The sequence below is a fragment of the Anas acuta genome, chromosome 1 (genome assembly GCF_963932015.1).
Source record: "Anas acuta chromosome 1, bAnaAcu1.1, whole genome shotgun sequence".
NCBI lineage: Eukaryota > Metazoa > Chordata > Aves > Anseriformes > Anatidae > Anas > Anas acuta.
This window is the reverse complement of record NC_088979.1, coordinates 37,427,472-37,499,560: the sequence shown is the minus strand read 5'-3', so window position 1 is coordinate 37,499,560 and position 72,089 is coordinate 37,427,472.

Below are 72,089 nucleotides of genomic sequence, written 5' to 3'. Positions count from 1 at the left end.
GCTGGCTGGCACCAGGCATATGGGCTGTGAGCTATGGTCCCACTCAGCCATCAGCATGGAGCCCTTCACTCACCTCACTCACTCCCATCCCCCAGCAGCTGGTGTGGTATCACACAGCGCTCTGGTCCTGGGGGCTGAAGGTTAACCCGGGATTACCCTGAAGGAAGGTTACCCTGAAGGTCACCCCTGGAGAGGGCTCTTCCCTCTCCAGGAGCAGACATTCAGACCGCACCCGCCCTAGCAGGCTGGGGCTCCCAGACCCTGGCCTGACTCCAACAGCTGGCATCACTGTGCAGTACTACACATGGGACAGGGAGTGAGATAACAGAGAGCATTTAGAAAAGATTTAATAACAAAGTAAGGAGGCAGAACAGACTATGGTGATCAGGCACAGGGCTCAGCCAGATGAATGTACTGCCTTGCCCCTTTGATACCACTTTCTGCCGCTCTGTCTCTTTGTTCCTTCCTGCTTCCCCTTACCCTATGCCTTATCACTTACTGTAAACTCTGACAAATCCCAAAACTATATATAAAGGGTGAATAATAGTAGATTTGCATTCATTGATGCAAATCTACAGGGAATATACAGTCGGTTCTGCAGTAGGACTTAAAAAACTCTTTAACATCACAGATCCAAAGAATAAATTACCTAGTCATTACACACAAACAAAACCATGACCACATTCATCTAAAACAAAAATTTAACAAGAATAAGTGTAAACATAGAAAACAAACAGAATCCTAAAGGCTAATGTGGCTAATATTTACTACCTATATACATAACCTCCTGGGAACTAAGCATCTCTGCTATTAAAAGACAAAATGTGCAAAAGTGACAATTATTTGTCATGTAAACAGCAGTCACTGAGTGTTGCAGGAAGAACGTTTGAAAGCATGACAGACACCAGTATGGTCAGATCATGCTCCATTTTATTACCCGAATAGCCTAGCTTTTATACTGAACATAACAGGGGTGAATAGTGTCTCACACAAGATTATTGGTCAAAAGCACTCAGACAAACAACTACAAGAAAACAACCCCACCTGCAAGAAAACAACCCCCTTGTGATTAGGAGACACGTAGACCTTGTCCTAGAAGCCAACTACTGGCAACAATATTTTTCTAAATTCCTCAATTGGGCGATGTGGGAACACTGTCATGGGAACTTCTCATAGCTGCCCTGGTAGCTTGGTTTGCTCAGCTGCAGCAAGCCATGGGATCTTTGCTGTTTCAAAAAGCCCTCAACAACTGAGGTCTGTCATTTTTCACTCTTCCACTGTCATTGCATAGCTGGACTACTGGGGAATGGTTAGATAGTAAAATAATAATAATAATAATCATCATCATCATCAAAATAAATAATAAATAAATAATACTAATAAAAAAGAAAACAGAAATACAATTTCAGATAATTGAACATAAGTTAAATTCATTATAAAAGTAGAAGTAACGAGCCGAAGTATGGATCACAAACAATCTTTTTATTCAGTGGGTCACTGATAACCATTGCCTATTTTTGGTAGAATACAGACTTTTTTTTCCCCTATACATATAACTGTTTATGAGAGACAGTAAAGTCCTTGTTCTAAACTGACTATTTGTGCATTAAATAAGATATGTAAATGTTTTTCTTATTTTATTTTTTTTTTTAACTGAGGACTCCCAGAGACCCTTATGTCTTCAGTGGGTAGTTAGGTTCTTCTTCCTTGTTCCTTTCTTCATCTTGAAAGCTTTTCAACCATTTATTTGCATGATGGCCTGACTTCATAAAAAAATATTGTAAAACAGCCCTATGACTGCTGGGTTTGGCATCTAACTAATTCAACTCCATTTGATTTTACATTTCTGTGTTCCCAGATCTCTCTTGTATCCTGGGAAGGTACTTCATCCAACAGGTTGTTACACGAATACTGTTGCTGCTACTTTCTCAGTGATATGATGTCCTCAGAAAATATATTTGTATTTTAAGTTCCAAGTGGGTGAAGTCAACCAGCATGCAATAAATCACCTGTCCAGAGGCAGTACTTTCTATTGCCAAAACACAGCTATCTAGTGTCTTTTGAGATGCCTGTAAGTACAGTTTCTAGCCTCTAGCTATTACTTCTGTTGCAGAGCTCTTGGAGTAATGTGTTTTTTTTTTTTTTTTTTTTTTTTTTTTTTAAATAGTAATAATAATAGTAGTAGTAGTAGCTCATAGTAATTCTCTTTGGACAGGATGATTAGTAACTGGTGATAGTATTGTGGTGATGGTGATAGTATTCTGCTTGCGATAACATCTTCACCTAGACCAAGTGAATGATACTTCCCAGAAACATTGTTCTAGTGAATTCCTGCCCAATAGGTCAATCTTTTTTGTTTGGTTGTTTCTTGTTTGTTGTGTGCATGTGTTTTTTCATGTTAGTTTTTTATCTTAAACATGAACAAAGCCTCTCCTTACTGAACTATGTACAGAATACTATGTACAGGAACATTCTTTCACTTGCTAACTATTTGCAAGGATCTTAAATATGTACAGATTGATCAATTATGTAGCAGGAGCAACCTAGGAAAGTCTCTAGGATGGTTTCATTCACTACACAAGATAGTATCTTGTATAGTGTCAAGATTTATCTGTGACATTGCATAGATAGTATCAATGCAATGAAGCATAAAAAAGTTGCCTTTCTATAAGTCTAGGCATAGAAAGAGTTAGGAAAATCTCTTGGACTCTCCAATATTTCCACCTGAGTGCTGTCTGACAAATACTTAAAGGTGGCGGAAGTTCAGGTGATAGATTTCCAGTTGGTCCACTGTCTCATCTATAGGAAGAAAAACTGAGGAGTTTCTGGAGCACTCTGGGAAAAATAAAAATAAAAAAAATGTCTGAGTGAACTTGCTGTGCACACCAGCATGGCCCTAATAGCCATCTGTATCATAACTATAACACACACTTGATCTTTATCCTTATATCTCACAACTTACTCCTGGAGTACCTCCAAAGGGTGCATTTTTCATGGGTGGAAAATACCCATTAATTTTGGAAGTCCTGGTACTCTTCAGTCTCAGATGGCATTAGATGCTATGTTTATGAAATTAAGCAGAATTCAGTAGCTCACATCAATGGTCCCCTCATCAGCAGGTGAAAGCAGGTAATAGCTCAAGTCTAAAATCAGCCCAGGACATCCAAACAATTCAGAACTGAACTGGGAACAAGGAATTTTTATAGTGGCATCACCAAGACTGGGACTGACAGCTATGGGCTGAGCTGAAATAGACCCACAGGCAGTGGTGGGGGCAGGCCCCATGAGGGAGCAGGCAGGGCCATAAAGGTCTCTTGGTGCACTCAAAGTCCTGAAAAACAACTACCTTCTCCATATTTCCTAATTCAAAGTAAAAGGGAAAGCTTAGACTGCAAGCTCTTCAGAAGGGGTGGCAGCGTGGCTTTTTATAATAGTGTTTCGATGTTGTTGGGATTGGGTTTAGGAATGAAAATGTGGAGTCCTTGTGTATAAGGATCAGGGGGTTGGCCAACAATGTAGACATTGTGGTGGGGGTCTGCTATAGACTACCAAACCAGGATGAAGAGATGAATGAGGCATTCTATAAGCAGCTGGTGGAACTGCTGCTCCACCTGGACTGTCACAAGTCCATGGAGCTAGATGGGATCCACCCAAGGGTGCTGAGGGAGTTGGCAGATGTGGTTGCTGGGCAGCTTTCTATCATCTGTCAGCAGTCATGGTCATCCGGAAAGGTCCCAGATAACTGGAGGCTTGCTAATGTGACACCCATCTATAAGAAGGGTCGTAAGGAGGACTTGGGGAACTACAGGCCTGTCAGCCTGACCTGGGTGCCAGGAAAGGCGATAGAACAGAATCACAGAATTTCTAGGTTGGAAGAGACCTCAAGATCATCGAGTCCAACCTCTGACCTAACGCTAACAGTCCCCACTAAACCATATCCCTAAGCTCTACATCTAAACATCTTTTAAAGACCTTCAGGGATGGTGACTCCACCACTTCCCTGGGCAGCCCAATTCAATGTCTAACAACCCTTTTGGTAAAGAAGTTCTTCCTAATATCCAACCTAAAACTCCCCTGGCAAAACTTAAGCCCATTCCCCCATGTTCAAGATGAACAGGTCATCTTGAACGCAATCACGCAATATATGCGGGTCAGCTGAGGGATCAGGCTCAGTCAACATGGATTCATGAAAGGCAAGACTTGCCTGACCAAACTTATCTCCTTCTATGACCGGAAGACCCACCTAATGAATGAGGGAAAGGCTGTTGACAGAGTCTACCTAGACTTCAGCAAGGCCTTTGACAAGGTCTCCCACAGTATTCTCCTGGAGAAGCTGTCAGCCCATGGCTTGGACAGGTACACTTTGCTGGGTTAAAGGGGCTGGACAACTGGGCCCAGAGAGTAGTGGTGACCACAGTGAAATTCAGCTGTCACCAGTGGTGTTCCTCAGGGGTTGCTGTTGGGACCCATCCTCTTTAATATCTTTATTGATGATTTGGAGGAGGGAATTAAGTGCAGTCTCAGTAAGCTTGCAGTTGACAACAAGGTGGAGGGAAGTGTCAATATACCAAATATTAGGAAGGCCTTGCAGAAGGACCTTGAAAGAATGGATCAATGAGCAGAGGCCAATAAAGGGTTCAGCATGGCTAAGTGCCGGGTCCTGCACTTTGGCCACAGCAATCCCATGCAATGCTACAGGCTTGGGGAAGAGTGACTTGAAAGCTGTGCAGGATTTGGGGGTGCTGACTGATGGTCACCTGAACGTGAGCCAGCAGTGTGCCCAGGTGGCCAAGAAGGCCAATGGCATCCTGGCTTGTATCAGGAATAGTGCACAGGAGGACCAGGGATGTAATTGTTCCCCTGTACTCTGCTCTGGTGAGGCCACACATCAAGTACTGTGTTCAGTTTTGGGCCCCTCACTTCAAGAAGGACAATGAGGCCCTGGAACCTGTCCAGAGAAGAGCTACGAATTTGGTGAAGGGCCTGGAACACAAGTCCTGTGAGGGGCAGTTGAGGGAACTGGGGTTCTTTACTCTGGAGAAGTGGAGGCTCAGGAAAGACCTTATTGCTTTCTACAACTACGTGAAAGGAAGTTGTTGGGATCTAGGAATCAGCCTTTTCTCACAGATAACAGGTGATAGGACTAGAGGGCATGGCCTCAAGTTGTGCCAGGGAAAGTTTAGGTCAGAAATTAGGAGACATTTGTTCTCAGAAAGAGTATCAGGCATTGGAATGGGTTGCCAAGGAAGTGGTGAAGTCAATGTCCCTGGGGGTGCTCAAGGAAAGGTTGGACCTGGTGCTTATGGACATGATTTAGTGGGTGACTGTAGTGGGTTTACATAGCAAGGTTTTGGTAGCAGGGGGCAATAGGGGTGGTTTCTGTGAGAAGGATCTAGAAGCTGCCCCATGTTTGGTAAGGGCCCCACTGCTGACCAGAGCCGAGCCAATAAGGAATGTTATTTTGTGCCTCTGTGAGAGCATATTTAAGACGGGGAAAAAAATGCTGTGCCACACAGCAGCTGGGAGAGTGAGGAACAGCCTTGCAGGCACTAAGGTCAGTGCAGAAGGAGGGGGAGAGGTGCTCCAGGCGCCGGAGCAGAAGTCCCCTGCGGCCTGTGGTGAGGACGATGGTGAAGCAGGCTGTCCCCCTGCAGCCCATGGAGTACCACGGTGGAGCAGGGTTCCATGCTGCAGCCAGTGGAGACCACGGTGGAGCAGGTGGCCCTGCACCGATAGAGGCTGCCACCTGTGGAAGACCCCTGCTGGAGCAGATTCTGGGCCGGACCCGTAGCCCGTGGAGAGGAGCCCACGCAGGAGCAGGTGACCTGGCAGGAGCTGCTGCCCGTAGGGGATCCAGGTTGGAGCAGTTTTCTCCTGAGGGATGGACCCCGTGGTATGGACCCATATCTGGAGCAGTTCTGGAAGAGCTGCTGCCTGTGGGAAGCCCACGCCGGATCAGTTCATCAAGGACTACATCCCATGGGTGGGACCCCACAGCACAGGGGCCGAGAGTGACCGAAAAGGAGCGGCAGAGAAGAAGTACTGTAGACTGACCATAACCCCCATTCCCCCGTTCCCCTGCACTGCTCGGGGGGAGGAGGTGGAATATGGTGGATGGGGGGGAAGGTGCTTTTGGTTTCTTTCCTTTGTTTCTCACTTCTCTAGCTTGTTAGTAATAGGCAATAAATCTTACTATCTCCTTATGCTGAGTCTGTTTTGCCCGTTACAATAATTACTGAGTGATTTTCTCGTCCTTATCTCAACCCTTGAGCCCTTTTCACATATTTTCTCCCCATTCCTCTTTGAGGAGGGGGAGTGAGAGAGCGGCTGTGGTGGAGCTCGGCTGCCCACTCAAGCGGAACCACAACAGTCACATTGGTAGAAGGTGATGATCTTGAAGGTCTTTTACAACCTTAATGATTCTATGATTCAGATCAGTAAAAGTTTCTTTATATTACTATCTTAAGGAATCATTTTACTCCACTGTCTATACTGGAAATCTAGCAATACATAAGTTTTAATGTAAGAAGTTATTTACTTCCAGAAAATTGTGAAATTATTCTGTAGCATTCCTAGGCTAAGTCTTAACAGCTTCCAATGTACAGTTTAATATAATTTAATTGCCCTATATAGGTTTCTAGTCTTTTTTCCAAAGCCACATGTAGGTGGTTCAACCATATTTTTGACCTTCCTTTAAGTTATATATATATACATGTATATATATATTAAATTATAAGATGTGTCTAGATAACCAGCTATGGTATATGTAAAAAGATTTGGTGTTATACTCTAAGCTTATTAGCATGATCTACAAGTGGTTTGAATGTGTTACCATACACTTGTCATAGACGAAGTGTGCTCGTATACATTCATATATGTATTCTTATTAATTGCATGATTTTCCTACCCTGATTTCTGTCTTTAAGCCATATAAGTTGGTTCATGAAAATAGTGAGGTGAACCTAATCCTAAGAATTTTATTTAGTATCATAGATTTCCTTCTGGTTAGGTATATAATTATTCCTTTGTTAAACACTGTAAGGAATCTCTGCATACAGCCCATTATCTTCTCAATCCATCAATGCTATGAGTACCAACAAGCATGTAGACTACTGTAGACTAGTCTTTGAGGATTATACCTACATTACTTAGTAAAGGAAATTAGAAGCAGTCCCAGAGGCCTTGGAGCACAGCATGACTTACATTTACACAGCTCAGCTCTCTTGCCCCATAAATTGCTTGCAACCAAATATCATGTCAGAGATTAAAACAGTTCACTGGCATATAGTGTTCTCAAAACAGGGGATTGTCTAGGTGCCAGACAGCAGTAGTACTAACTGCTAGTAGTACTAACACTTACACAGAAAAAACAATAATGGATTGGTATTTGAGCTCATGCTTTGATATTGTTCTGGTCAGTAGCTCAGAGACACTAGTTCTCCTCACAATGACATTACAAATTTTGCTTATAGCCTTTTAAGCCCCTTTAACAGTTAAAGTCATATTTTTCTATACAGACTGGCTACGTGTGTCACAAGAAAAAGACATGAAAAAAAGGAGGTTCTCATTCTGATATGGATTTTTGATATAACCTAATTGTAGATCTAAACTGGGAATTAAGTTCTCAAACTTCAGAAGCTAAATAGAGCCTGCATGTGATTTAGACTTATTAACAATAACAACAACAACAGCAACAAGAAAGACAAAAAAAATCTTAGCACATCTTTATGGGAATAAGTTTATTAATGACTGTGAGCTATTATGCAGCTATGGTGATGACTGTCAGAGAAAATCTATAAAGAGATAAATGCATAGAAGAAAAATATATCTAACAGAATGCTTTTAAATGCTATGCAGCATTTCCCGCTGAAAAAATTAAAACTTAGGTTACTCTTGATATTTCGTTGTGATTTTAAATATTTAAATACCATTGGCAATAATGTTGATGGGAAAAAAAAAATAGAGAGAGATTTGCAATGGGATATTCATCATAACCATTATTAGGTATTTATTTCACCTCACTTTAAACATAAGGAAAGCCAACTTACTTGGTTTCCATGTTAGGTCAGATACAAACATAACAAAGGCCTTACAGAACTTTATATAATCATATGTTACAAAGACTTAAATGTATATATGTATATATATACATAAATATATATATACATGTATATATTTCAGATATCATTAAAAAAAATACGCATTATTTCACTCAATTAACAATTTCTCACCAAAATAATAGAAACAGAGAGAAACAGAGGTGTGGAAAACAGAATAATAAAAACTTTTGTTCCTTTAAAGTTTGCTTCATAATATGTCTCTAACAACATGTATGATTAATACTATGTTAAAATCATTTAGTTTCACAAAATACTGCAACAATTGCAGTATTTACAAGAGTCTTCTGGTCTTCTCTCATTTATGTGCAGTTATTCTCTTAATTATAAACAGATATATAAAATGAAATAACACGAAAGTTTCTTTATTTATTTAACTTTAGCAGTTTTACACATATAATTTGATTATTAATTAAATGAGCATACAATCCTGGAAATTACAAGTATAAATTCTATGGTTTTCCCATGTTCATAGAAGAATGTTTTTGAGTATTTTTTTTTTGCTTGCTTTTAGTTGTGCACATTTATAATTAACAAAGACTCTTGTAAAATTGCTGCTTCCTGTTTTTATTTTACCTTTATATTGTCATCTCTTTTATCTTCTTAGACTAGTGTATATCACCTACAAACACATATTGTAACCATAAAACTAATACAGCATTAAATAATAAATGCTAAAGGATAAGATATGTTGTTACTCCTTTGGCTTAGTGCCTCCTGGCAATTCTTTTACAGGTATTACAGTTTCAGGGTTTGTTCCTAAGCCATCACAGCTTATTATGAAAAATGACCAATAATTTCTGAAATTATTGCCAGCTTTGCAAAGAACAATGAATCCTAATAAATAATACCCTCATTTTTTTCTTGACATTATAACACCAGTGGCACACTGAAGCTTTGCTTTTAATACTATTTCAGAATATGTGTGGTCCAATGTGAGGGCCCTGCAAAATATCCATCTGACTCTGATTGTCTCTAAATTTATAGGAAAATTTTGGATATCAGCCATCCCTCTAGTAATTTCTGAAAGTGCTTCCATACTTTTCATTCAATTAAATTGAAGGTAAATGAATGGAAAAATAAGAGAAGTAGAGAAATACTGTTTATTTCTGGTTGATACACAAAATATTAGAATTAGATACAATATTTTTTTTTTTTTAAAAAAAAAGGTAATAACATTCAAAGTAATTCAGTAGAATAGTTAGTTTTATCTATATAAAATAATTCATTAACAATTCATAACATGCATTGCCTACAAACTACTGTCATGTTGTTATTAACATAGCTGTCATTTTAGGTCTTAAAGTGATTATGTTTACATGAAGTTCTATTATCAGAATATTGGCCGAGGGTGAACAAGCGAAACGACTAGACTGCTTTCTAGCCAAGGTATTAATAAAGACTTTCAGACAACGGTACAAAATCTCACCAACAACAAATCAGTGTGCTTCTATAGAAGTACAATTGAGATACATTTATTTACATAAGTTTGCAATTTGATTGTATTTATTTATTAAATTCATCTAGTGTATTTTATCTATTGGATAAAAATCTAACACATTTATACTAGTTAAGCTTTAGTTTTTAGGAATATGACAGTGTTTGTAAGATCTCCCTTGAATTTAAGAGCTTTTTTAGTCTGGTACCCATCTGTAGATTTGGTTATAAGTCCATATTGCACACATTTGGAGAAAAATGTCATAGAATTATTCTGTTGTATAAGCACTTTTTCCAAATGTCTTTGTTCCTGATATTCTGTGTTACCTTTTTACTTCCTGTCTTTTGAAAGATGAATTATGACATATAAATTCCAATGTTTCAGACTGGAAAATCTCAAGCAGTTTAATATGCAACTATGAAACTATATTCCAGAACCTCATGAACTTATTTCTGTGACTAACCATTAATTACATAAAGCAGGGCTTAAAAACATTATAGTCAGGAATTGTGATTATAGCTTCCACAGCCATATTCAAGTAGTATTCGTAATCATCCTAGCAGTATGACCACAGTCACAAGTGAGACCTGACTATGTCCTCTGTTTTATTCCTTCCCTTACTTCTCCCCTTTCTGCCAAAGGTGTTGGATGAGATTGACTTTCACTAAACCATCTCTATATAAAAATTAGAAATCTAAACCTGAGTTTATCAGGTTAAAGTCTGATTTGTCTTTTTATAGCCATCAGAAAGAAACAGGTGTCCTCAGTAACTGATTTATCTCACAATAAAATTAAAAATTATGTTGAAATCACTTCAGGAGGTTCTTATTTCTCACTGGCTAATACATAATCCCATGATTATTATCTCAGACTTAAAAATTTATATTTTATTACCTTATTTAGAAATGCTCAGTACCTGAACATTTCCTTATAGTAATGAAATTCAGAGTAGCTAGATGAAAAATTGGTTATCTTGTATGAGCTACAGCCAAGTTTTCATCTACAGAGTTCACATAAATAGAAACAGAAAATTGTCTTTAAACCTGCATATTGTAAATTATAATGGATTTTGACTTACACAAGTTTGTTTACTTAGCAACAATTCTTTTGTTAAATTGTTGCATGGGATTTAACCTATGAGTAAAACTCAGATTACTGTTCTCAGACGCTTTTACTAACTACACCTGATTCACTATTTCTGATTTAATATGAGGCTGATAGGTTGAGTCATATGGAATAGTTTGTTTTTTTTGGACTTTCATAGTAAAATTCTTTATAAAGGTACAATTCTTCATAAAGGTTTTCTTTCCCAATGTAAGAAAAAAAAATAATAATATGGATCTCTAAATGTAAATCTTTAATATTTTATGGTTTCTGCATTCAGCTTCAATGAATATCAAATGAAATTGTGTTCTGTATGTAACTGAGTTTGAAATATGTACCGGTGTTTCAAAGAGAGTTTTTGGTCTGACTCTGTAAGCAATTTATGTATATATTTCTTCTTATATTAAGAGATTAGAAAAAAATTATTCATATGAATGCTTCAGTGTAGGCTTCAGTCCATGTGTAGGTACCTAAAGATCTGTTCTGTATTAATCTAGATATTATAGAAATCACAATAATGTTCCCTTAACTTTGGTATAATTCAACACACTGTCTTTTGTTGTGGTGGTTGTTGGTTTTGGTTTTTGGTTAGCTGGTGGTTGAGGGTTTTTGTTTGTTTGCTTGTTTTGCTTTGTATATACAACTGTTCTCATAGATTGCCATCATTGACCTGACCTCTTTTCAAAATAAGTATTTTTAGAAGCTGTACTGTTTATCCTTCTATGGTGTTTCTTCCCCTTCTGGTCTGCATGAATGAATGAAAGAAACCAGCAAGATTTTCAGGATTGTACTCCACTTCTTCCTTTAGTCTTGTAAGCAGAGAAGAATTTGCAAATCATAATGCTACATCAGGAAATGCCCCTGTTGAGATCTATTTTTAAGAACTCAGTATGTGAAAACAACTGTAGACATACAGCTAATGCTGCAAATAATAGTAATGAAAAGCAAAGTTTATAACACTACCTAATTTATTTTATTCAGCTTTTGAAAAATGTGAGGGTAGTGGACTTGTAAATACTTTTTGGGATCATTTTAATTTGCTAACTATCACTGGCTGTCAACTCATCTTTTTTCAAGTTTGTCCATATAGATTTGTCAGTTTTGTTGTCTATTATAGAATTGTTGAAAACATTTTTTTTGTTTGTTTGTTTGCTTGTTTGTTTGTTTCTGGGGGTGTGAGGTGGGGAGGGGACATAGTTCTGACCTATTAAGAAGCAATCCTGTAACTACATGAGAAATTTTACACTATGGAATGCAGTTTGAATAAAAATCCAATTTTCTGATTGTTTGTGACTGTCCCCAAATAGATTTTGCTTGCTAATACTACTCAATTGTAATTAGGACCTGAAAAGAAGGAAATGTGGTTTTGTTCTCTCTTTTACCCCAAAGCAGCTGTAAAATTTAATCCTATTGAGTCTTTTTGTCCAGTGACTGACTTAATTAACCATAATGCAAAGACTAACAATGTAAAACCTAATCCCATATTCAATTTTGAAATGAAATTGTAATTAGGCAAGATGGTAATATTCTAAATATTTGTCTCTCTTGAATATTTTTTCATAGATTTTTTTTTTTTTTTAGGATGTATTTTTAAATTTACAGTGGAAATACTACTCAATCTAAGTCAACAGACATTAACTTTCTTCTGCAGCATGCTGTTTGTTTTTTTTTTTTTTTTTTTTTTATACTTTCCTTAAAATTGTGGATGTTAGTTGATTGTCCACTTAACTGCATTCCTCCAATCTTTTATCACTAAGTAATGGAAAAAGATACTGATACTTGTAGAAAAGACTATTGTTCTCTGCTTGTCAAAGATGAGTGGTAATCTTCCCATAAGTATGTTTACACAGTATTTTAATAGCCACTAGCATTTGAGGCACAGAGACATTCTCTTCCATTTGGTCATTTTCCATTTTCAGACATTACATTTCTATTCAAATCATAATTTTATGGTATATTAAGTCTTCCCACATGGCAGGTGATTTTCCAGTGATAATAAAATCTTTTGTTTCTAATGACATGCTCAATATTAGACAGAGATCAGCTAATAATCATTGGTTTCAGTAAGATAGAAGGAGAAAAAGTCTATTCAGCTAGTAAATTGCATCAGCTTTATTAATTATATCAAGCCATTACTTCCAAAAATTTTCAGAACAAACTTATCTCATATATACTATTCCTTGTTATGGAAATATTGGACTTACGTTTTTGTGTAAGGAATATAAGCAATGTGCTATATTTTATGCTAAAAATCTAGAGAAGCCAGCCATGTAGAGAAGTTATAAACCATTGTCTTTGCTTACATAGCCTTTATAGTATTGTGAAGTCCAAAAATCATCAGAGGAGCTTTGAAAACAAACAAACAAATAAAACAAAAAACAAACAAACAAACAAAAAAAAAACAAAAACAACAACAGAGGCTTAACTGAGTAGTTACAGGAGTGAGCAGTGATTCTAGGTTAGGAAAAAAAAAAAAAGTTTGTTCTCTAAGGACTGTCTGTACATGAACAAAGTATGGTTATTTTTTTTTATTTTTTTTTTCTTGAGTACTGCCTCTTTATTTACACCTTAACAAGATTAAGAAGTGATAGACCATTGCATGGTTCCATCAATTCCAAAAGTACAGAACACCTGAACAGATTTCATGCCTCCAATGACTTTTTATTGATTTGTTTGTATATGTGAGCGAACATGTAAAGAATGTTAAGCACACCTTTAACCAAAAGAGAGAGCACAATCCTTATCCCTGTAATATGTATGACTTATTTTTAGGTTACTCCTAAACTCCACTCAAATTCCAATTAACCACTGGATGGTTCCATTCCATTTAAGTTTCTGTAAGACAAAAATACAAAGATCCATCGTACAGGACCTCTTCTAAGGGTCACTACGGTTAAGACCATATTGAATATTTTTTCTTTATTCTATTTTTCTATTTTATCAGAGTTCCTGAGAGTACAAGCACTGGATGATAGCAGGCATCCATGGGCATGTAATCAGAAACTCCATATAGTAATGCAGACTTGAGAGCTGGATAGAGTTGCTCTAGGAAGGAAGGAAGGAAGGAAGGAAGGAAGATAGAGTTGCTCTAGGAAGGAAGGAAGGAAGGAAGGAAGGAAGGAAGGAAGGAAGGAAGGAAGGAAGGAAGGAAGGAAGGAAGGAAGGGGAAAGAATATCTTTATATTTTGTACATTATTATATTATAAATATTTCTTTATCATTCTTAGGCTTGGAATTTTCAAGCCTAAAATTATCAGTGTTGATCATAAGCAGTGTCCTTAACTGGGGAGACACTGCTGGGGTAAATTCTTTTTATCTATCTTCTTGTGCCTCTGATTCTGTATGAGCTGTAGCTGTCTTTAATATTTTCCTGTTATCTGTTTTTATTTTTATTTTATTTTTTCCAAATGTGAGAAAATATAATATCACAGGTATCTCCAGCATTTTGGATAATCTCCAAGCATGTACTGAACTTTAAAATATTAAGCTTTTCAAAGCACAGTATGTGTCTTTCTATAATTTGTATAGCATCTGGTTTAATAAGTCTGATCATGGGTAAGGCCTATAAATGTCACCAGGATGAATTATTGGTTGAATTTTTACTTCAGTGCTGCTTCTGGAAGATATCATTCATGAGCTGATAATGAAGATTAAAATCATTTTAGTCTGCTTGAATGTGAAAAACCTGGAACTTGAATCAGAGACATATTTTGAACAATATTGAGCATCTGAAATTCTCACTGATCACAGTACTTCTGATAAAAATCAGAATCAAATCTCCATTTGATTGAGGTTAATGAAAGTTTTGCCATTGAGTGCTGTGTTATCAGAATTTGTTCCATAATATAAATTGACACAGTAGTTCAGTTTAAGAAAAAAATACTTCTAAATTGTGTGGGAAATAGAGGCTCATGTAACAGAGTTTCACAAAACAAATCTACTGCTTTACTTTATTCAGCCTAATGATTCCCATTATCTCCTTAGTTGATGGAATCCATCTCAAAAAAAAAAAAAAAACAATAATCTCTTGAAATCCACTGAGCCACAAATTAGTCATTAGAGAAAATTTTCAGAGATCATTACCTTTCCCATAGATTTTAGCTTTTCATTTCCCAAATACCCACATCTAATGTGGTTCGTAATAAGAGGAGAGTAGATTATTCTGTTACAAAAAATGATTCCAATATAATTCAAGCTATTCACTTGTTTATTATTAGAACTGCTGCATTTCATTAAAAGTCAAATCTGTATCACTTTTAACCTTGAATTATGACCTTATATACTATTACATTGCAATGAAAAGATAAATGTCATCAACACTGTATTGTGTGCCACATTAATGAGGCATACAGCTAATTTTTCTATAGGAGAAATTGTTTTTCTAAAACTAGTAAATCTCTTTCTCTCTTTACTGCTGCCCTGCACTGTCTCTCTCTCTCTCTCTCTTCTCTCCCCCACAGGTCCAATTGCTAACACAGAAGGGAAAGTAAGGAATGCAACTCCATATATTGTGAGCTACCTTCCTTCCTTCCTCCTTCCTTCTCTTCTTCCTTCCTTCTTCCTTCCTTCCTTCACTTCTTCTTCCTTCCTTCCTTCCTTCCTTCCTCTTCCTTCTTCCTTCCTTCTCTTCCTTCCTTCTTCTTCCTTCCTTCCTTCCTTCCTCTTTCTTCCTTTCTTTCTTTCTTCTTTCTTTTTCTTTCTTTCTTTCTTTCTTTCTTTCTTTCTTCTTTACCTTTCTTTCTTTCTTTCTTTCTTTCTTTCTTTCTTTCTTTCTTTCTTTCTTTCTTTCTCTTCTTTCTTCATTCCTTCTCCTTCTCTTCCTTCCTTCCTTCCTTCCTTCCTTCCTTCTTCCTTCCTTCCTTCCTTCCTTCCTTCCTTCGTCAGAACATATTAGTCCTTGAGATGAGAAGATACAACCTCTGGCAATGCTTGACAGGTTTTTGAAGATAAATCAGGTGGTTAAAGAGGACTGTTGAAGAAGTTATGGAGAGAAATTTGTTTAACATTCATCACTAGAATGAGGATAACATGGGAGAAATTTTATATAAGATAGATAAACATGTAGATGATACATTTTTTTCTCTTAAAACAGTCTACGTGTTCACTTCTAATAATATGTTTAAGAAAAACATGTTTTTGCCTTTTCAATGACCTGAATATTCCAAATTAATTGCATATATTAAGAAAATGGATGGTAGACAAAACATGTGGCCTATCAGTTATCATATAAATAGAAGAATTGCTTATGACTCTCTGTCAAGAGTTATGCAGTGGTGAAACAGGTCATAGCTGAGACAGATTAATTTAGAAATCTAAAACAAATACCAGAGAGAAAGTCTGTTCTGATAACCCCATGGCACTACCTCTTTTAAAGAGTTAGGTAATATCTTAAAACTTTTAGATATACAAAATGAATTTTAAACCATAGTGCTAGGTGACTAAATGGGAAAACATGATGACTTTTAATTTTTAGATACGTTTCACTTTGACATGAACAACTTGAACAGCTTCTGAAAATCCATCATACATCTCAAGTTGAACATGCAGAACATGAGTTCTTCTGTAAGAAATTTGGGCTGAAGAAATGTTAAAAGAATCCAGACATCAATTTTCTCAGATTTCCTGATTGTAGCAGACTGAAATAATAAAAGTTAAAACAAACAAAAAACAACAACAACAAAAACCATTGTAATGAAGGATGGAATTACTATCCTCATTTTAAAACTCTTACTTATTTGCCATCATTATGATTTGCAGTTTGAAAAATATATATATTTAATTTAAACATAAGCATAGGTTATTTACATTGTTCTATGAGAAATGATCTACAGTCAATAACGCAGGCTCAGGTGAGGATCTCAGTGAAGTATTTTTATTGGTGATTGCAATGGTGAGCATTCGGCAAGGAGGAGCACACAGCAAAAATATATCATGACCTTATATTCCTTATTACCCATTATGTTTTGTTTTGTTTTGTTTTGTTTTTCTGGTTTTAATGATTTCGCAGTGCTCATCTTGTTTTTCTTAGCTATCCTTATTTTGGGACAGTGGTACCTTCCCCTTATCTGCTTAACATACTCCCCACTGTTATGCTACTGTCATGCCTGCACTATCACTTCTTAATATGCAAGGTTAGTGGAATTTTCCACTGCAAAAACACATTCTAATGCAAAAACACAACTTTTTTTTTCTCACATTTCCATACCTGTTGCAAGTCAGTAAACAGAACCAAGTTTGGTGAGTTTCATATCTTACGTAGTAAGTGTCTTTTTCACTGAGATTATAAATGTCTGTGCCTGTTATCCTTGGAAATTTGTATGAATCACATTTACATGATAAGCTGTGTTCTACTGATAAGTCAACAGCTCTCCAGAATTTCCAAATCTTACCAAAGCTGACTCAGAAATTGAGTTTCGTAACTATTTTAAATAAATAAATAAATACATGTGTGTGGGTGTTTGTGGGGGGAGGATGAGGAGACAACATCAACTCTCAGTGTGCACCTGGTGCTATATATCATCCAAACTATTTCTAATGCATGCATTTTATTTTAAATTAACTTGTTTTATCCTGGTATGTCTCTTCATTTCTCAGTGCAAAAATATGGCTACATGCTATCCACTCATCAATGATCAGCAGAAGTGTAAAAGTTTGAAACATTTCTAACAAATGTTGCTTGAAATAGATAAATAAATTAATAAATAAATAAATAAATAAATAAATAATAACTCACTAACTTTACACAAAAACCTGTAGTGTTCTTTTGACAGCAAGATACAATGTTTCTTTTTAACAGTACCTAAAACTCGCTTTCAGATTTACAGATTTATCCCTCTCTACCACTGAAGGGATAGAAGAAAATACCATCTGTACACCCACTTCATCCAGTAACTGCCCCAGTCCCCCGAAGACCCTTTTGATAGGCTTCAGGCTTTTCTCAGCAATTTCAGGGCTCTTCAGTGAAAATCATGGTGGCAGAGGGGGTTGCACTGAAAGCACATCAGTTCATTCAACTTAAATTCAACTTAAAAAGATGCGAGACATCTGTTTTGCTCTGGGAATTAATCTTCTTCAAATAACCCATTTCTCATTGCTGTTGTCTTATTCTATTTTGAAAATAAGCTTTAAATTCTTAATATGTATTTTAGTCTTTTGTCCTTGAAGAAATTCGTTTCAGGAATTAAACGTTTGAATTGAATTTATGAGATATGTCTTTTCTGGGATTTTATCTAATAGGAATAATGTCTAAAATCCACGAAGTGCAAAGTGTTCTGAATCAGTTTTCTATATAGACAAATAAATGCAAAAATGATGCCAAGAAATGGCCATCCTAACAATTTATGGAAGTGAAACTACCAGAATATCTAAAAATCAACATACTTGTGGTATTTTATCACCTTCAGAGTTTATCACCTCTTCCTGATTTATCACCTCTTCCTGATGTCCAGCCTAAACTTCCCCTGCCTCAGCTTAACACCGTTCCTGTAGGTCTTATCACTGGTGTTTACAGAGAATAGGTCACCTGCCTCTCCATTCCCCCTCGCGAGGAAGTTGTAGACCGCGATGAGGTCCCCCTTCAGCCTCCTCTTCTCCAGGCTGAACAGGCCCAGTGACTTCAGCTGCTCCTCACATCTTCCTCTCTAGGCCCTTCACCATCTTCATCACCCTCCTCTGGACACTCTCCAACAGTTTAATGTCCTTCTTGTACTGTGGCGCCCAGAACTGCACACAGCACTAGAGGTGAGGCCGGACCAGTGCAGAGTAGGGAGGGACAATCACCTCCCTCAACTGACTAGTGATGCTGTGCTTGATGCACCCCAGGAAATGGTTGGCCTTTCTGGCTGCCAGGACACACTGCTAGCTCATACTCAACTTGCTGTCAACCACAACCCCCAGATCCCTCTCTGTGGAGCTGCTCTCCAGCGTCTCATTGCCCAGTCTGTACATATAGCCAGGGTTGCCCTGTGGCTATACGTACAGAAGAAACAACAGTGTCTTTTAGTCCCATACTGTTTTCTAGGTTAATACATTAAGTAATCATGAAAGAAAAAATCATGGTGTCATGGAAGATGTCTTAAAATATGATAAGTAGTAGTAATAATGATAATAGTAGTAATAATAATCTAGTGTCTCAAAGAATCTCTGCTGTCACAGATTTACACAAAACACAGATTCTGAAATAATTTAGTGTTTCTAGGGATATCTGTCTACTCTACATGATTTTTGTCCACCACCTTTACATCTCAATTAATTAATGGAACCTTCTTTTTCTTTTTCTTCTTCTTGCAATGAAGTGAATGCTAGGCAACATGCAGATAAAAAACTCAAACCAATGAGATAAAAAAAACTGTACTAAAAGTGGTTTTGTGTGCCTCTAGAATGACAAGTGTTAAAGTTGACAGATAAACCTCTCTATATATGTTTAAGTATTTTTACTATTTCCCTGGGTATTAGAGAATAGTATGTAACGACGCATATGATAGACTGGGGTTTTGCAGCAGGGACATGTGAACAAAAGTTATTGTGGTAGACATTGAACTTCTTTTGATTCAATGCCATTGTGTTGCACTTTTTATATACCATTTGTCAAAGTTTCCTATGGGGAGTAGAATAAGAAGACAGAAACAGCTCATGTATCTTAACAGCCCAAAATATGAGTGGCTGAGTGAACTTAACAGTGATGTGAATGTCAGGAAAGCTAACAGTATGGGAGAACTTCTGCCAATACTTGGCAGTTACTATTACATACAATTAGCATAAACAAAGAAATTAGAATTATTTATGAAAATCTGTGTCCAAAAATATAGCCACCTTAAGAGTTTGCTGTTAACTTTTAGAGAACTTCTACTATTTTTTTTTTTTTTTTTTTTTTTTTTTTTTTTTTTTTTTTTTTTTACTTTTAGACCTGTAGTAAAGTAAGTCATTAAAAAAAGTATTTAATTGGACTACTTATTACTGCTTGTTGCGTTTTTAGTTATACACATATAACTAATTAGACTAACCACAAGACCTTGGCTGAGTTTAGAAAGGGTATTCTTTTCTGCCTATAACAAGGTTTTAAGAGCATGAGACTCCTGATCAATTTTGCATGACTTGACATACACAGGACCTTTCAAAGAATTCCATGGGGAAAAAAAAAAAAAAAAAAAAAAAAAGATTTCAGTGTATTAACATGAGGCAGAAGGAAATTGTTCAGACTTCTACAGAGTCCTAAGTACTTCATCCTTTTGTTCTTAAAAGGAATTCTCCTGCTTCTGAAACAAATAAGGTATGAGCATCTCTTATACTGCCTTCTCTGGGCATGCATAAATCTAATGTGTAACATTGGCTTGGAAAAGACATAGAAGGTCTAACTCTCCCAGGCTTCCTAGGGCAGGATATGTTCAGATATATATGTCTGTCCTTGTAGAAGTCATTGAGATAGACATCAAGCATGAAGTACCTTTTTGCAGCTGCTTCAGAAAACAATTGTTTAGAGCAAGTTAAAAACACAGTCATTGATATTGGGAACAGGCTTCTACCGTGGAGGAATAAACATGACAAAAACAAGCCTCGGGACATAAAATAAATAAATAAATATAATAATAAAAATGCTGCCATAAAATGTAACTAGTTGCTGGGAGTATGATATCCAGCTTAAGAATAGAGATAAATACTTATGTTTCATTTTCCCAATGAAATTTCATGCTCATTTGCCATGACTTTGGCAAATACTAAATAGTCTGTCTAGTGGAGGTAGTATGTACAAGACAGATTGAAATTGTTTTAGCAGTTGTTTTAATTGAAAAACTAATGACCACCATCTAGTAATTCATCAACAAACTCCAGGTTTCTACCTGTCTTCACAAATGGCTTTGTATTTCTTCACTGATTTGCATCACTGGCTAGATTGCTCTGGATGATTTACTTCAGAGGGCCTCAAGTAGGTCAAATGTGTATCATGCGAGCAAACCTGTATCAGCAGAGTTTATAATCTTTAACTGTTATTAAAATGTGTTGTAACTGTTACTGAAGACTGGAGGGTATTATCTTATGCCCTGGAGCATTAATAAAACAAAATTATAATTGGTATCCATAGCAATGAATAAAAGAGAAACTAGGTTTCAATACTATTCCCAGACATGCTATACTTTTGAAGCTGCAGCTTGGTTCCAGACCTACACTTTTTTATGTATGTATTCTGTATGTGTGTATATATATATATATATAATATTATCTAAATTAGGAATCTATTCTCAGATTATAATTTTCAGTTAAGAAGTTATATTGGACTGCACTGTTAATAACGAAAGCATCCTTAAATTTGAAAATATCTCATTTCACTGCCATATTTGTTTCCATGTAATAATTAGGTAATGAATCAGCGTCCACTTTTCTCATGTTAATGATAAACTGTGGTATGAAGGTGAAATTAGATATTTTTTTTCTTAAAATTTAGTTTTTTTATGGTCAAATAAAATTACTCAGATTCCATTATGTGATTAAATTTTTATTTTAATTTATTGGAAAATTATGATTTTCACTATATGTTAATTATCTAAACTCTGTAACATGGTGAACAAATGTCTTGAAGAAATTAATTCCACGGAAGTCTAGTTATGTATCAAAAGTAAGTATTTAGGATGACAGTGATTATCTGTTTATGTATTTATTTTGACTAGTTAGCAAGTTAAAACCTGCTCTTGAATTTCTGATTTGGTAAATTGAGAACGGATGTAAGAAATACATGAGCTAACAATGTGTGCTTGCAACCCAGAAAGCCAACCATATCCAGGGCTGTATCAAAAGAAGAGTGGCCAGCAGGACGAGGGAGGTGATTGTCCCCCTCTACTCTGCACTCGTGAGACCTCACCTGAAGTGCTACATTCAGCAATGGGGCCCCCAGCACAAGAAGGATGTGGACCTATTAGAAGGTGTCCAGAGGAGGGCCATGAAAAGGATCAAAGGGCTGGAGCACCTCTCCTACAAAGACTTTCTGAGATAGTTGGGGTTGTTCAGTTTGGAGAAGAGAAGGTTCCAGTGAGAATTCTTCATAGCAGACTAACCTAAGGGGGGCCTACAGGACAGCTGGGGAGGGACTCTTTCTCGGGAAGTGTAGTGATAGGACAAGGAGTAATGGTTTTAAACTAAAAAAAAAAAAAAAAAAAAAAAAAAAAGTTAGGTTTAGATTAGGTTTAGATTAGATATTCAGAATAAATTCTTTACCCAGAGGGTGATGAAGCACTAGAACAGATTGCCCAAAGAAGCTGTGGATGCCACATCCCTGAAAGTGTTCAAGGCCAGGTTGGATGGGGCCTTGATCAACGATCAACGTGAGGTATTCCTGCCTATGGCAGGAGGGTTGTAATTGGATGTTTTTTAAGGTCCTTTACAACCCAAACTATTCTATGATCTTATGTTTCTATGGTTCTATGATTCTACAAAATAGATACTCTTAAAAATATGATGATAATGTTAATTCAATATTCATCTTAGATCTTTCAGTATTTTCTTTCAGAGAACATCTGATATTAAGAAAATGCAAAATCAGTTTTTAAAGAAAAAAATATCTTGTTTTTGTTTATTTGCTTCAGTTATGAGGAAAAGCTTATTAATACATAAACTAGACTTAGTAGATTTCCTTTTTAGAAAGTCAATTTTTTATTCATTGACTAACAGTAGTCAGTGTTAGAGGATATGGAAGGCTTAAGAGTTCCTAATTAAGAAGTTAATGTTAATACTTTATCCACTGTACAGTGTGGTTGAACCACTAGTGAGACATGTCTCTTGATGGAAGGATGGTATGGAAAAGCTAAATACTTTTCTTGTGAAATGTGGTGCATCCTCTGTTGTTTGCAGCAGTCCTAATACTACATAAAGAGATTTTATCTACCACATTATACGTAACAAAATTATATTTATGTCTCTATATATTTTACCTATATGCATTTAGTTTAATACCTCCCAGTACAGTTTTAACAAAGTAATAGAATTTTGTATTTCCTCCAGGAATTTGAATTTTGTGCTGACTATTTTAGATACCATATTTTACAAGTTTTGTCTTAAATGTTTTTTTTTTTGGTTTACTAGGAGACTGAAAGCTGAAGAATTTGTCATATATATTTACTGGAAAGACTCCTGCTTTGTTCAGACCTGGAAGACAAGTCAAAAGCAAAACAAAACAAACAAGCAAACAGAAACAGACAGATCCAAGAAGCAGATGTATAAACAAGATTTAGGATGAGTTTATGTGTTTGAATTCAGTCTTCCATAAAATTCCAATCAGTGACCAGCTTACCTTGAAGCTATCTCAAATAGAGCTAGTTAGAAAGCCTGATTCTCTTGCCTTTGATCAGAACAGTTAATTAGGTGAAGATTGTGTGCATCTCAACCTTATATTGACGAAATCAGATCTGCAACCAAAGTGTGCACCAGAACCCCAAGAATCAGTATTCCATGTTGAGCCATTGAGACAGTGCTGTGTCTTCTTCAGCCCAGACTCTTCACTAGTTCTTGTCCTTGACTGTCTCTATAGGGATACACCGACGTTTTTAACAGCCTTAAGACCCTAAATGTTTCATCTGTTTGGGTTTTCAATAGTAAATTCCTTCAGTAGTCTGGGACAGGTAAAGGTTCTCCGTCCCTGTGCTCCAAAGAAGCTGATCTGAAAGGTACCTGAATAATGAATATTTCTACTCAAATTCAATCTTATAGTGTCCTGGTTTCAGTTAGGACAGAGTTAATTTTCCTCCTAGTAGCTGGTAGGTATTTGTTAAAATTTAAAAACTATGATCATGGAGTATTTTATAGTATTTTATTTTTATTTTTATTTAATATTTGGGATTCGATCTCTAATTTAAATCATTATCCTCATCATCAGCTCAAAGAATTCATAGAACTGCACTAGTTCACACTAGGAGTATGTTTTGAGCATGTTTTCTTTGATACTTGTAACACTCAAAATTACATGCCTTCAAAGTAAAGCCAATAATTTAATATTAGTATAACTGAGATCTTAAAGATCTAAACAAATAATTATTAGCACTGAGAATTTAACTATTACAGAAACAAAAAGTCAGGCAACAAATAATTCTTACCAAAAAAGAAAAAAAAAGAAAAAAAAGTCTCCACGTCTTTTTGCTTATCTCAGGGATTAGGATTCAACTGCAAGAAAAGACATCGGAGCCGTTATGGTGTCTAAAAATAATTCATTGTTATCTTTCTGCAGTGGCAGGCAGTATGGTGATGTTGTACATCACACTTAATACAGATATAATTCACACAATGAAGACATATCTACTTTTTAACCTCTGATAGCATTTGCAGCCTTGTTTCAAAATGTTTCCAGAGTGCATGCATGCATGTACGCTCATAGCTTCCCATTACTTACTAGAAGCATATCTGCTATATGGTGCTTGGTGAAGTCTGAATAGTGAAGTGCTATTAGGTGGATTGAACCCTTCACCTGAGAGAAAACTATGGTTATTTGTTGCTCTCGACACTTTTTTTTTTCCCTTGTGCCATATAGTGTAATTTCAATCTTAATGAAATAATAATAATAATAATAAACATTTATTTATTTGGTTTTCAATTTCTGAAAAACCTTGAGAGAGTGAGCAAACATGCTTTTTAGGACTTGATAAAAAAAAAATTGTAACAAAGCAAAACCAAAGTAAAAGTGACAACATTATAGCCTATCCATCATCACAATTTATTTAGTGATTTCTCATAAGCACAGAACTAAAAAGGTCACAGTGAAGAGCTCCTGGGTACTCCAAAGCTTCAGAGCTTTGTATATTGGACCTGCCACTGCTGAGTTGCCTTGGTGGGCCACAATGAATGCTACAGCTTTATAAAGAACAGAAACTTCTGTTAATATAAGTTTATTGCTTCTACAGTGTGGTTTTATTTGAAATGAAAACAACACATTTCAAAGAAAAATTCCAGAAAAGGAAGCTTACTTTTTGTTTGATAGAAATTTTCTGCCTTGACAGGCATCCAAATATTTCATTTTTATTTGAATGCATATATATATGTATTATTTATTTATTTATTTATTTTAGTGAATATTTGTGTGAATAATTAGTGAATATTTGAAAACACCATTTGCAAATGGTGTTTTCAAAATTAATAATCAAAAGAATATGTTCCATAACTGTACAACTATTATATCTCAACCTCATGAGAATTTTCTGAGGCTTGTTTCTAAACTAAATTTCACTGCAAGTGACCCAATTTCATTCACTACTTTGATAGCTGTGAAAGCCATATACACTATGCCTTTGACTAACTAAACTTTCATAGATATGTCATTCTGTTGATCTTCCCGTAACACTGTAGAATCAAATTTCATTTTTTATTATTTTTTTCTAACATTTATTAGGTGCTTCAGGATGTTTGGGTATCTGATGTATTTGTGCTATGGTTCTATTGTTTTTAGAACTGGAAGGGATCATGACCCGCTTCCTAAGTGTTTCCCTTGAAACGTGTTTTATTCAGATTTAAATTGAGCAAGGCTATATGGCTGCATATGCAGCAAGCTGTTCATGGGTAAAGTCATTTAGTGCATCCATGAAAAATATCCCAGTTCTGTTATTAGGTAAGACTAATTTCCTATGCTGTAGGATTAATTTTCACAAGTGTTTCACCTTGAATTTGCATTTTACCTCCTCATCTTCTATAAACAGTTACATTTTGCTTACTAAATAAGTGTATCTTATTAATATGAACAATTCAGTACTGAAGCACCTGTGGTTCTGCTATGTTCATCATCAAAAGCATTTCTATTTGACATTTGACTCTCAAGTATAGGTAGGGATAGAAGCAGTGAGAATGTAAATTTAATCATTAGACTTTAAGTTCAGTTCTAAGAGGTAGAAGACAGAAACATTTTGATTTGTAAATTGAACAAGCTTTTTGTGTAAGCCATTTAGTAGAAATTAGGTGGAACCTCAAAATATTATTCTTTGCAGAATTTTTCTTGCTATAGCTTTACTTCATATTTATACCTGTTTACATCCCATTAGTGCTCTTTATCCTTAAAAATTTATTTATTACAAAGCCTTTTTATTTCATGGTCCATTCCCTCAACTTTGTGATAATTTTGATCCGGTGGTCTAATATGATTTTCTAATATAAATTAGAAAATATAAATTTGAATATATTGCAACATAAACATTTTCTGCCAGAGTAATTTTTGCTTACATCTAGTTATGTACACTTCTCTCAAACTATGTATATGTTGTCTTTCCTCTCTATATAAGCCAATGATTTCCTGAACTCTTTTGTTTCTCTGTAAGGATGTAAATTGATGCCAGCATGTCTGTCATACCATTCACTGTATTGCCTGAGATTAGAGGATGACTTTTCCTTATATCCTACTAAGCTTAGTGAAAATATTTCCACTTGCTTTAATTGGAAGTGGTTTAGACTCTAAATTTTCACCAGGAGGGACTGTAAGATTTCAATTATCCCAAAAATATTGACAATTCTCTTAGAAAGTTTCATTCTCACAGCAAAAATAGTCTACATAGCCTAATATCTCTTCTCTAAATGTTGTGAAGAAAAATGCACATTTAATTTTAAATCTTTTTTCTTGTTGCAGCTCAGTCAGTGGGCTCATACTTTAAATTGTCTTACGGTAGGTTTCCTACCTTCTTACTGTTTAAGACAAAACAAGTCTACATGTATTTTGCTAACTTGCAAAGGAACATTGCAGAGAATGATGACAGATAATTTCTTGTCAATCTAAATGACATTATCTTGTCAGCTGTCTCAATAGCAAGCAAGACCATACATCTTAGGAAAGAGACAGAAGGATAGAGACTTTATTAGCAAGAGTGTCACTTCTTTCCTACTTAGTAACTTTCCCCTCTACACATTCCCCTCTACAAAAGTAAAAGTCAATATAAAAAGTATTGACTATCTAAGTTACTGACTTTATGTCTGTGTCTCTAAGATTATATGATAAGATAACCAGAAGTAAATATCCTTCTTGCCACAAACAGGTTTGGACATCACTGGTAGTTATTACATTTCACATAAATAAGAAACACTATTTTTGATTTCTAATTGAAATCTTATTATCAGTAAAGCCAGGGGGAAAAATTAAGGAAAAACAAACAAACAAACAAACAAAAAACTATTAGTCCTAATATTTAGAAATAAAAGCAACATAATTTACTTTTACAAATTAAAACACTGGACACAATTAAGTACACAAGAGCTGTCTATGAGCTGTCATTGATTTCCGTGAGATCTTCATCCAACCATCAGAAAATTAAAAAAATAAAATAAAAAGCAGATACCTTGAAAGCAAATTGAATACAGGTCATAGTACAGCAAAAAGGCCCATGTATCTTTTTAGAAGATAGTAGATAACTTGGTGCTCATGGTTTTGTCTGTTTAAACGGTTGTGCTTTTGAAGCTAATCTTTGAGGACTATTAGAAGCTTTTTGTTTCCATTTCAATATTTTTTTCGAGATAAAGAATGAAAACTGAAGACTGAAGACTGAGTATGTCTCTGAGGAAAGGAGAATGATACTCTCAGAAAGAAAAGTAATGAGAATATGTCTAGCACTAGCTAGTGAGAAAGTATTTTCACTGTGGGATTTACTTCCCTAACAAAGCTTACAAAACAAGAATAGTGTGATGATAAATATTCAAGTTATAGCATTTAAATTAATATCACTGTATCCTACCTAATTCATGGTTGCACTTTCAAATTCTAAATTCTAACTGTGCCTTACATTTTCATAAAAAAATGAAATAAAAAAATGGTAAGTTCTCAAATGCACTGTTCAGCAAAGTATGTAGTCAAAATCAGAAAAAAAATGTCAAAAAGAAAGACTACTAACTCTCCATAGTTTTAGCAGCACTTAATGTTCAGTCTAAGGCTCTACATTTAGATCTTCAGTATTATAATGATATGTTCAATGGCTCCTCAATACATCTAAACAATATACATGCAATGGAAGAGGAATCCGCATTCATGAATTTACAATAATTTACTGTTGAAATATTTGTGATTGCTAGAGCATGAACATTGAAACTTGAACAACGAATGTTCTTATGAAAAAGATTTCATCATCAACTAAACAGGTATCTTATTACTGTTGAGAATTAATTCGACGGTAGAACAAGCAAGGTGAATATTTATATTGAGAAATAGCTTATGAGTGCCTCCTTGTGGATAAAACATTACAAATCACAACTAATATTAGCTTCTACTGGCAGCTGAAAGTTGAGCTGGATCACAGGAGTGACTTTTACCTCTGCAGGAATAATTTATTTCAAAGAGGATTTAAATTGCTAGTTCACAAGAAACTATATGTTCTTATGAAAAGTTAAACATAAATAAATAAATAAAAATAAAATAAAAATAAAAACTTGATCAATAGTTGTTGAATTAGCTGAATTATTTCCATTTTTTAAAAAAGATTCCCTTCAGAGTTCCTCAGGAATCTGGCACTATGAGGAAAACTCAAGCTTCAAGTTTCTTTATTAATATTTACATAATGGGTGTAATATAGGAAAAATTGTGAATCTGAAAGTCTGATACCAGATACTTCATAAATCCTGAGAAGATACTGCAGTCCAGCAATCTTTCATGGTTTAAAGTCAACTTTTTACCTTGTTCACTGATAAACATATGAAAATATACAGCCTATGTGACAGGCTGACATATTTTTGACAGGATTTACCAGTACTTCTGTGTTTCTGAGGAGCGTCATAGTTATATGATTTGAATTTACTTGTGCCAGTGTCTAGATTACTTCCTTCATGGTGATTGATAGGCAAGCATTTTTCTAGGCTTTCCATCCTGACTGCTGCATTTTATCTCTAAGGATTTTTCTCTTTTTTAACTGGCTAAATTCCCCAATTTTAGGAAAACATACATTGTGTTCAAATTTTGGCCCAACTCCTGTCTCTAGTGTGTTCTGATTTCCTTAGACCATATACAGCTGAACTCTAATAATTTAGAGTTCAGATTAACACCTTTCAGGGATATTGATCACAAATTTGATCACATTAGCTACTACTCACACTTAAGAAACAAAAACAAATACAAAACCAAAACCTTTTACTTACTTCTCAACCTTCATTGTGTTCTGAAAATAGGTTGTAGTGGGGTTTACGTGGCAAGGTTTTGTTAGCAGGGGGCCATAGGAGTGGCTTCTGTGAGAAGAATCTAGAAGCTGCCCCATGTTGGATAAGGGTACCACTGCTGGCCAGAGCCGAGCCAATAAGCAATGTTGAAGAGAATGGATGGGGGGAAGGAGTTTTTGGTTTCTTTCCTTTGTTTCTCACTTCACTAGCTTTTTAGTAAAAGACAATAAATCTTATTATCTCCCTACTCTGACTCTGTTTTTCCTGTCACGATAATTGTTGAGTGATCTCCCCATCCTTATCTCAACCCTTAAGCCCTTTGCATTGTATTTTCTCCCCATTCTTCTTTGAGGAGGGGGAGTGAGAGAGCAGCCATGGTGGAACTCGGCCGTCCACCCCTGTAAAACCACCACGTAGGTGAGAGAGACAAAAAAAGCTGGTAGTAAGCTGATCTCCCCCATACAATAGGTTGAAGGGGGATGAGTCTAAGAAGCTCTCTCAAACTAATGGAAATTTTCTTTAAATGCCAAAGCAAGGAGAAATAACAATGTATTTTACTCTGACTTCAGATCTTTGGGCAACACTTTTGGAGCTTTCATATTGCGTCTGAATATCACAATGTTTGATATGCAACTAAATAACATGTATAGATCTGTCAGTTTCAAGTGGCTTGTTTTCATGTTTTCAAAGACATAAAGGTTGGCAGTAAATTCTGCTCACCAGATAAGCTGTCGCACAGGGAAAGGAATAAATGCACACACAGAAAAGAATAAATGCACACACACACATGCAGAACTTCATTTTTACTTTGCCATTTTTTTTCATCCAGCCTCCAGATGTTGGCTTTTTTTACCTTGTATTGTTCTTGTTTTCTTGCTTTTTATGATGCATATCCTAAATATTATGAACTCATACCATTAGAATACAATTCAGAGTGAGATGGAATAAATGCTAGCATATATTCAGGATAATTGTTTCTGTGGTTGATACTAAACCAACTGGTGATATGTGAAACTCTTTCAGGATGGAGGTAGTCAAGTACCTATACAAATTAAGACTCCCTAATGGTCACCTCATATGCTTCTATATTACAAGGTAATTGTATTGGGTTTATGTCACAAGGTTTTGGTAGCAGGTGGGTATAGGGGTGGCTTCTGTGAAAAGAATCCAGAAGCTGCCCCATGTTAGACAAGTGCCCCAATGCTGGTCAGAACTGATCCAATAAGGAATGTTGTTTGCACCTCTGTAAGAACATATTTAAGAAAGGGGAAAAAAAAAAAAAAAAGTGCTGATCAACAGCAGCTGGGAAAGTGAGAAGTAAGAAACAGCCTGGCAGACACCAAGGTCAGTGACGAAGGAAGGGAAGATGGTACTTCAGGTGCTGGAGCAGAAGTTGCCTTTTAGCCTGTGGAGAGGACCATGGTGAAGCAGGCTGTCCCCCTGCAGCCTATGCTGTACCACGGTGGAGATCTCCACATTGGAGCCCATGGAGGAGCACCCGGTGGAGCAGGCCCCTGGCTGGAGCTGCAGCCCATGGAGAGGAGCCCACACAGGAGCAGGGGACATAGAGGGAACTGCCACCTGTGGGGGACCTGTGCTGGAGCAGTTTGCTCCTGAAGAACTGTACCCTGTACTACGTACCCATGTGGGAGCAGTTCTTGAAGAGCTGCTGCCTCTAGGAAGCCCCGCAGGATCAGTTTGGGAAGGATGCCATTACATGGGAGGGACCCCATGTGGAGCAGGGGCAGAGTGACCATGAAGGAGTGGTGGAGAAGCATTAGGGACTGGCCACAGCCCCACTCCCTTGTTCCCCTGCACTGTTCAGAGGGAGGAGGCGGAAGAAGCTGTATTGGGCAGAATGTGTTTTTAGTTTGTTTTCTTTGTTTCTCACTTCTCTAGCTTGTTAGTAATAGGCAATACATTTCTCTCAGCTGCCTACATTGAGTCTATTTTGCCCATTTCAGTCATTGTTTAGAAATATCCCTGTCCTCATCTCAACCCTTGAGCCCTTTCCATCCTATTTTCTCCCCCTTTTCCTTTGAGAAGAGGAAGTTAGGGAGCGGTTGCAGTGGAGCTTGGCTCCCCACTTGAGTAAATCCACCACAGTGATTTATTCACCTGTACCAAACTATGCTTATTCTAAGCAGTGAATTGTCTGAAACAATTAATGTTTTATTTTTCACACAGTACCTGAAACACCATCTCAAACCATATTTGTTCCATTAGTACTAAATGCCACTACCATATCAGAAATATTAAACCAAGAGTTAACTTATTTCTGCATTGTGCTCTGTTTTCTTTGTTAAATGTTCAAATCATAAATTTAGGATAGGAATAAGCTTATTATTCACTACGTCTTCAATGCAGTTGTTTTGTTTTATTTTGTTTTGTTTTGTTTTGTTTTGTTCTGTTTTTCTCATACACCACTGCTTTTCCTTTTCACTGTTAAATCTCATATTCTTTTGAAGCACAAGAATAAAAATACAACATCCTCCAAACACAATTAGTAACACACAATCAAACTTCTGAGGAAAGAAAACAGTTTTCATTTAATTTTGTAACTGATAAGAACTTTTCTTGTCTAGAACCTTGCCTTGTATTTTACAGTTCTTTTATCTGTAAATTAACTCATTTAAACACTGATGGGACAAAAGCCCATCATTTATATAACAAAGAGCAGCAGGTAAATTTCTGTAGCGCCCCACCTACTGTAAAATATTAATAATATGCTTCAGCAGTCTTAATTACTTTGGTGACCTTCTTAATTTAACAGATTTGACTTTCCCCATTTGTAATTTTGCAGCAATAATTGGATAACTAGGCAATCCATGTACCTAAACAAATTAGGGCTTTTTTAATAAAACTTGATTATTCACAGTTCATTAGACAAAAAGCAGTATTTTAATATTAATTGCAATCACTACTGTAGAAGGTAATTCAAAATTAAATATCATACTCTATTTTTAAGTTAAATTTATTCAGAATAGAAAGGAGCTGTATATGATTGCATTTGTAAATGCATTTGAAATATATTCAAATTGTAAATACAAATGTATTTATATTTATACTTAGGCCTCAAATCTGCTTTCTAAAGTCATTGAGAAATATTGGTGGTATGGAATAAGTTAGTTTAAGACTTATTTTTAGAATTGCATCACTGAAAATCATAAGGTATTAATTAATATCAAGGTCAAAAATGATATGTTGATTAATGGATTGATGTATCAAACATTTTTTAAGAAGCTGGACTTTTAAAATATAATTCAAATAATGCAGTATATTCTTACCTATATCTCTGAAAATTATAACACACACTTCAATATGAAGAATAGGAGAATAAAGTATATTTCAGAAAATTTCTTTCTTTTACGATTTTAAAAGCTTGATTTCTGTCAGGTATTTTGTTATTTTACAGGTAACAGGCAGGGTCATTTTTAATGTTGATTAAAAGCCCATTCCTAAGATTTAAGCTTGAGTCAGCTTGTTATAACAGGACACAAAGTTAATGTGTCAAAAACTTAGTGTTAAAATAGGAAAGGAAAAATGTGGATAAACACCCTTCAAAAAAAAAAAAAAAAAATATTTGACCATAAATCTGATAGTTTTCTCTTAATCAGGGGGTAGATTTTGTTAAAGTTCTTCTCATTGTCTTAAGAGATTTCTGCATTAGAAATTATCTGTATTGTTTTATGTATATTTCAAGCATTTTTTTACATTCTTGAAAGCAAAGTCTGAGTAGAAAAATCCCATACCTAAAGCTGACATTACACTCGAAGAAAAATAAATAAATTAACATATCCTGTCACTTTACTCTTGAGAAATCACCAGTACATTTTTTCCCAACTTAACTGTGAACATTCATATTCATGAAGACAAAGGGTCAGCTGCATATATGACTTAACCATAGGACATTTTTATCCTAGATCCAGATCTAATTGAGGCAGCCGAAATGTGAGCATATCTTGCTTATCCCTGACCTACAATTTCTGTCTGTTCTAAAAGCGAGAATTAGTTTGGTCACCCTGCTGTCAGCCCAGGGCATCTTCTGACAAGAGATTTCTAATACACTGAACAGCACTTTACATTAAGTGGTACTAATTACTGGGGCTTGGTAATCATTTTGACCAGAAGTCGGAAGCATGACTATTTGAGTATCCCAGCTGGAACTGCTGACAGAGCTCCTACTGCTTATTTTCTTATTTATGAATTCCATGGGAATTGGAATTCTTAAATCCCAAATCTTCACCAAGGGGTATATATGTATTCCTTTTAGAATCATCACAATTATTACAATAAACAGTGCATTTTGCTTTATATTTGCTAAAAAGATACTCAGAATTTAAAAAAATAAGGACTACAAAAATTTGGAAAAAAAATACGTCAGGAAAGTTTCTGCTCCCTGAAACATTGCTTTGATGCTTTAATGTATGGAAAAAAAAAAAAAAAAAGATACCCTTGATGGAGTGGTAAGCAGGTAACCCTACATCTAAATTACCTTTAACATACCATTTGGGAATTACATATATTTGTATTGTGATTGCTGCTCCATACATATACTAGGGATGTAGTTCCCTACTTCAAAGGATATGGCAATAATTCTTAAAGATTCTTGACTTTGGATATAAAATACACTATTCTTTACTAATGCTAGTAGTACTCTTATATTAATTCTGTTTGTCTTGGGAAAATAGGGCTGGAAAAATGCAGTTTCTCTATATTTGCTGCCTATGAGTTGGGAACAGCTTCTCCCAGAGTATTTTCTGCTTTCTATTGCTTTTACCTTGCTCTACTATCTCTAATTTCCAGTGTACTCCAAAAGACGTTTCTAAGGGGTCCCCTGAAAGAAGTGAGGCTATTCATTTTGTCAGGGTCTCTGAAAGTTTTTTTAGAGATTTATGAATTTGAAGGCATTAGTGTCTGTACAGAGTCCAAATGCTACAGGGAAACACTTTACAGAAGTGTTTACAAACCCACTCTGTGAAAGAAAGCTTCTTGGAGTTGATAGTTCCAGAAGTGCATAGTTATTTTAAAAGGCCTGTATGACAGTCCTGCAATTTCCTAATGCAGTTGGAGACTATACTGATAAAGTACCTGTCAGTAGACCCTACTGTTTTTCTATGTGTGCTTTCTGAATCCTATTTGTCCACCTTCATCTTTTCCACCTAACTTTTCTATGTAGTCTGTGAAACATAGATCTCTCAGCTTAATTCTATCACTGGTTCCTCTTTAAGTGTCTCTTATTACTGTGTAAACTAACAGTTGACTTGCATTCAATAGTTCTTTCACCTGTACAGAATTTATTTGATAAATGCAGATTACTTCAATGTCATGCCTGAGACATCCTAGACTGTCTTTAGCTAATGGACTGAAATAAGAAATTCTACATTACTCATTTTATCCTGAGATAAGCATTTACAATGAAACAGGTCACTTGCACCCTTAAAGAAACTGGTTTCAGATTGAGAGAGAAAATCAGCAAGGACCTTGGCATTCAGTTTAGCTACGTTTTTACTGCAAGAGTGAAAAACTGTCTGTTCAGTAAAAATGAAGTACACACTCTCTTTAATTGAATTCTCCAAACCATCAAGCATTTCTAAATTACTAGCTACACTGTATACATTAAAGTAAAATCTTGTTGAATATTAGAACAGAACATTTTTTCTAAAGAATAACATATTTTGCAGTCACTATGTTCACTTCTAAAAAAAATAATAGCTGTCTCTTTTTCTTTCATTTATAAATATTCTCCATTCCTATGTAGTACAAGTGAAGATCTGTTTGGTTGGTTGGTTGGTTTTCTATCTACTTTGCCTGAAAGATCTGGAGTACAATCCTGTTTCCGGAAAATGGTAATCTGCTACTTGAGCTGGACTGATCATACTGGTTAGCCTCCACCACTCTGGAAGGACATGACTATTCTTTTTAACTCCCTATGTGGTTATTTTGAATGTGTTTCAGCTTATCTAAAGATGGATATCTATAACATCCTAGTTAATTCCATCTGCATTAGATATGTCTAAAAAAACAGTTAAGGGGATTGAACCCTTCCTCTAGAGGAAAAAAAAAAAAAAAAAAACAAAGTCTAAAGTATTTAAATTTGGTCATGGAGGGAAATTACTGAAAGGATGATGATTTAACTATTGCTTCAGTTTAGTTTCCTAAACTCTGTAAATCACTCATTTTTTCATTTTTAAAGTTTCACTGTCATCTTAAGTTCTCGCATAGATATACAAGTCTCTTGACAATAGCAGTCAGCTAAACTTGTATACATCCAGGCTTATAAAATTAAGAACTATTTTCCTTAGAGTTTGGTACAGAGATTTTCAAAAAATGTCTAAAAATTAAATACTCCACAAAATTAAATTATATAACATCTGAGTTGTTATTATTGCTGTTGTTGTTTTATAGTACCAGTACCATATGTGAAATTGTTCCTGCTTCAAATATTAATCAAATGTACCTAGTATCATTAGTTCGAGCTTCTTCCAGTCATAGAAAGGAACAATGAGCATTAGATTAAAAGCTGTTTTAATAAAGGAAAGTTAGTACTGTACTGGGTCTGGCTGGAATGTTAACTTTCCCTGCAGCAGCCTATACAGTGCTGTGCTCTGCACTTGTAGCTGGAACAGCAGGAACAGCAGTGTTATCACACTGTTGTGTCTACTGCTGAGCAATGCTGGCACAGCATCAGGACTCTCTCTAACCCTCCTAGGGGGTGGGCAAAAAGTGAGAAGAGAAACATCACCAGGGCAGCTGACCTAAACCAACCAAAGGGATATTCCATCCCATGTGATGTCACACTCAGCAATAAAAGGTGGAAACAGGAAGAAGAGAGGAGGGGTGGGCTCTCGTTGGGAAAACATCGGTCCTCCTCCCGAACACCAGCTACGTGCGTTGAGGCCCTGCTTCAAGGATGTGGTCAAGCATCGCTCATTTGTGGGAAGGAGAGAGTAATTTCTTTCCTCTGCACTTCCACATAGCCTTCATTTGTTTTATTTGTTTGTTTTCCTCCTTTTTTTTTCCTTTTCCCCTCCCTTTTCCCCTTTAGTTAAATTGTTTAGTTCATAATAATCTTGCTTTAATTATTATTATTATTATTTCCCTTTAATTATATTATCCTTATCTCAACCGATGAGTTGTCCTTTGCTTTACTTCTTCCCCTCCTCACCTAAGGAGAGGGAGTGAGAGAGCAGTTGTGGTGTTTAGCTGCCTAGCACGGTAAAACCACCACAGGAGAAAGGGATGGAGAGGGATGGGGTGTGTGCCAATACACAACGTCATACACTTCAGTCAACACACAGTAATCAGATAACTACAATAGTGCAAGACGTGCAGACTGGATGTTTTCAAAATGAATACATGCAGATCACAAACCCATTACTTCCATAAGCTCATGAAGGAGTGGTGGAGATGCGTTAGGGACTGGCCACAGCCCCACTTCCTTGTTCCCCTGCACTGTTCAGGGGGAGGAGGTGGAAGAAGCTGTATTGGGCGGAATGTGTTTTTAGTTTGTTTTCTTTGTTTCTCACTTCTCTAGCTTGTTAGTAATAGGCAATACATTTCTCTCATCTGCCTACATTGAGTCTGTTTTGCCCATCACAATAATTGCTGTCTCTCTGTCCTCATCTCAACCCTTGAGCCCTTTACATCTTATTTTCTCCCCCTTTCCCTTTGAGGGGGAGAGAGCGAGTGGTTCTGGTGGAGCTCTGCTGCCCAGCTGAGCAAAATCACTACACTAAGAAATTGCAATAGAACAAATTTTTTTGTACTAAACTCTTGGAAATTGCAAAGGATAAGCTACATCTCCTCACTTTGATGGCTAGGAATTAATTTCAAGCTAATTGTTTTGTTAAAAAGACACAGACTAACAGTCATCATAAAAAGTATACAATTACATTTTGTCTAATTTTCAGTGAAATGTCAAAGGTTTAATTATTATACTCCATAGAGATATCATGTTCAATACAGTTTTTTTGATTGCAACTGTCATTTGGGAAGTTCTACACTCCTAACCAGCTTCCAAAATACCACTCCAAAAAGCGTATGTTCCCACATCATTTACATACATCACTATGCTTTAGCTTCTCTGCAGTATCTCAAATGTCTTTTTGGACGACCGGATGTAATCCTTAGTCTGAAGCAGAATTGTATCATTAAAGGCTGGATGGACCGGCGGTAAAAACACTCTTCGGGGATATGGAGCACTTGTTTATCTCCTTTCTTTCTTTTATCTCTCCCACTTTGGTGGAAACAATCAAATTCCACATCTTAAAATTTATTTTCTCCATTTTCTCTGTCAAAGATCTACAGAAGGTCTGTCATGCATTCTTGATGAATAAAGGTGATTATTTGATTTTTTTTTTTATTTGACAAAACACTTTCCCAATCAATGTCGTTAGAACTCAGAATTTACTAAATGCCTAATTGAGTAAATTTATTACAAGACATTCATTAATTTTGTGTTTCTTGCCTTTGTCTTTAAATTAAAGAAATGAAAACATACTTCTGCATTTATCTTAAAATCTTTTTGCATGTCAACAGTAACTTCAATATTTTGCATTTTGTAATGTAATAAATGCTGATGGAAGAAAAATACTTATGGAAGAAAGTTTGTTATTGAAAAGCAGAAAAGTACTGTGAGTGAAAAAGTAGAAAACTGTTTGGGCTTACCTAAACATACGGACTTCAGTTAAAGAGGCAAATCACGCTTATCCAATTGATTTTATAAAATATTACATTCCTTTGTAAGCCAAATGTGATAATCACATTTTCACATGAAAAGCACATTCATGTTAGACTAGCCACACAAAGAGAAAGGATAGGATGGTAGTAAAAACAATGACAGACCTGTCAGTATGCCTACACCTGGAAACTGTAATTCATTTCTAGGGAACAGAGCACTTCAACAAATACACTGGCACTTGACTGACATGCTATGGCCTACAGATAATTAATGTTATTCTTGCATTCTCACCTGTCAACTTGTTTATATATCTGTTTCAGGGTCCAGCTGAGCAAGTGGGTAAGTGCTTCTGCAAGGGCACAAATGCTCTCATACTCAAAGTACTCTCAAAAAGTACTCTGTAGCTAAATCCATATGGGTTAGAGCTTACCTCGTTCATATAAAAGGCGTGATAAAGCACTGCACTGAGGGAAAGGTAGCACTTATATAGCACTCATTTGTATATATACAAATCTCTCTCTGCAAATCCTTTGCAAAGAACTGCTTATTAAATGTGATGTTTGTAGATGATGTTTGCAGCTCTACTTATTAGAATTCCAGAAATGTCTTTGACCATTACAATATATGTATTTATATACATATTAAATAATATGTAGGACACTGAAATGTATGTTGTCCAGGATTTGTAACCCTTGAATGTTCAAAGCATAATATATGACTTTTCTATATTTAATCTCAAGTAGGAAATTAAGATGATGTGCTTATGTAACCACATTTAAAATGTTGTATGCAGTATTGAGAGAAAAAGTTAGTATATCTGATCTAATTTTGTTCTCAGTGAAGCAGACAGGACATTCACCATGGTTAAGAGAAGGCTTAGTCTCAAGCAAATATCTCATCTTTTTTTTTTGAACAAAGGTTCACCTTATCTGTTAAAAAAAAAATATGCAATTTCATAAGCAATCAAGCAGCTAAAATTATTACTGTAGGAAACAAGCTTCTCAGAAGCATAGTTATCTTTGACAGTTTTATCATTAATAAATAAATAAAAGAACTATTATGAAAATGTGGATACCAGAATATAGTTTTAATTCTATTAAAGTAAATTAAACAAAGTTTTATTAAATAGAGGTTACGTTGTCAATGTTTACATGATAGTTTTTCTTTGAATTATGTAGTAATCAGGAAACCTTATAATCAGTTCCATTTGTTTCTCTGTACTTTGCTACAATGTACAAAAATGACACATTTAAAAGAATGTTGTCTAACAAAGTAATTTAGGCAAAAAACCTCTCCAGGTCAGCATCATCTTTACACTTGAGATCATCTACTTACAATCCTGTTTCTCAAAGGCTAAAACTCTTAGCCTATTATTAAGTCTTCCTATGCCCTTGCCAGTCTTGTATCTGTTCTGATGTAAATCTGATTATTATGCAGGCAAAGTCTAGGAAGGGCAAGCTTTCAGCAAAGATCTGAACTCATACACCCACACAGAGGAAAAGCAGCTCACCAACAGCTGTTACCGAGGAGACCATGTAAAAGAATGAAAAGGAATTTTCCAAAAAGAATAAATAATTTTAAATATGACTACTGAAAAAAAAAAAAAAAAACAAATAAACAACAAAAAAAAAATGGATGATCTGTATTTATTGTCTGTTACCTGATTTATTTAATTTTCAATGTGAGATGTTGGCATCAGGGGCTGCAGGGGTGGCTTCTGTAAGAAGAGTCCAAAGGCTGCCTTGTGCCAACAATAGTATAGCACTAGCTTCTCTGTTTCACAGAGTGGTTGAAACTGAATATATAAACAATCACAAAGAAGGGGATTAGTCTGATAAAGCAGGTGACAAGTGCCATTTGTGATACTCTTTAGTATCTAAAAGGGCAGGACACATAAAGAATGGCTGAAGTCACTTGGTTTGTTCAGCCTGGAGAAGGGAATACTGAGGGGTGGCCTCATGGCAGCCTGCAGATCCCTCACGAGGGAAGTAGAGGGGCAGGCGTTGAGCTCTGCTCTCTGGGGATAGCAACAGGACCTGAGGGAGCTGAGGGACGGTATGGAGCTGTGACAGGGGAGGATCAGGCTGGGTGTTAGGAAAAGGTTCTTCTCCAAGAGGATGGCTGGCCACTGGAACATTATCCCCAGGGAAGTGGTCACAGCATAGAACCTGAAAGAATTTGAGAAGCATTTAGACAATGTTCTCAGAAATGCAGTTTAATTTTTGGGTGGTCCTGTGTGGAAGCCAGGAGTTGGACTCGATGATCCCTGTGGGTCTCTTCAAACTCAGGATATTCTATGGTTCTGCTATGTTTGTACAAGTCCAACTGAAATGATATTAGACATCCAGGATTTCCAGGTGTTGCTGGAGGGGTTGCTGGAAGCTATACAAGAAGGCAGTGATTAAAATAGTATCAGCCGTCTGTGTCACAGGACACACATGTTTATGCTATCATTCATATTTCTAACTCCCTCCATGTTGCATGTTTAGTCTTATAATAGGTAACAAAAATCCAATATGCAGAATTGTAATTATTTTCAGAGATATGTTTGTTGGCACTCACATTTTAATCTTCCTTTGAATATTCAGAACCTCTTTCAATGCCTTCTACTAGACAGATGGTAGGTGAATCATACACATCCTCAATTCCAGGGGGAAAAAAAAAAAAAAAAAAAAAAAAAAAGGAAGGAAAATTCATGATATCTAGGAATAAATTGAGATACAAAAGTGATTTTACAATTTAGCATTGTACATGTATATACAATTTTATAACTCATGTAAAGAATATATAAAGGGTGTGCTCATTATTTGTTATTACAATAGAAGTAAAGTTGCTCTTATGCTAGTGTGTAAACTGGGTAATATGCTATTAAATCTTCTTTTATCTTATTGCCTTCAAGTAGGAATTCCAGGAATAAGAAAGGAAGAAACAGTTTGGCATTGGTTTATGGGAATTTGAAAAATAAAGAAACACTCTATCTCCCTTTTCACTCCAAAACAAAAAGAACAGCAGTATTGATAAAAGGGCCAGTACAAGAATCCCCACAATTGGAATGATGAGATTTTGAATTTAAATTTTCTAGCTTTTTCTACTACCAATTTGTGCTTCATTATGCTAAGGTAGTTAAAACCCCAAGTCCTGAAGAATTTTACATAGTGCACTTGCAGGTATCCCTTTGCAGAGGGATACCTTACACCATACACACTAACTGAGTTTCTGTCATGGCAAGCATAACAGACAATATTTTATCACCAATCTCCTTGCGGGTCTTTGTGCTGAGAGTTGTGCTTCCCATGGATACTTTTGTCTCAAGGAAAGGGAATTTAACAAATAGTTCTCAATGTTTTACTAATTTTCATTGTCTCTCCCCATACTCATTGTTTTCTCCCCATACATTGGAAATACAGTAAATATTTGTATGTACATACAGTGTTAAATTCTCTCTCTATATAAAGTAGAATTTCATACAATCTGAGTGTTAAGAGACAGTGTAAAATTGGTTAACACACACAATGATTTTCTTTTGTTTAAACTGCATTATAATACATAAATAATATTTGCTTATGTCCTAGAATACACTGCAGGAAATATCTTCAGAGTATCTTAGATTTTTAAGTAACTTCTAGATTTAAATGCCCAATCAGAAATATTTTAATATTTTTGGAAATGTAATAAATTTGGTTTCCATAAGCATGGTTTAGACTTTATAATGTAAGCTAGTTACACAGTATTCCAGGCTTAGAGATTATATTTCTTAGATTTCCTTCTTTTTAAGAGGTCACAAGTAGGTGAACTGAATTTGCTTGTTCTACAACTAATGTACATAACATATTATTTAATTTAAACAGTTTTCAGACTCATAATACTAGATTCTCACTAGAGTACTATGACTTTGAACTATAGCATAGTTAGTTATGCTTTACTGACAATCAGAAAAAAAAAATAGTAATACAGTGATGTTACAAGCATGTTATAGAAAAAAATATACACACCACTGTTTTTTACATCCTAATGTTAAACATTTAGTTAACATAGTGTTAGGTTAGAGGTTGGACTTGATGATCTTGAGGTCTCTTCCAACCTAGAAATCCTGTGATTCTGTGATTTTGTACGGTGTATGCAATGTTATTAAGAGGTATTGCAGTAGCCTTTTCTATCTTTGTGGTTGGTGTCTACTGCAGGTTACCCAATCAAGGAGAGAATGTTGGTGAAGAATTCATTCTTCAACTGCAGAAAGCATAACTCTTGCAGGCCTTGATCCTTTTAGGTGACTTCCACCACCTAGACATCTGCTGGAAAACAAATTATAATCAGTCCAGGGGATTACTGGAGCATATTGTTGATAATTTTTTTTGGTTATTTTACCCAGATTAGGCAGATGATCTCCACCACAACTGCTCTCTCACTCCTCAAAAGAAAAGGTGGAGGAAATACAGTGAAAAGGGTTCACAGGTAAGTACAGGGAGATCACTCACCAATTATCACGGACTCAGCATAGGGAGATTAATATAATACATTGCCTATCATGAGCAGACTAAAACAGCAAGAAGCTAAAAGCAAACTAAAAACACCTTCCACACCTTCTTTCTCGTATATCTTCCCCCCAGGTGTCACAGGGGGATGAGAAATGAGGGCTGAAGTCAGTCCATGATGCTTTGTCTCTGCCTCTCCTTCACGGTCACTCTCTGCTCCTGCTCCACGTGGGGTCCCTCCCACGGGTTGCCGTCCTTCCTGAACTGATCCTGTGGGGGCTTCTCAGAGGCAGCAGCTCTTCAAGAACTGTTCCAATATGAGTCTGTACCACAGGGTCCATCCGTTAGGAGCAAACTGCTCCAACAGGGGTCCCCCACAAGTGACCGCTCCCCCTAGATCCCCTGCTCCTGTGTGGACTCCTCTCCATGGGCTGCAGCTCTGGCCCAGAGCCTTCTCCAGCAGGGACTTTCCGTAGGATAGGAGCCTCCTTCAGGCCACATCCACCTGCTCCACCAGGGGCTCCTCCATGGGCTGCAGCGTGGAGATCTGCTCCGTGTGAGACCCATGGGCTGCAGGGGGACAGCCTGCTTCATCAGGGGCCTCTCCACAGGCCACAAGGGAACATCATCTCCAGCACCTGGAGCATATCCCACCCTCCTTCTGTACTTACGGCTTTTGTCATCTTTTCAATTTTGCAATTGTTTGTAACTGTCTTTTTTTTACTTGCAAGTCATAATTTTCCAGATCCAAACTCCCATCTTGATTTGTCCTTTCCCACCTGTCTTCTTCTTCTACCTTATTCCTATGTTCTGTTCTCTTTATGTGATTTTGCATTTGAAGATGTTCACACATTTATGAAAGTTACATGCAAGATATCCTGTGTATTAAGACTGTAGATTTTGAGTCTTTATACACTTTCTGCATCTAATTAATTTGATCATCTCCTCTGTCACAACATGGGTTACCTCTACAGTCTTTATTAAATCTATTTAAAAGAAAATGGATGAAAAAAAAAAATAAAATTCTAGATTATCTTCCAAATTCTCACTTGTTCTGCTTTCAATTCAGTCAGTTATTTACTGTTATTAACTAAATGAATCCGAATGTTGTAGAAGGGTTGTTTTAAAAGCTGGTTTTAAAAATTCTTTTGTTACTAGCTCCAACAAAGTGCACATGTATTTGTCTTTTGGAAAGACTGTATACACTATGCACACTTTTTCTCCTATGTACATTTTTTTTCTGCTTTCTTTTTCTTCTCTTGTCTCATTACCCAAAAACCTTTAGGCACTGGAAAATAAAAATATTTACTTCACTATATTTGCTAGAGATTATTTCTTAGGGAAGCCTTAAGCTGTTAGTTATCCCTAAATTCTTACTGTGAAAAATTTAAGATGTATACTGGTAACAATGAACCATTTGAAAATGAGGTGGTTTGTGCTCTCAGGTGGTGGAATACATGCCCTGGAGGGCAAAGCAAGTTTATGCAAAGCATGTGCCACTAGCTTTGGCTATCTCTTGTGACATAGTGACACATATGAGATCTTACATACAGAAAAATTCCTTATCTTCTTGCACTCAGCTGAAAAACGGAAAACAATTTTACAGCCTAAATGCACCATCTTCCTTAGTGTTACTCTGTTTATTCCAGCTCAGAATATGGTCACTTTTATGTTAAAATTTCTGTCTGCAAAGATCTAAAGCTTGAAGCTCGTGAGTTGAATTGCAAACGTTCTGTCAGATATTTAAACTTGCGATGAAAGAAATGTGTGAAACCATCAACAGACTAGGAAATAGAAAAGCTTCCCAGGAGAAGAAAGATATCAAAATACAAATACAGATTACTTTTAAACAGATCACCTTCTGATGGGCATTAGAGGAAATTACAAGCAATGGGTTTACGTGCATGCACGGAATATTTTCCAAATTCACAGCACTACTTTGAAGTGTAGGGATGAAATTAAATAACTGTCTCTTATCAGTGAAATCTGAACTACATTTAAATATTGGATGCACTGTTAAACTGTTCAGAAAGGTTGGAAAATAATAAGGGTTATGCAAAGGTAATTGTATTTAAGAAATATTGTCTGTACAGAGGAAAGAAAAAAAAAAGATATGAGACTAAAGGGGTAATGAGCGCTGAAACACTGCAAATGAGAGGGCAGGAAAGGCAGTCTATCAAGAGGGCATAAACTAAATAGAAAAGAGGAAAGTCTTTCAGTGTCAGAAGGTGGGTCATCCTACCCTATTGGAGCACATATGTAAATTTAAGGAGTAAATTTACATATATGTAAAATTATATGTTAAAAGATTAAACCTTTGAAACTAAATTATCTAAATGTATATGAAGAATAGGAGCTGAAAACTGGGCTTCTGAAAGAGCACTGGCTTTCTGAGTAGCTTTATTTTATCACTACTTTCAATAAAAATGATTGTTGAAAGTAACATTAAAAAAAAAGCACAGCTTAATTGTATAGACATAAATCCCATGCTTGGATACCATCAAGATATAAATTGCCTATTTCTTAAGGAGATAGTTGTGATCGTTATACAAAAAGAATATCTAAAGGGCTTAATTACAGTCTTTTACTTACATGAAGTAAAATATCCATAAAAGGACAGACCTGGGTAACAAAGTGAATAAAAGTAATATGGAACTGATGCATGAATCTTTCCATTGCCTTTTGTAAGCATGGAATAAGATTCATGGCAGACATAATACACATCCAATACACATCAAAAATGGAATGTGAAAATCTCTTTTATTTTTTGAAGGAATAAGACCTACCGTCTATCTGTCTTATACTTAGTGGATTTATTTGAAAAAGGGGAGATGTCCAGTGTACTCAAGATTAGTAATCTCATTATGACTTTAAGAAAGTTCTGAAATTTAGGTAATATACAAACTAATGATTTGGAATTCAGAAAAATGTTATTGAAAAAACACTCACTGCCCTTTCAAAGAAATGCTTGGGCAAAATGTGAAGCTGGATCCAAATGACCTGCAAAGGCTCTTTGGAAAACTCTTCAGTACAGAAACCTTTTGTAGAATCAAAGCTGAGAAACAGAGTGTGTTATAAAACTTTTATAAAAGATTCATTTGAAATACTGTGGGAGCAATTGCTGACTCTGGGGAAGCAACTTTAAAGGAAAGTTAAAAGCACTAATCTATTTCTTTTTATTCTATATACAAAACAATGCATTACTGAAGTTACTCCATGTGGAATACAGAGCAATCTCTCTAATGGAAAAGTTAGACCAAGGTTTTATAATCCAATAAAGACTATAAACTCTTTTCTGTCTCTCGCACTCTATCTTCTGTACAGAAGTGGAAAAGAATGAACTTTCCTCTACCTATCAAAAATGCGGAACTTAAGAGTTATATTGACCCCTGAACTTACTTAATGCCTTCATTAAAATAAACAATCATGACATCTTGCTGACACCTTCTGCTCTTTGGTCATCTGTGCACCTCACCTCCCTTACTGTTTCACATGCTCTGTAATAACATTTGAGATGTCCAACTCATACAAAATCCTGTTTACCTAGATGAGGGGGAGACTGTTCTCGGACTTTAAACTCAAAAATCAAAAACAAATGCAAACCCAACACATTCTATAGTTAATTTATGTGCACTCACACAAGAAGACATTACAGCACAAGTTTCTACTTAATAGACAAGTCTTACCTTGTTTGTTTGTTTGTTTGTTTCTTTTTTTTTTTTTTTTTTTTTTTTTAGAAAATGTATCACTGTATCTATCTGATTTACCCAGAGCAGAATAAATATACATTGAAGTTTCTGGAGCTTATAAAGCAGCTCTCATTTAAATAGTGAAATTGTGTGTAACGGCAGAGTGGAATTATAACTAACCCCAAAAAACATAATGAAAGGTCTGCATAAACTTTGAAAGAAACCAGATATTTCTTTTATTTGAATCCATTTGAGTTTACTACAAATTAGTACAAGCTATCTTTCTCTGAAACACCTTAGGTCCTTACTGCACTTGAATCAAGTTCCTCTGATTACATACACATTTGCTTTCAAGAAAATTTCCCAGAAAATAATTTGTATTTGGTAAACCATGTTCTCCGTTATGATCAGTATCAAGCCTTGAATCTTTATTTTAATTAGAACTGCTCTAGGCAGTATGACTGCCTTCAGAAAACTGATCATGATTTCATTAATAGACACAAAACAGAAACTGGACAAAATCTGGTAAAGGCAATGAGCCCATGAAAGGTGTTCTTGGCTTTCAGGATAAATTGGTATTTCAGATGAATGATCATAGACTGCACAGTATAGTGGGAAGGCAGACAACAGACTGTACCAGAAGATGGACTATCAATCAAGGATACATGCTTATCATCTCTAACAGTATGTAAGTGAGTTTTTATAAACTGCTTGGCAAACATCAAGTCATGCAAACTGCTGAGCTTGCACCTGGAACCATATTGTGACTAAGATCTTTAACTTGAACAGATTGTATCATTCAATGTTATAGACTGTATCCGATAAAGGATATAAATTCTATTAATTTTCACCTAACACATAGAAGGCAGTTCGTCTTGATCATGAGCTCTAGATACAAACCTCTATACAGAACTCTATATAGTTCCAGTTTCTGAACAGTTTCATTAACACATCTACACCAAAATTGCTTTTTTGTGAGAAACAGCTGGAAAGAGAGTACAGAATACTGAACATTTTCAGAGGTCATCACTGAACTAACCAATCTGCTGTACTCATGATTTAATGTCTCCTCAAAAATGTATCTTTTCTAAAGACACTTTTAATTTAATTTCCAATCCTATTATATTCCTAAAGGAATATTATATACTGTAGCTATAACTGCAGCTACATAGAAAAGCTCAAACTGAAGAAAGAAGTTTACAGCATGCGGAAAAAAGTACAGACCACGTGGGAAGAATATAGGGACACTGTCAGAATATGCAGGGATGCAACAAGGAAGTCCAAGTCCCATTTGGAATTAAATCTGGCAAGGGATGTCAAGGACAACAAGAAGGGCTTCTTTAAATACATCAGTAGAAAAAGGAAGACTGTGGAAAATGTTGGTGTGCTGCTGAATAGGATGTGTGCCCTGGTGAAAAAGGATATGGAGAAGACAGATTTGATTCAGTCTTTACTGCTAAGATCAGCCCTCAAGAATAGCAGACCCTGGAGACAAGAGTGGAAATCCGGCGAAAGGAGGGCTTTTCCTTGACTGAATAGGATCTGGTCAGAGATCATCTAAGCAAACTTGATATTCACAAATCCATGGGCCTCGATGGAATGCACCCATGACGGAGCTGGCCGATGTTATTGCTAGGTCAATCTCCATCACCTTTGAAAGGTCATGGGGAAAAAGAGAGGTGCCTGAGGATGGTCTTGGGAATCTGGAAAGGTCCCAGTTGACTGGAAGATGGCAAACGTTGGACCAGTTTTCAAGAAGGGCAAGAAAGAAGACCTTGGTAACTACAGGCCTGTTAGTCTCACATCAGCATCTGGTAAAATTATGGAGAAGATTATCCTGGGAGTTACTGAAACGCACCTGGAGGACAATGCAGCCATAGGTCACAACCAACATGGGTTCACGGGGGGTAGGTCCTGTTTAAAAATTTTGATTCCCTTTTATGATAAGATCACCCATCTAGTCGATCAAGGGAAGCCAGTTGATGCAAACTTTTTTGATTTCAGTAAAGCTTTCGATACAGTTTCCCGTAGCATCCTGCTGGACAATGTGTTCAGCATACAGCTAGACAAAAACATCATACGACGGGTGAACAATTAGCTGATGGGTAGGGCTCAAATGGTTATGGTAAATAGGGCTACATCAGGCTGGTGGCCAGTTACCTGTGGGTTCCCCCAGGGCTCCATTTTAGGGCCAGTTCTTTTCAATGTTTTCATAAATGCTTTGGTTGTAGGACTAGAAGGTGTTTTTATTAAGTTTGCTGATGATATTAAACTGGAAGGAACTGTTGACTATGTTGCAGGTGGAAAGGCCTTGCAGACAGATCTGGACATATTGGAAAGCTGGACAATCACCAACCGTATGAAGTGTAACAAGAGCAAGTGCTGGGTCCTGCACCTGGGAAGGAGCAACCCTGGCTATACATACAGACTAGGGGACAAGACACTGGAGAGCAGCCCTGCAGAAAGGGATCCGGGCAGTTTGATTAATGACAAGATGAGTATGAGTCAACAGCGTGCCTTGGTGGCCAGTAGGGCCAACCGTATCCTGGGGTGCATCAAGAACGGCATTGCTACCTGGTCTAGGGAAGTGACTATCATGCTCTACTCTGCACTGGTGCGACCTCACCTTGAGTACTGTGTGCAGTTCTGGGCACCACAATTAAAAAAAAAAAAAAAGATGTGAAACTATTGGAGAGTGTCCAGAGAAGGGCTACAAAGATGGTGAAGGGCCTAGACAGGAAAATGTAGCTGAGAAGCAGCTGAGGTCACTTGGTCTGTTCAGCCTGAAAAAGGCTGAGGGGTGACCTCATTGCTGTCTACAGCTTCCTCACAAGGGGGAGCAGAGAGGCAGGTGCCAATCTGTTCTCTTCAGTGACCAGTGATAGGACCTTGGGAATGGTGTCAAGCTGCAACAGGGGAGGTTCTGGCTGGATATCAGGAAAAAATCCTTCACGAAGAGGGTTGTCATGCACTGGAACAAGCTCCCCACAGCACCAAGATTAAGAAGGTTAAGAAGAGTTTGGACTGTGCTCTTAGTCATATGGTTTGAATATTTGGGTAGACCCATGTGGTGCCAGGAGTTGGACTCAATGATCCTCGTGGGTCCCTTCCAACTCAGGAGATTCTATTACTCTATGATTCTATGACTGGAAGAAAGCCAATGTCACACCAGTCTTCAGAAAGGGCAAGAAGGAGGACCCAGGCAATGGCAGGTCACTTAACCTCATTTCCATCCCTGGAAAAGTGATGGAACAGCTCATTCTGTGGGTCATGTCCAAGCATGTGGGTCAAGCATGTGTCAGCAGGGGTTTTGATCTCCCACAAGATTCTCATAGACAAGCTCAGGAAGTGTGGTCTAGATGAGGGGACAGTGGACTGACAATTGGCTGGATGGCAGAGCTCAGAGAGCTGTGCTCAGTAGTGTGGAATCTAGTTGGAGGTCTATACCTACTGGTGTCCCCCAGAGGTCAATACTGGGTCCAGTCTTGTTCAACTTACTCATCAACAACCTGGACAACGGAACAGAGTGCACCCTCAGCAAGTTTGCTGATGACACAAAGGTCAGAGTAGTGTTGCCATTCAGAGGGACCTCAACAGGCTGGAGGGATGGGCTGAGAGCAACCTCACGAAGTTCAACAGGGGCGAGTGCAGGGTCCTGCACCTAGGAAGGAATAACCCCAATATCTCATACTTCTGGCTGAGTATGAGAAGGCCTTTATTTACTGTAAGGGTGACAGAGCACTGGAACAGACTACCCAGAGAGGTTGTGGAATCTCCTGTGGAGATTCAAAACCCACCTGGATGCCATCCTGTGCACAATGTGCTCTAGGTGGTTCTGCTCAGCGGGGAGATTGGACTAGGTGATCTTCAGAGGTCCCTTCCAACCTCGGCCATTCTGTGATTGCACCTCAGAAAGGAAGGGAAGACACTTCCAACGAGGGAGTTGTGGATGGGGATAGCACAAGCACTTCCTAGGAGTGTTTTGCTTACTTAAGTACAAAACAGAAACTGATAAAGGACAAAGGGACATCTGGTGGCTTTATAGCTATCTACATTTATCTTAATAGTCTGTGTAGCTGTCAAAGAAAATCTAAGCTACAGAGAACTCCATTATTTAATTTATTTTTTTTTTTTTCAAACATACCTGTAGCTGCCTGTTTTAATGAATTATGCAAAGATTCATATCACCGATCACATAAATTCAGATACTAGTTAAAAGTCTTATAATCAAATTCCATGACTATGTTTCCAGAACAAGTAGCCACATGCACAGGTGTCTTATCCAAAAAACAGGAAGGAAATATTTGGGTTAGTGCCTGAACCTATGCCTCAGTACAACATCTGTATTGTAAAACTACCGTAAATCATTTTCTTCACAAAAAATTTCTTGAATGTCACTTTCAAGAAACCCTTTATTCTTCTGTATTGAGAAAGACACACTGTAGTTATGTCTTAGATTTTACTTAATTAAACTATCAGGGCAATTACATAACGTCTACTTTCCATTTGCTCTACTTCAGAACAGAGAGAGAAAAAAAAAAGTTTGCTGCTGATTCTTTTAAAATTTTAAAGCATGTTCTCTAGACACTAGGTTATATGTAAGTGATACCTGATCAGACCTTTTTTTTTTTTTTTTTTTCAGTTTCTCAACAGCACCACTATTTAATTTGATTTTCATGTCTGAAATCTCTTGAGTACTGAAGGGAAAAAAAAAAAAAACACATTTGAAAATACTAGAATGCCATTTTCAGCACTGAAGCTTATTTTCTACTATAGAAAACTTAAATGTGTGTAGACTGAAAATTTCTGACCACTGATATAAGATAAACTTAACACATGAATTCTCCTCTTCATTCTCCCTCTTCTAAGACTTTAGCTTTTTAATGACTAACAATGAAGAGCCAGAGTTAGATGCAACAATGGAGTTGTGATCTCAGCTATTAATACTCATCAACAGTGATTACACAGTGGTAAGTATTGTCATTGCAACATGATTTTTTGTTGTTAGGTCACAAGATAGGCTGCAGACAATCTGTAAGAAGTCAAATGAATGAGAATATAGAAAAGTTTGATTTCTTTATTTCTCTTTAGATACTTAAAAGAACAAAATAATTTCTTATTTAACATTTTAAATATGAATTTTAAAGAAAGGTAATGAATGAACAAACTAGACAAAGGGAAGGAAATCAGTGAAGTAATTCCATGGTATTTTTATAATATCTGAATTAGGTTTATTAATTAAGTATAATAAACTGTAAATGACATTCATACATTTCAATTTACCCAAGTTATTAATTAAATGCTCTATCTAGGTACCAACATTCAAACCATTGTTTTTTAAGTTTCCTTTGAAATCTGTGTAAACCCCTGTTCTGACTCTCCTAGGTCTTCATTTTCTCTCTCTTGAAACCTAAATCAGTCCACTTCAAGAATAGAGACTTTCAAAATGAGGTAACTAGCCCATGATCAATCCCCATATACTTACCTTACCAGATCTTCAGCACTTTCAAATAACTCAACTATATCATTTCACAAGTGCCCCACTATCCCGCTCAGATTCTCTTGTTTATAAACCTGGTTAAAGAATACAGTAAAGTTAAAATATAAAATGTATGTTTCATAGAAAAAAAAAATATATATATATATATATATATATTTATAAGGTCCAAAAGCAGAAAGCATATGCGTGAAGTAAGAAATATCTATATGTCATTCTCTGCCTCAACAAGCTCTTTGTCTATTGTTTCCTCATTTCAAAAAGGTCACTGGCATTTAGTGACCCTCTACTTTTAAACTTTTCCTAGTAATACAGTTTCATGCACTGGTAGTTGGAGACAGCAGGAAAGGCAGGTCCCATGATCCTGTCCCATTGGCCAGGTCCCACTGGCCTTTCACTCTGTTCCCATGCTGCACGGACAATTATTTTATCATACAGTCAGCTCAGTGAGGAACAAATTTAGATAGTAAAGAACAAAACATACCACACCTCTGAAGCCACAGCAGAAACAAAATAAAATGAACTATTCCATTCAAGGGACTGCACCAACGCTGTCAGCTACAACAGTGGATGTCCAAAAAGGAAGTGTGAGAGGAAGGAAAAACTGTTTTTTTAAATGATAGCATAGGCTTATATGCATGTAAAATTATAGCTCAAGTATTCTGTATTTCAGGTTATTACGGAAGTTAATAACTAGGGGAAAAAAAAAAAGACAGCATAAATATAATCAAATATATATATATAAAAGCATAAATATAATCAAATGATCTTCAGGAACAAGAGAAGGAGTTACTGATGTATATTAATATATAGAGAGACATAATCTCTTTTGTGTCTTTTTGTGACTGCAGAGCTGTTGTTTTAACAAAATGAGAATTTGCATGGGAAAAAAAAAAAGCATTTATTTTTAAATTATAATTTAATATAGCATAATTTTAAAGTAAATCATTTTGTCTCAGATGAAGTTATTATTTAATCCTACAATGATTTATATAATTTGAAAAGTAAATGTGTTAATGGTGTTAAATTTATTTTGTGCCAAATTTTTTTTTCTTGAAAGAGAAGAAAAGTGCACATTGAGATTCTAGTTAGTGTTGTGATTCTCTGAGTTTCAGCAATATCAATAGAAACAAGACAGACAGACAGATTAATTTTATTTATTTTATTTTTTTATTTTTTTTGAGAGAAAATACAGATGGTAACACGTTAAGGGGAGAATCATTTGGTCTTTGAATAAGAGATCATACAGTAATAAATTAAATATTCATTAATATTGAATTATTTGATAGCACAAGAAGGGTACGGAAAGCAACTGTTTCTCAAAATGGATGAAAACACACCTCCAGAACATAAAATATACTATATAATCGGTGCAGGAACTTATTTTACAGAGAAAAAAAAGAGTTGTACTCCTGATCCATTCTGTTCTTCAGTGAAGGAATTGTAATTTTTTGAGGAAAAAAAAAAAAAAAAGGACATAAAAAGCATTTAAAATAGTTGCAAAACTGTGATTTTTTGAAATCTCTACTTGTGATAATATAGATAAAATAAGTATGATTTTCTAGAAGAAAGTAATTGTGACTCTAGAACAATATGGAATACCAGTCAACCCCCTTCTTAACTACAAGAGAAACTCTCGTTTGGATAGTGACATACGTTGATGCAGTGGTTCCAATAACTCTGCAGAATTTAGTAGTAAGGACTGAATTTCTGACATGCCTATGGCAAATTCAGTTTCACAGAGACAGTACTTAAGACAAGACCTAAGACAGGAAAAGAGGATTTTTTTTTTTTTTTTTAACATGTATTCACAAAATCAGAACCTTGAGTTACAAATATATGTGTGAATGTCAAATGTATAACTAGCATTTTTGACATGTGGGTGGGAGACATATATCTTTACTAATCCACATACATAAGATGATTTAGGGATATAGAAATCTGAATATTTTAGTTGAAGATAATTTAGAAATAAGTTACACTAAATAAAATAAGAACATTAAAAAGCACCCCTCATGTAAGTTGTTAACTCAAAAACTAAAAAACAAACAAAATTTGACAGCTAGGTATAAGTCCATATTTTTCAAAATTTTTTCTAGGTCATTTAGAAATTATTTCTAATGCCAAGGTCATTACAGTTAGGAAAATGGCTTTAAATAATCGGAGTGTAACAGTAACTATCTTTGTAAGTTAAACTATGATAGTGAGAAATTACAACTAATGTCCCATAACCTATAGGTAGCACCTTGTTCACCATTAATATATATTTTTAAATAGAGAGATAAATAATAAAGTAGCTCTGTCTAGATGTCATTTCATTCACTTCCCTCTACTGCTGCAGCAGTTGCTTTTGCCCTTCTCCTTCTTGACTCCAGATACAAGATTTCTACACTGAACTTTACTCACTGTGCCAGTAGTACTAAATAACATCTATTAACATTAGACAATTCAAGGACAAAATTGACAAATGACACATCACTTATCTAAGCGGAAACAACTGCTACAAAAACAGCCTTAAAATAAAAGTTTTTATAGGCTTTTTAAAAATTTTTATGCAGCTGGTTCATTTGAGATGGAGAAATAAACCTATCAGTACATCATGGTAGCATAAGAGTATTCTTATTTAAAGATGATAATTGACCTCATACTCTGATTTTGTAGCTCTTGTTATTGACAGAAAAGAAAAAAGTGATTTTACCAAATGCAACTACAAGTGCATTAAGAATACCTGCCAGTTCTACAATTACTGTCATGTTTACTAACTAATGTTAACTCCACTCTGTGTAGGCACAGCTGCAGTTTGAATAGGGCTATCCTAGCACAGGAAAACTAAGTGTGCTGCCACATAGCCTCAGCTTTATCATATAAATGGAAAGCATGCATCACCATCTGGTTCTAGCAATGGGGCCAAAAAAATTCATTTTGCTTCTTCAGCAAACCTCTCTTTGTTTCTCTTGACCTTCTACAAGTTATTTAATGTCTTTGTGACTCCATTTTCCTGTCAGTAGGAGAGGGACACAGTAGCTACACTATGTTCTTCTGATACTGTGAAGTTTACTTAATACAAATGAAACACAAATTTTCTCATCAGCAGTTATACACCTCTAATCACCATGGTGTGAGAGATCTGTTCAATACTGGAGTTAAATTTGAAGCTTGCATTACTCTGCACATGCTAAAAATACCAGCTAAGCTAAAGTTATGGCAAGTTATGATGTATAATGCCCTTGCTGCACTGGAAGGCTGCTGTGATCAATACAAATTGAAGGTTGCATGTAGCACAAACTTCGCTGGGTTAAAAGATTTATTCTATATTTACTTCTTGATAGGTGCCTGAGATGAAAAACACTAGAGAAGTCCAGGTATGATATCAATATTGGTTAGCCAGTGACTAACCTGATGCAGATCAGTTTCATTTTACTTTACCTCCAGATAGCATAAGGTTTATCAATTCCTTTGGATGCATAAATATCATCAAATTTTGGGGATATTGCTCTTGGGATTTAGCATGCTTGAAAATCTGGAGAGATTTAGGTGAAGTTTGAATCTATCTCTAATTTAAAGATTTTCAAAGCTGTATTTATGTATTATGTATATATAACATTGTATAAAGCTAGATAAATGATTGATGCTTTTCTTATGGTATTGTATACTGTTTCTGCAACAGTGTTAGGGTCAAATAATAATATGTGTAAAAATAAAAAAAGGCTGATATTCTCAAGATAAAACAACACCTTTTAGGTACCTTTGCTTTTCATACATACTCTTCATAGAGATTATGAGTCATTGCAGAATTGTACATTTGGCAGCTAAAACCTTTTGGACACTGGTCATATATATGTCAGAGAGATTATAAAAACAGGGTACATCCCTAAAAGTCTTCTCATAAGCTTTAACTTTTCAAAAGAAATTCTGCTGTTCTATTTTGAGATATACCAGAGGAAAACTGTTTGAGCAAGTAATATAGCTCAATACATGTTTTAAATACTAAATCTTTTAACATTACTGCTGCAACCAGCATACAGGTTCTGCACTGATAACATGTGAGACTGTCCTTACAATGGTGGGATTATTGTTGCAGAGCTTTATTTTTATTATTTTTATTTTATTTTTATTTTTATTATTTTTAATTTTAATTTTTATTTTTATTTATTTTCATTTTCATTTATAAACTTAATTTTATGGTCTAAATGTAAATGGTAATTTCCTCCAACAGGGAGCGCTTTTTGGAAGTTCCTTTTCTCCTGCTGTCTGTGCAATTATGCTAGAGACAATTCAGTTTTTAAAGTTGTTTTTAAATTGGAGGATGAAGCCAGGCTCTTCTTGGTGACATTCAATGATAGGAAAAGGGGCAAGAGGTGCAAGCTGGAACATAGGAGGTTCTGCTTAAATATGAGACAAAACTTTTTTAAGGCTGACAGAACACTGGAACAGGCTTCCCAGGGGGGTTGTGGAATCTACTTCTCTGGAGACTTTCAAAACCTACCTGGACAGGTTCCTGTGGGACCTGATCTAGGTGCTCCTGCTCTGGCAGGGGGATTGGACTAGATGGTCTTTCAAGGTCCCTTCCAATCCCTAATATTCTGTGATTCTGTGATTTTTATTTTATTTTTTTCACTGTTTTATTGTTGCTGTTTTTGGAGGAACAAAGTCTTGTATTGCATACAGACAAGTTTCTGTACAAAATCACCTTATCTGCTATAATCACACTGCTTATTATGTCAAAGTAGTGTATAGATTTAACAGAAGATTTCCTACAAGTGATATTGTAATTATTAGTAAAAACTAGGGCAAAGTGGTTAATGAGAGATTAAATTCTTTGGGATAGGGAAAAAAATGGTTTTAACAATATTAATTTGGTTCTGTCCCTTTGTATCTGTGCACTGAATATAACTATTTATTCAACTTCTCTTTGGATCGACATTGCCTCTGTCAGCCCACAATACATTGTATGGGGCTTCATAGGCATTGGACTTTTAGAGGAACTAAATGGTTAAATGCATTCAGTTATTAATACCTCTCAAAATAGCACTACTTGAGACTGTATAAATTTATGTCAAAATATATTGGTTACATTCTCTTTTTTACCTTTATAACACAATAAATTAACATGCATATGTGTGGAGCTCTAGCTGTTGACCTCTTCAAGTTAATAAAGCTTGACATTTTAATAGGATAAACAAATGTTTTATTTGTATAATATGGAGTATTTTACCGATGATCAGATGTGAGTTTGTTAGATGTTTGTTCTTTATATATTGGAGGTAGAACTCATGTTTGCTAGATGACCTATTATTCTGCTGATTCATTGAATGTGTGTTATAATTTAAAGGTCAGGGCTATCCATTAAACTTAGCAACATGGTGCAAGATACTTTAAGTCAAAAACATTCCAGCATGAGCTTCATTAATTCTATGGCATGAATGCTAAAACTCTACTGAGAAAAATTAATCCCCTAAACTGAAGCATCTCAGCCCATGACACATGACTGCAGACCTTCACAGAATCACAGGTAGATCACAAAGAAAGCAGACAGGTAAATTTTGAATGGAAATGTTGTTGTATTGGGACAAATAATTTAAAAGTGGCTTCCAGGAAAGCAGAGTATTAATCCTAGATTTTATTGCTTGAATGGAATAAATTAAACTCAGTAACAAAATTCAGATGATTTTATTTCCAGTTCAGTTTTGTGAGGTGAGTTAACTTGAGGTGAGTTAACTATCATATTTAGGTAGAAGTAATATATGAACTACATACTAAGCACCTAAAGCTAATACTAGTGAATTCATAGACAGTAATGAATTAATCATGTATTATTGTGAGCTCTATTTGGTGGAACCAACTATAGGAATCTCAAGGTTGCTACACTTTTATTTATTTTATTTATTTTATTTATTTTAAAAAGAACATCTGAAGAATTAGATGTTGTGGCAAATAATACTGTAAAATGCAGAACAGTATGCGGCAGCTACATAGTTTAGCTATGTAGAAGAGAAGATTAAATATCAGCTTCATTTATACCATTATATTAATCTGTAGTATAATATTGCTATTTATCATGATTCTGTTAAATGTCTAAATAAAATAATTTTTGAAAGTGTTAAGCTGTTTCTATGACTTTTTTTTTTTTTTTTAATGGGTGTTTCTAAAAAGATAGGTGGAGTTCTAAGCAGCAGGAAAATGATAAAAAATATATTGAAAATTTCAAGTCCTCCGGCAACGTTTATTTGTGGATGACCTTTAAAAAATATCTTCTGCCTTCAGGCACTCGCTTGCTATTTACATTAATCCTCTTAAGTTTCCCTTATGGCTCCAATATGCTGCTACTTACCTCAACATAACCTTCTGCCTTTGGACATAATTTCTTTTTCACATATTTTTGGACTTCAAATAGCAGCTACTATTGCTATTTGCTACTACTGCAGCAATCTTTTCCTATAAAGTTTACTAGGAATGTGCAGATAATTTCATAAGGCTCAAGACTGGCTCTATGGTGTACCACGTGAGAATCAGACGAAGCCATCCCAAAATGATTTTGCAAATTAGTTGCTTAGAGGTAGATTGCAGACTGTAAAACATCTAGAAAATCCTATCAAAAGTCATTAGGAGACTAAAAGAACTTTTAGGCAAGAACAGATACTTTTTGTTATTATTGTTTCTAATGTCTTATGTTAATGTTTTCAATAGCATTCTACTATTAATAAGAAAATAACTTAATCAAAGCTGTAGACTAAACAAGAAAAAATGAAGCAATATTTCATTGCCACTACTTTTAATTCCACGAGTACGATTTTCCCATTCTGTTTGCTTGTACAAAGTTTAAATCATATTAGAACTAACTGGAAATAACATTGGTAAAAATCTTACAAGAAATATCTATTTGCTCTGGAAAATATTGTTAACAAAGAACAAATGACAGTCATTTAGTTACAAGTTAATAAAAGAGTACTGTGTGTTTCCTTTGGAATAAATACAAAATGTCATTTTTAGCAAAAAGTACAAATGTGCAATTTTTGCTGTATACTCTATCAAGCCTGTCAACCTTGTAATTACCCTGGTTATTCATACAGCTGATATTCTAAAAGGTATTAATAACTCACTTATATCTCATGATGAGGTGAAATCCAAGATACGCAATTTCAGAAGAAGGCTCTTAAGACATCTAAATAAACACTTATCATCCCAAAGTAGTGACAGTGTTTTCTGAACCAAACACCTGAAAAATATCATGACCAGTCTGGACTCAATGGGCCTATCTCAAAAACAGTATAGCACAATATCCTTAACAGGAAAATATTTGGAGAAAAAAAAGCAAATAGGGATACATTTTAGAAAAGAAAATTATTCAAATTGGAAACAAAAGTCTTACTTCAATTTTATTTCATGAGATTCTATAAGCAGTCAAAGGTTCATGTACTGATAATACAAACACAAGCTCAAAGTGTATATATAGCTCTAGGACTGGTCAAATGCAGTTTATTATACTTCGGGCTTTAAGAAATAGGCAATAATGTTCAGAAGTAATGGTGAATATTTTAAGTTACATGTATCGCATAATTTTTTATTTGTTCACTGGTAAATTTATTTACAGCATATAATTTGCAATGTTGCAAAAATCTCAAATACTTAATATCTTCTATGTGTGTTGCTGGATTTTTTAAAATATGTTAATTGAAAATATCTCTGTCAACATTCAGATGAAATTTTTATTTGAAACGTATTTAACTTGTGAAACAGCCAACACAACATAGAGTTTTAATGTTAACATTTTAATTTTCCAATAATTATGGTCCTCTAGTGTAAGAAAAGCCTGACATATGTAGGAAGTGTATTTAGGACATGGACTTTAACATAAATTTAAACTCAAATATTATCTGAGAATATATATGAGAAATTGCTACTGCTTAGCTTACATGAAGTAAAGACATGATCTTCAGTCAGAAAAAAAAAAAAAAAAAAAAGTGACTATATTTCATTTCATAACTGAGAAGTGAATTGTGTCACCAATTGTGACTGCTTGGAAATGCCAATGCACATCTTGATCATATTATTTATCGATGCTTTATTCCACTTCGATGTGTTAAAGCAATTTTAATTTCAGTATAAATGTTACTTGATACATTTTCACCTCCAAACACTGGGAGAATCACTGTTCCAAATTCAATCTACTTTCCTTTGTCAAGGTATACTGATCTTTGAATTACTTATGACAGACTGAGCTAACTTCAGCAGAAGTCAGAGTGAGATGCAGCAGTATAGGCATCGCCAAACCCAGAGCAGAACAGAGAAACTTGATTAATATGTCAAGCTCCACAAACTGTGCAGTGGAGTACCTCAGAATAGCATCTCAATATGTAGAAGCCAAATAAAGTCAGATTCAGTGTGCAAGAACCAACTTCTAGAAATTAGATAAGGACTAGATAAGGACAGGGTCCAATTTAAATATCAACCTTCTACCATTTCAATGATACCTCTATTTATTCATAATATCTTGAAATCACAAAATTGTTTTTAAATACATATATATATAGTTATTTATCTATTTATTTATTTTAATAGAGACAGATTTAATAAATATGACTTATAAAAAGTCTAAAATACTACCTAAAAGAAGGGTACAAATTAATTCCCTTCATTATTGGGCCAGGTTTGCAATCCTCTGTATCCCACCAGCTAGAGAGGAAGGGCTATAGCAAAGCTCTGTTCCCACAGTTTTCTGTCTTTACGCTAATAAATTAATTTAATTTTAGAATTTTAGTAAATCTTTTTTTTTTTTTTTTTTTTTTTTTCAGTGATTTGGATCAGTATAATAAGTTACAACATTTTATCATGGCTTTTTCAACAAAGAAATATGACATTTTTTTTTTTTTTTTTGACAGCATAAAACTGATTAGACTTCACTCCCAGAACTAGACACCCACTTTTAACTGTGAAACTTCTGGGACCTTTGATATTTCTACCATTCTGTTAAATCTGTTTTGAAACACTCAGAGAAATAAATAAATAAAGAAAGAAAATAATAATCTTAGAAAGAAACTCACAGAAAGAAATGCAGACCAAATTTGACATTATTTGACAAAAATTAAGTGATACATAAGCACTTAAGCTATTACCATATTTTGTCTCCCAAATAACATAGTTACAGTGTTCAAATGAAGCTTTTCCACAGTAGGCAAATTATATCACCAATGGGTTAGTGACACTTCTCTGTAGTCTTGAATGATGAAGAGTAAAAGAGTCTCTTGGTCATTGGTATATGTGTTATCTCATTTTCATTTCTATTTCCATGAATAGTGGATATTCAGGTTTTGTCAATGGTCTTAAACTGAGAGCTGATCTATTTAAATCTGAGGGCTTAAATGTTGGCAGAAGTAAATGAGTTAAGATTCCTGGGGCTGGGAGTGCAAGGCATCACCTGTCTAAGAACACGTGTAAAATGTTGAAGTCAATGAAGATTCACCAAAGCTACAAGGATGCCAGTGTAGATTCTGGGAAAGCTTCGTCCTCATGTTACTGATACTTAAAAAGTATCAGTAACATGATACATATGGGAATATGAAAGGAAAATCTTGCAAGAAATATGAGACAGGGAACTAAGGTTCTGTTTGAGGAATCAAGGTAGAAAGCATAATACTTGAAGGTAGGAAGGTTTTAGTCAGAACATACGAATACAAAAGAAAGTGGCTCCCCAAAAGTTAAAACTCTTCCAATTTAAAACTTCTGTCTCCTAAATTCACTCCCTAATATTTAGTAAACTTAACTTTCATGGCTGTTTTTCCCGGTTGTAAGGGCATCCATTTTTCAATCTCATGTTTTCAGAGCCTGAAAAACCAAATAAACTTAGAGGCCTCAGATCTCTGTCAAAAGTGGTTGAAATGGTAATAGTTTCAAGAAAAAATAAATGTTTATTATAAAACAAACAAATGAACAAACAAAACACATTGTTGTGTCAAAATAGGCTGAACAATAATAATAATAATAGTAATAATAAAATAGTTCCTGACTTCGAAGTAGATGTTCCAGTTGTAAAGATGTTTAGCTAAACTCACTCCTTAGCATTCTTTCCAGCTTCATAAATCTTGAATTCTTTCCTGCATAGTGACATAGTTTCAATAAGAGCATTGAAGAGTACTCCAAAATGCATGAATAACTTATAGCCTGACAGTTATGGCACTTAAAAGTAAGTGATAGTTTGTAAAGAGTCACGTCCTGTCAGTGTGTGTTAGTCATGCTCTAAAAACACCTCTGTGATTGAGTCTCTTCCTTTGTCAGATTCTTAGGTTCAATGCCCTTTCCAGATGAAATAAATTTAAATGTTACCATCCTTGGAATGATTTTTCCAGGAAGCTACTATTCAAAATGAATATAAACTGTAAACAGCTATTTACTTAGTTTTGGTAGACAAGAAATACAAAAACAAAACAAATAAACAAAAAGAAGAGAAGGAGGTGACATAATCATAGAATCATTGAATCATTGAATCATATGAATGGTTTGTGTTGGAAGGGACATTAAAGATCGTCTAATTCCAATCCCCCTTTCATTGTCAGTGACACCAGCCACTAGATCAGGTTGATCAAAGCCCCATCCAGCCTGGCCTTGAACACTTCCAGGAATCCATAACTTCTTTCTGAACTACTAACTGTGGCTCTAGCAGACAGTAGATATGACCTTTAAGTATATATAACAGAAGTCAATATTTTGCTCCTACAAAAAGTCTATAGTACAGATTTCTTCAGAAACTCTGAAGATTTTCACATTTGTAGGTACTCTAAAATTATGGGTGTGATTCTCATTTTTTAGAGTAAAAAAATGTGAAAACTGCATTTATGCATTTTATAGCATGTAGATCAAACCCATTTATTTGTTAAATTAAAATACTGTCATTATGTCCCCCTCCGCGCACCAAAATGGGTAGACACACGGTACCAAAATGAGTAGTCTTTAGAGGGACTCTTTTCTCAACTTGAACTTCTCTTTTAAGATCATTTTCTTTATTCTTCTAAGCTTTAAATATAAATACCTGACTAAAGCAAAAATAATGTAATTGCTTTGTTCCTGTATTTCTTTTACACTCATCTTTTGAAGTCTGTATTAAAGAGGGAACTTCACTCTATTGTTCAAAAATAAATACCAAATTCCTTAATGTATCTACCCTTGGAACTATCATTTGCAAAGAAGAGATGAAATGGAGTTGTGGAAGCTTTTCTAATTAAATTAAAAACCTGTAGAAACTCTGAGATCCATGACTATATATGCTGATTCTATTTCATAACATAATTGTCATTGCCTTGTTTTGATGCATGGTTGCCTAACTCTGGTAACAATGGTTCTTTGGTGCTCTGTCTCAGATATTCTTTTTCAGACATATGCAGTAGAATGACCATAATCAATAACAGCTCTCTCAGTACTAATGTAATGCAAAAGTTTTGTAAGGTTCATTGTATGATAGTGCTTGCAACATATCTTTCTCGGTTCACTGGGGAGCTATGAACTTATCTTGGAGTAATGATGGTACAGAGAAGGGTGACAATTGGCAGTTTTTCTTTTCAGGAAAACATCATAAGTTTGAAAAACTGTTTCTCAGGTTCAGAGAGGAATTTTGATGAGAGAAAAAGATCATCAAAACTCTGCAGAGTTATTGACCTACCTGTTTCAGAGAAGAATCATGAACCTCTCAGACATGTGAGGATCAGTGATGCTTACTGTTCCAGGCATCTTATCTGTTATACTCTGTGTTTCAGAACTCTGAAATGTGTTTTCTTTCTTCCTTCCTTCCTACCCTCCCTCCTTCCTTCCTTCCTTCCTTCCTTCCTTTCTTTCTTTCTTTTTTTCTCTCTCTCTCTCTCTCTTTCTCTCTTTCTCCCAGTAAGTACTGAAAACATACTCAGAAAAAATATTATTATTATTTTTTTCATTTTTATGAGCCCATAGATACTAATGAATAGTCTATGCCCTAAATAAAAAATAATGTCTGAAATAACAATATTTGGATCAACATTTACGTGAAAATTACTTATACCTTTCGGGGGTTGTTTAGCATTCCAAGGGGTTGCAGTATTAGAGCAATCCTATACTAAAATCCAACCAACCGTAGTTCTTCTAGTATTTGTTCTGTGTGTATGTCCTTCCAAATCTCAGTTTTGGAAGAGAGGGGCAACATCTGAAAGACCACTGTAGCTTTTCTGCTTTGGGATATTTTTTTAAGAGACCTGATATCTTTCCTCTTTCTCCCAGCCCTCTGGTTATATGTCCTATTATTCAGCAGTTGGCATGTTAAATCAAAGTAGTTAAATAATGAATGGGCAACTATTAAAAACAAAACAAAACAAAACAACAACAATGCAAAATGATTTTTATTTCTAATACTAAATGCTATTAGAGGATACAGTAGAGATATGAAAGTGGAATCTGAGCTAAATCTATATTTGTATGTGTTAATAGATAACACACCTTGAACACTGATGCACGCAGTTCTGAAGAAAATTTTATTTTGACCCCTCTTAACACACCAATTTTTTGTTAAAGGTATATAATTTCAAGTTTCATAGTACTGAAAAATGGATTAAATGGAATAAACATACAGAAGCTAAAGCTTTTCTTATGAAGATCAGGATGAATTTAAAACCATACTGTATTGATAATATCATTTTTGGAAGAAAAAAAATGTATTCTTCAGCAAGTAGGAAAGTTATTGAAACCGTTTTGGGAAGTGAAATGATAGCATTTTAACTGTATTGAAAAACAGATGTGATACTAAATACTTATGCATTAAAATTGGTATTCCTGTGTAATATCAAACACAGTCAGATATTGCTGCTTAGAATAGAGATGTACTATAAAAGTATCTGGTTCATTTTCATAGAGGTATGATCAACTATCAAACAACTTTTGTGTGTGTGTGTGTGTGTGTGTGTGTGTGTATCAGTCAAGCACACTGACCTGTTCTTTTCAACACTTGCTTGACTTGTCAGCATTGTTTCATAAATGTAACAAATAACTTTTCTGCAAGGAGTATCATGAAAGAAATATTGTAATGGGTTTATTTTCTTCAGGAAAAAATATATTGAAAACCATAGGCAGCAAGAATATCAATTCACATATTGTTTTTGACACATTCTACTTTTGATGACATACTTGGTTGACTTGGATGATATTTGATTTTCAAGGCCAATCTTCAGGAAAGACAGCTATATTTGAGGGAAAAATGGTAGTACCAAAATAATTAGCTGTATTTTTTTCTTCTTTTGCAGATTCTCTTGTGGATCACAGGAAGATGAATATTCAGCTTCAGATCCAATGAACTATTCTGTTTGGCTCAACTCTAACAAGAAATTAATCAAAATGCTTCTCATCCATCTGATAGCAATATATACAAAATGAACTCCAAAATATTCTATGCTACCCAGCTACTAAGGATTAGAGGATAATGCCAGGAACATACATGTATATTATTTCACACTGAAACTCTGCCCTGAGTAAATCCTTTAGAACTGCCCTCTGCTGGTCCACTGTTTCTGGGAATTCAAGTGTAAGAAATATGCTCCTATTAATTATCACTAAAAAGATTGTAAGTTAAATCATTTGATTTAAAGATTAAATATATTTAAAAAGTCATGGAATTAAAGCAAACAAGTAAGCAAATAAATAATAATAATAATAAAAAGCCAAACATGGAAATAAAAGGAGAGTCAAAGCAGTGAGATAATGGTTTCCTCACCTCCTAGAAGTGTGAAAATATTTTAGTGATGCTTTGTGTCTAGATTTATATTTGATTTAACTGGAATTTGATTTAGTGTTTGTTTTTTTTTTGTTGTTGTTGTTGTTTTGTTTTGTTTTGTTTTGTTTTTTTTTGTTTGTTTGTTTGTTTCCTCATCCAGTCTGGCCTCCTGGATGAGAAAGACAGAAAAAGGCTGAAAAATAAATCTGTTCACTTCCCACTGTATTTCTATAGTTTGAAAATATTGCTTTCACTCCATTGCATATATTTTACCTCTTTCTCTTGTGGTATCTTCTTCAGGAGATTCCTTGATTCTTTCTTCCTCATCTGTCCCTACCCTCTAGTACAAAAAGTCCTCATCAAATCATGCTCAGCTGCTTCTGTTGAAACAGAAATCTCCTTGTCTTTCCTGCTTTCCTGAGGATAAATGAGGATAATGTTTCCTGATAAAATGTGCTACAGCAAAGATGGCACAAAAAGACAGTCCTCCTCTTTGTTGCTCAGTCACAGTCTATGTAACTGAAGACTACATGTATGATCTATACAACACCTGTGAACAGACTACACACTTTTATTATTTATCATTTTTGTATTTTGATGCATCTGTTTTCTCATCTGTGTTTATCAACCATATTTTCTATCAGCTTCAATAGAATTGACAATTATAAGAAGACTTTTGTTCTGTGACCTTGAAATAAAAAACAGTTTAAAGTTTTGCAGCTATCAAAATAAGGTGTTCTATTATTTTATATATATATCTTTATTCTCCTTTGGGATCCTTGGTAATATTCTCCACTAACTTACAGCATTGTGAGTGATTTTTCTGGTTTTATCACTGATCACTGAAGACGCTTTCTCTCCTGACCCCAATAACACTAGCTCTCAAATTGATTTATGAAGCTTTAGTGGATGTATAACTTGTTACCCTTTGGCCTCCTTGTGGAAATTGGTAGAAGTGCTGGGCTCTGTGTACAAATACAGCAGTGACCTAGTTATATGGATCAGCACAACTTTGGTAAGGCATACTTTAGTTATTTGAAGCTACCATAACTTACAAGGTTATAGTAAAATGCAAATAAAATGCTTATTTACAGCATCTGATAAAGACAGCATAGTTACAGGTGTTTATAAAAGACAAGTGAAGGGAAATCAATCCTTAATTTTCACTAAGATGAAGTATAAGGGATCTGTTTGTCTGCTCAGTATCTCACATTTCAAGCTGCATTTGTCAGGGAAAATCACGTCTTTACAAAGCCTCATGGCTTTTACAGATATTTTTGTTCTTGGAGTGCTCTCAGTACCCCACTCAGATTTAAATCTTTTGCTCTATCCTTCTCTTTATCCACTTGCTCCAATCAAACCTACACTGTTTCTATTTCACATATAGAAACTCTTCAAAAAAGAACCAAGGTTCCCTATTCCCTATAGGGAATGTTCAAAAATGCTATATTTGTAAAATAATATGGAACATGAGAATGTAAATATATATATTTTAAAAAGTGATGACATAATTTTATTTTTTTTTCCTGAGGAAGTGGAGGAATTGTTTTTCTCAGGTATAAGCCCTAGACCAACACCAGTGATCTCCACCTCAAAAACTACTTGTCACAGACAATGTTTATATATTGGCCATTGTGTAAGAGCATAGTGGTCTTATGACCGTGATTAAATTTGGTCCACTGTGGAACAACTCATTGTTATAAACATGTGGTGCAGGGGGTGTAAGTTGCTGAGTATGTATGCAGGGGAAAAGAAGAACATGGAACTATCCAAGCTTTGAGGACTGTAGCACGGCTGATGAAATTTTGCGGCTTGGCTTGTGACCATGACACTTGCTTCTGGAAAAGATGTCCAAAGGGCAGCAAAGGAAGATGATGAAGGATGAAGTAATGACCCTCACTGAACCAGTGCAGCCCCCAACTCAAATGGTGCACATAAACTATTGTAGACATGCTTATATAACACCAAGGAGGAGCTTAGTGGCCCTTGAGACACATGTTGGCCCCACATGTCAGCTACAGGGTAGGAAGGGATAAAATTGGGACACCTCCCCTCCCCAGAGGAGAAAGAGATACACTACCAAGGACAACGTTGCCTCAGCAGAGATGTCCATTCAAGCAGTGTGCCTGCTGACTCCTTCCTTCAGGAAACCAATGATTGGGAAAAGCATCGTTCTCATCTGTACCTTTGTCACTGCCCTGGGGTCAATACATATGTAAATAGTTCATAATAATTCTTGCTTACTTTTTTTATATATATACCTCTTGTCAGTTCATTTCTACCCTGAACCAGTCAGCTTCAGCCCCTGGAATCTAACAACGTATTTGCCTGTATTTGCAATTATATTTACATTTACATTTTTGCTTGTATTGTCTGACTGTCAGACTAGAGCAAATCCTTTTTTTTTTTTTTTTTTTTCCCGCAAGCTCTCTGTTTTACTATAGTGTAGTGTACTTAGGTCCTTGACTTGATAACACAGACCGAGTAAATGGTTTTGTGGGTTTAACCTCATATCAGAGCATAACGTAAATTCCAGTCAACACAGCCATACCACAGATGAAAGGTTAACTATTTTCTCTCCTGTGTTCTGTAAAGCAGACTTTTTATGGTTCGGTGACTCAATATTTTTAGCTTTTTAGCCATTTTCTTTAGCAAGAAAGATGCTAACAATGAATTTTGATTGCACTTTCTATTCATATATACAGTCAAACTGTGCTATTTTTCACTTCTTCTGGAAAACTTTTTGTTTGTTTGTTTGTTTTTTAAAGAGAAAAAATTGCTTTAACCAAAGAGAGAAGTAACAACAATTTTAAAAACAAAACATAAAATGAAAAACAGAACAACAATAAATACATAAATAAATATATGATAAATTAATTTAAAAATAACACACCAAGGGAGAAAACAAAACAAAACAAAACAAAACAAAGAAATCATAGACAAAAATAACAATAATTAAAAAAAAAAAAAAGACAAAGACCAAAACAAACCAAGTGCAGCTGTCTGGGCAATGCACCATAGATCACTGCCAGTATGCTACTTTTATAGGAAAAGGTCTTCAAGTAACAGCTTATCTTTTATCTGTATGTACTTGTGTAGTGGGTTTACGTGGCAAGGTTTTGGTAGCAGGGGGCCATAGGGGTGGTTTCTGTGAGAAAGATCTAGAAGCTGCCCCATGTTTGGGAAGGGCCCCATTGTTTTCCAGATCTGAGCCAATAAGCGATGTTGTTTTGCACCTCTGTGAGAGCATATTTAAGACAGGGAAAAAAAAAACGCTGTGCCACACAGCAGCCGGGAGAGTCAAGGGAGTGAGAAACAGCCTTGCAGGTGTCAAGGTCAGTGTAGAAGGAGGGGGAGAGGTGCTCCAGGGGCCGGAGCAGAAGTCCCCTGCGGCCTGTGGTGAGGACCATGGTGAAGCAGGATGTCCCCCTGCAGCCCATGGAGTACCATGATGGAGCAGAGTTCCACGCTGCAGCCCGTGGAGGAGACCACGGTGGAGCAGGTGGCCCTGCACCGACGGAGGCTGCCACCTGTGGAAGACCCCTGCCGGAGCAGATTCTGGGCCGGACCTGTAGCCCGTGGAGAGGAGACCACGCAGGAGCAGGTGACCTGGCAGGAGCTGCTGCCCGTAGGGGAGCCAGGTTGGAGCAGTTTTCTCCTGAGGGATGGACCCCATGGTACGGACCCATATTTGGAGCAGTTCTGGAAGAGCTGCTGCCTGTGGGAAGCCCACGCCGGATCAGTTCGTCAAGGACTGCATCCCATGGGTGGGACCCCACAGCACAGGGGACGAGAGTGACCGAGAAGGAGCGGCAGAGAAGAAGTGCTGTAGACTGACCATAACCCCCATTCCCCAGTTCTCCTGCGTCGCTCGGGGGGAGGAGGTGGAAGAGGGTGGATGGGGGGGGAGGTGCTTTTGGTTTCTTTCCTTTGTTTCTCACTTCTCTAGCTTGTTAGTAATGAGCAATAAATCTTACTATCTGTCTTCTTATGCTGAGTCTGGTTTGCCCGTTACAATAATTATTGCTTGATTTTCTTGTCCTTATCTCAATCCTTGAGCCCTTTTCACATATTTTCTCCCCATTCCTCTTTGAGGAGGGGGAGTGAGAGAGCGGCTGTGGTGGAGCTCGGCTGCCCACTCGAGCGGAACCACGACAACTTGTACAGTTCCCAGAATGAGGAATGCTAAACTAGTAAGAACTCAGTTATAAGAATAACATACTGAACTGAACTTGAAGGAAGAAAAGAAGACTACAAAAATTCCAGTTTGCACTTTTCTCTCTCTAGAGAGACTACTCAGTCCTTCTTATTTTAGTACAATATAAAGGATCATAAACTTGTATATTTCTGATCAGAATGAGACATTAACTTGTGAAAACTGATCAACTTGTGAAATACATAATTTTAATAATGATTAAATAATAGATGGGTGATCAACACCTTTAAAAGTTGATATATTTGAAAATCTGCTTAAAGATTAGATTTGCAGATTTTCACAGAGCCTAGCACGTAAACAATATAATTGTATCAATGAACCAAATTATTATCTTAGCCACACAGTAAATAACTACACTGCCATCAGGTGTAATATGATTTAAAAGCAGAAAATTATCATCTCCCTAAGAAACTGATGGAACTATACCAAATTTGTGCCAAGTAGACTTTTCAGAATTATTTATGAGAAGGACATAATATTTATCATGAATCTGCTTTGGCAGATGATTTTTGAGGTCCCTTACAACCCGTACAATTCTGTGATTCTATGATTTTGTGATAACATGTTTATCTTTCTTTATGTAAAACAAATGTAACAAGTCACTAACAGAGCTTGTAAACCTTGAGTATCATGAAAACCTTTGGTCACCAGTATACCCGTTTTTTTTTTTTTTTTTTTTTTTTTTTTTTTTTATTCCTACAGCAAAATATTAAAAAGAATATGAAATATACATTATGTGATATAGAATATGTGAATATAAATATAAAAATGAACTAGAACTGGTACTATTAACAAATAGAATTTCCAATCACAAATCATTTCAAAAAAGTGCAAGAATGCTTTTTTTTTTTTTTTTTTCCATTCTGCTTTAAGAAACTCAACAAAGGGGAAATATGAAAAGTAATGATCCTTTTGTGCATCATTACAACCTACCTTTAATGGATTATAATTTAATACAAACAGATAAAAGATTGATACCATCATACATGGTATTTTCTTCATATGAAAAAAAAAAAATAAATAAAAAAAGAAAAAATGAAAAGACTATGGAGTACTATTGTGAAGGTCATTTTATTTAAAGATGTATATTGATAAGACATCTGGAGAAAGAAACCAAGAAAGTGTAGCAAATAAATTACATATTTTCAGCTTGGTTGTTAAACAAGAGAGTAAGATTACAAGAATGGATAATACCATTTGTATGCAAGTGCAAGTAGAGGGTTTAGAAGTGTTGAATCCTTAACCCAGATGGTTATGGATAACAGTTCAATGGCAAGTTATATTACTTACTTACTTGTTTACCTCTATTCTGTCTTTCTGCCCTTCCCCCACCCCAAATTTCAGATAATTCAGACAGCTAATCCTGTCTCAAATTTAACTGAAGAAATTCACATCGTCTTTTCTAATGGAGAATGTTTGAAAATACATTACATTTGTACTCCACAACAATAAAATTAAACATAAGATTTGTATTTTGAAGCTAGCTGAAACTAGCTGAAACATCACAATCTTGTAACTATGTACTGGGTCTGACTAGGATGAAGTTAATTTTCCCCATGGCAGCCCATGTAGTGTTGTTCTCTGCACTTGTATCTAGAACACCATTGTTATCACACCAATGTTTTGTCTATTGCTGAGCAATGCTGGTGCAACATCAAGACTCTCTCCAAACTCCCCCAAAGCCAGTAAACTGCGGGTGGGTAAGAGCTTGGGAGGGCACATTGCTAGGACAGCTGACCTAAACCCACCAAAGGGATACTCCATACCATAAGATGTCACATATTGTGATAAAAGATGGAAAAGGTGAAGAAGTGGAAGATTTCATTATAAAAATATCTGTTCTCCTCAACAAATGCTAAGGGTATTAAGGCTGTGGTCCCAACACATGGCTGAATATCACTTGATGACAGGAAGCAGAGAACAATTGTTTTCTGTTTCTTTGATTCCATATGGCCTTTGCTTGATTTTTTACTTTTCTTTTTATTTTTTTTCCCTTATTTCAACCTATGAGCCTTTCTCCCACCCCCCTCCCACTCCCCCAAAGCCCCCATCATATTTTCTACACCCTCTCTCTTTGAGGAGGTGGAGTGAGAGAGCAATGTAGGGGAGTTTAGTTCACCATCAGTGTGAAAACCACCACAGTCCTTTATGGTACCCAGTGTAGGACACAAAAGGTCGAGATAACAATAGATTTTACCAGAGCACTTACAATTTGGTTAAGAATTGCTGATCGTGCTGATCATCAACTGGCTTGCTCTTAATATTGTTTTATGGGATCTTGTTTTATATGATCTGTGCCATGCTCTGTGTTTTGTTTTGTTTTTGTTTTTGTTTTTGTTTTGTTTTTGTTTTGTTTTTTTGCTTTCTATATATCAGATCTGAGAGCTTGTTTGTTAAAGGCTGTTGTTTTTTTGGTTTGACTTGTTTGTTTTGTTTAATTTTTATTCATTTATTTTCAGTTCATTGTGCCGCAAAGCACTGGTTTTGCACCTAATCTGGTATTCAGGCCCTGCATTGCTATCATCTCTGTACTTCTCTTGGAGAATATTAACTACAGTCTCTCTTTTTTCTCTTCTGGAAGTCATTTGGTAGAGGATATCAGGAATGGTACCTTCTCCTTTCTGTATGGGTTAATTACAATTGCTTTTGAGTATTTTGAATGGCTGTGGGTAACCAAAATACTCCTATTGCTAGGTATCCAGAATGTGTTTCTGTTTTTTCCTAAGTTTAAACAATTAGTTAAGAATACCACACAGGAATCTGCTGCAATACAGTGTGCTGGTGGTGGCAAGGGGTGTGGGAGGATATGGGCAGGTATCTGTGACAATTGTTTCCTGCAGTGTTTTTGAACTTGACTCTTGAACAAGAGTGGAATCCTAAAAAAAAAATTTAGAATGTTTCAAAGAAATATGCCCTGACCCCAGCAATGTCGGAACGTTACATCTTGCTGCACTTGCTGCACACAGGGGCATAGCCTCCACCTATCAAACAATAATTAAAGCTCAAGGGGAAGAGAAGGCCTCTGAATCTGATGACCGGATAACAGACCCCGTATCTAAACCAGAG